Source organism: Taudactylus pleione, unplaced genomic scaffold, assembly GCF_031769625.1.
Source record: "Taudactylus pleione unplaced genomic scaffold, aTauple2 ptg000201l, whole genome shotgun sequence".
NCBI classification, from domain to species: Eukaryota; Metazoa; Chordata; class Amphibia; order Anura; family Myobatrachidae; genus Taudactylus; species Taudactylus pleione.
Window position 1 is genome coordinate 48973071 of NW_028284603.1, and position 72089 is coordinate 49045159.

The 72089-nt window shown below is 43.2% G+C and overlaps 1 protein-coding gene across 4 annotated transcripts; it reads right to left on the minus strand.

Moving 5' to 3' along the window:
• Positions 1-7789: 7789 nt before the first annotated feature.
• LOC148518375 (barrier-to-autointegration factor-like protein) lies at positions 7790-33951 on the minus strand. 4 transcript variants are annotated; one of them, XM_088477601.1, is made up of 3 exons: positions 33854-33951; positions 8700-8864; positions 7790-8065 (listed from the first exon to the last, which is right to left on the minus strand). In XM_088477601.1, exons 2-3 carry the CDS (start codon positions 8823-8825, stop codon positions 7916-7918), a joined length of 276 nt encoding a protein of 91 aa, XP_088333727.1. In that variant the 5' UTR covers positions 8826-8864; positions 33854-33951; the 3' UTR covers positions 7790-7915. The 4 variants fall into 4 exon arrangements, with proteins under 4 accessions (XP_088333727.1, XP_088333725.1, XP_088333726.1 ...); XM_088477599.1 differs by having other exon boundaries at positions 33839-33945; XM_088477600.1 differs by lacking the exon at positions 33854-33951 and adding an exon at positions 33688-33832.
• Positions 33952-72089: the final 38138 nt, after the last annotated feature.

A 72089-nucleotide genomic window follows, 5' to 3' on the forward strand; every position in this document is an offset into this window, starting at 1 on the left:
CAACTTTACTGGGATTTCTTTGAGACCCGAATAGAAATCACTGATTAGTATGTAATTAACGGGTGAAAAAACTCAGTTAACGCACAAGTCTGTGAACTTTTCATGGACTTTGAGTTAACACCCGTTAACTGCACTTAATACCCATTTTTAACACTCGTTAGGGAGTCTAATTGAATAGCCTCAGGAGCTAAAGCCCAATGCTACCGCCATTTTTCAATTTAACGGGATGAATTGAATTCCTCCCCTCAATGTTTCCGTCACACCTGGGTTAGGTAAAAATAGGGTTGCGAGCTGTTATTTTTCATTGTAAAAGTGTGTAATTTATAGATCTGTACTAATACAATTACATTGTGTAGAAATGTAAATGTGCTATTTAATAAAACTATTTTTTTGCAGCACTGGATTTTATTTATAGCTAAGAATGAAACAGTTTGAGTCTGTAGATGTTGTATGTAGAAGTGATGCTGCTGCTCACTTACCACCACAGTGAGTTACTGTACATGGATTGTCTCTTATTCCCAGTACCAGGTATCATTTGTACAGGATAAAGGTGCACGTTCTAACCAGGCGATCTATATCTTTGGAATTTTTGGTCTGTTTGTTATTATAACATGCCCACAATCTTCCACAGGGCAGCCCCAACCAGAGGCTCGTGGTCATGGACATATCTTATGCTGAAAGTGGGTTCTCATACTGAAAAGTGGACAACATAAATTTACAACACCTTGATCAGATGTTCTGCGTGCTGCTTCATAATTGCCTTTCTACATACATACATACATACAAGTTCTAGTATACATCAAGATAAATGTACGAGGCAGCGCTCTTCAAAACCACTGTCTCTTTGGCCAGATATAGATGTGCAGTTACATTCAGTACAAAATCAGGTGTATTTTGCATTGAATATAATTGCCTCTTTAAATCCAGCAGCTGCAGATGGCGCTGTGGCTTTAAAAAGCACTGCATAGCAAATATCAAAGTTACCATAGTGCCCGTAGATGCCTCAAATGCAATCAATTAGTCTCCATAGTGGGAAGATCCTGCCACTTTGTCAGGGTGGCCAATTTGGGCGAGACTCATTAGCTCAGTGTTATGACCAGATTTTGCAGATACCGGATAATATGTAAGCAAACATTGTAGTTACAGGTTGAGTCTCCCATATCCAAAATGCTTGGGACCAGGGGTATTTTGGATATTGGAATATTCTGTATTTTGGAATATTTGCATATCATTATGAGATCTCTTGGGAATGGGACACAAATCTCAACACGGAATGCATTTATGCTTCATATACACCTTATACACAGAGCCTGTAGGTAATTTTATACAATATTTCAATGATTTTGTGGCTCAAAGTTTGTGTACATACATGAAATTAATTTGTTTTATACACAGAGCCTGAAGGTAAATTTAGTAATTTTTTTTTTGTTGTTGTTGTACTTTGAACCATGAAAGAGCAAAGGTTCCATTATATCAGTTATGCTAAAAAAAAATCACAAAAAAAAAAATGTATTTCGGGATATGGGAGACTCAACCTCTACTGGTTTATTTTGATGATTACTTACAATACATAACATTTTTTAGGATAGCTAACTTTTCAGGGTAATGTCTTTTACTTTGTCTTTCATCCACGGTCCATCATCTGACCTAGCCCTACAAATAATCTGATTATTGTAAAAAGGGAGAACCTCATCCATATGTCACAGCTTGGCAGGACAGCGAGAGGAGCTGGAGGAACAAGATGCTCTCCAGGTGCTCTGCAATATTATGTGGGGAGACGTGTAGGACACAGTTGAGTATATGATAGATTAAAAACTACAAATCTATGTAAATTCAGTCGTTTACTTAACATTTCTGCCAATATTTAGATATGACCCTGAGGCAAACATTTTGACTTTGTTCATGATCTGACAGAAAACGTTCCTGACTAGATAACAGAAGAACCCATGATTCAAGCATCTGATTTTAGTTAGTTTTTTATGTTTTGAAGAGTCCCATATAAAGCAATGAAAAAAACTAATATACTCTGATCACATTTTCTACCTCCGACCATTCTTTGCTACTTGTTTCTCCCTTTACTGGAAGAAGTTCTTCTAATTTTGTAGGTGGACTGTGTTCATAATGATTTACAATGTAATTTTTGTCCCTTTCCTTCTTGGGTATCATTCCATTTAATTCACCAAGATTGACTTCTGGAATAACTGGTTTCCCACAGACAATATTTTTTCCATAATCTAGAGGAGGAATGTCCTCATGGGGATTTACAGTGTAGTGTGTGGTCTCTTCCTCTATGCGTAATGTACCGGGATTGATTTCTGGAGTAACTGGTTTCCCCTAATTTTCTGTATTTTCTTTTACCCAAGGAATGTAGCTAGCTGCCTGGTAAACATTACTGTGCCCGTGTATTCTGTAGATTTGTTGGTCACTGTTCCAGCCCACGGTCCAGGCTTGGTTCGCTGCATACTGGCACATGAGGGCATCTCTGCTCTCCACTTAATGGAAATTTGAGACGCACAAATGAGCAGTTTTGAAAAATAACAATAACTGTACAGCCAGAGAAAAGCCTAATTGCAGTGCAGTCATTAACAGGCACACAATGCCATCTTAGAGGATCCGGCCAGAATATTGACACCAGAATGTCGGCAGTACATTTGTGTTACGGTTAGGATAAAATACATGTGTGTCCTCATACACCTAGCCTGAGTGAGCTGTGCCAGGTGCTGTGTTATCTTTGTAGCTTGAATGTGCATCTTACTCTGAACATGCTGCAACAAAACCGCTTCACAGGACTGCACTGATTAATCTGATATGTGACACTCTTATATCTGAATCTTTTACAATGGAGCTTGGTTGAGACTACGACGCACATTCGAGCAAAAAAGATGCTTGGCGCAAGCCGAGTCGCAGGGGATCGGCCGCGCCCATAAGAGCTGTTTGGCACGACTGCGGCATTCAGTATGTAGACACATCTGTATGCAAAAAAAAAATGTCAACATGTTAATATAGTGAACTTTTCAACATTTTATCATGGTGACCTAATGTTCATGTCGACATATTGTTGGTTGACCTAATGTTCATGTCAACATTCAGAACCTGTCTACATTCTGAATGTTGACTTTCCATAGCGCAGCCTTCGCTAAATACATTTATACAATATTTAAATGAGTTATTTCTGTGGGAAGAATGTATAGAGACAACGTGACAATGGCACAGGATGTCTGGCAGGGGCACAGTGAGCATGATCCTACTGGTACATGGGCCATTTGCTCTTATTAATCCTCCTTAATATTTACAGCTGCACAGAAAATAGATTATTTCATTTAAACAAAAAAAAAAACATGAGAAGAAACTGTACAGCCTTAACACACAGGAGATGTGGCTTTGGGATGAGATTTATTATGATTGCAGTTATCCTCCTCATCCACTACATAGGGGTATATACAATTACCCGCTGGACTTCTAATTGGGGCTCGAAAGTCCCGCGGCACGGGGTTAAGCTATTCAATAAAATAGCCTTTTCCCCCTGCCGGTAAATGTGCCATCGCTCGCGGGAACACTGTTTCCGCGAGAAGTGTGGAAACTGTGTGTTTTTCTGACGCGCGCGAGGCCGACAAGGGCGGCTTCGTGCAGCTGTTACCTAGCACCGACATGAGGTGCGAGGTAAAGCACGACAGCGGGGGACTCGCGCGCGGGGTCCCCATTAATTGACTCACCACCAGCGCAACAATTAGTCGCGGGGTAAACCCTGCGGCTAATTGTATATACCCCATAGTATACTTCCTCCATGTAGCAAAATCCAATTATAGCCTGTCAATAAACTGGTGGAAGGGAGTGGGTATGAAATACCGCCGGCCACATGGCCGGTGGTTCGATTCCAGTCAGCGGCAGGCCGACATCAGCAGAGTTCCGAGCAGCGGAAGCCCGACAGCGCTGGAAATCCCGATCGTGGATAGGTGAGTATCTACTAACCGAACCTAACCCTAACCACCCCCTTCCCTGCTGCCTAAACCTAAGTCCCCCCCGGGGGTGCCTAAACCTCCCCCTAGCCTAACACTCCCGGGGGGTGCCTAACCCTAAGTCCCCCCCGGGAGCCCTAAACCTAACCCTCCCCCCCGCAGCTGTCCGCTCGTGGCGCCCGGCATTTCACACTTGCCGGGATATGACAGTCGGGAAGCCGGCTGCCGGTATTTAGGCAGTCGGCTTCCCGGTGGAAGTTACCCTGATAAAGTTATAAAATGAGGTAATGAGTACCAGTACCGTAAAAGGGCTTCCGAGTACGCTTGATGTCATGATGTTGCGCAGCGGGGACAGGGCTGCCAGCACCAGAAGTGCAGCATTGTCTGGAGCGTCCTCTGGACTCTCTGCAGAGCTGTAGTTACTGACTGCAGGGTGCCGTTCCAGGTACCCCGCCAGCCAGAGGCAAGGCCCGTATGGTAGCGACGGTGCTGCCCACAGAGTTCTGTGCACTGGCACCGGTTGCACACTCCTAGTTACTGCCCTGACGAATACCCCCGAGTATATTGTTTTGCAGTTTGTTTGATATTCTCTTGGATATTTTCTTTAATTTTATCTTTGGAGCTAAATGGAGCCAATGTAGTTCATAATGGACGACACAGTCCAGTAATTTGGACTCATCATGTTTTAGAAAAGCTTAGAATAAAAACCTACAATTATAAGTGTTGTTTTTTGTTTGAACATCTGATTCCACTGAAACCATATTATACTAAAGGGATCCTAACATGACAGAGGACGATGATATAAAGGGCCATAACACACCTAACATTGCCCTAATGCAGAGGTTCCCAAACTCATTTGGGAATCTCTGCTTTAGTGCATCTGTGGGAAACTGTGGCATTTTCAGGGATGCAAAAAAAAAAAGTATACACCATTTAATGATAGTTGGGCAGATGAGGGTGTTACTTAACAAGGGCACATTTGGTACATAAGTTTTACAATTAAGTAGATAAATGACATTTTGTGGTATAGGATTACGTATCTAATTGGGAAAGGGGCATTACCCAGTTTACAGGTTGACGCAAAGCCTTTTCCTCCGCGCAAAATCACTTCTCTGCCTGATACCGAAAACCCAATCTCAGCATTTCTACAATAAACACATAGATGAGGATAAATTGAGTGACTTTCAAATCAGCATCTTTTTTTGTCTCAACCATGACTTGAGACTCTGTGACTAGGGGGTTGAGATCTGGGGCAGGAATGGGCATGAAATCACAGGAAGTGGGTGTGCATTCGCAATGAAAGTAATTAAAGCAACCAGCATTAGCTCTGTCCCTGGTGCAACACCAATTTATTCAAATTTAGAAAAACAGCTGGACCAGTGTTTAAAAAGTCAATTTATACTGCAAGGAAGACTGTTCAGTTGTCAGCTGAACCGACAGTGGCCGGGCAGCAATCACCAGGGCCGCCATCATGGACTAGACTGGAGGCTCGGACAGAGAGGGGGGCCCGCTCTCCCAGCACCGACCCCCGTACCTGCTATGCTGCCATGCAAAGCCTTTTTTTTTTTTTTTTCATTCGGTGGACGGCACACATGTCACACCGCACCACTGAGGGCAGAGGACTCGGAGCCACGGCTTTTGACTGAGGAGCTACAAGCATCAGGAAAGTGTGGGGTTGGCTGGCTGTCTGGAACAGAGGCTGGCACTGGTTGTTTGGGGCTGATTATATATATATATATATATATGTAGATAGAACGAACCCCCCCCAAAAATCCCGCATTTGCCCATTAACTAGTCCTGTGGGTGATGAATCATTCATAAAACTCTCCAGCCAGCACTAGCAGCTTCAGCTGTTCTTTGTGAGGGAAATGATTTGACAGCCCCCTCAGCTGTACAGGAGTACTGGTATTACCCTCCCTGATGACAGCCCTGTTTGTAGCCACATATATCGGTGCGTCTTACGGGGACCTCACTCACCGACTGCTATAGTATTTCATTATTCATTTTACCTCGCATTATTTACACCAAACATGCCTATAGGCCGGCATCGAGGATGACAACATGATGGAACCCTTACAGGTCGCCCAGAGCGCATAGTTCAAAGATAAGATCAACTAATACGCTGCTTGCATTGGACATGACATCGCCACTCTCTGGGTCCTATGGACGTGCAATGTGTGAATTGTGGTGCCCTACACTTCTTGGTAGGTAACAAAGTGGTTGTTCCACCATATTTAGCAGAACTATTTATGTCAAATACCCTCAAATTACAGACTCATTATCTCCATAATATCCTCCATAACAAGGGCGGTTACCACCAGGATTCCCTAGTCTATACATATTAATGTATTAATTATTCTTATATACCACTAAGGTTAGGAAGACTTGAATAGAAAAATATAGTACAAATAATACACAATTCCCACTTAAAATGTATAAGCAGCTAAATAAGTTGTATATATGCAAATTATTTAGCAGCTAAACTTTATGCTTGTAAATGAAGTATTGTGTGCACTAATTATCTGTTTAGTTATTAAATTACTGGTGATTAGCATATGGTATTATAAATGAAAAAATATAATTAAATTGTCTCCCTATTTGTAATGGTATATGATTTATAGAGTTCGGTGTGATTTACCGTTGGCCGCCGGTTCAAATCCCGGCAGCGGCAGCCCGAGAGAGGAGGAAATCATGATCGTCCTTTAGGGTGCGCCTAACCACCCTCCCCCCCCCCCTTCCCTGCCACCTAAACCTAACCCCCCGTTCCCCTAACCTTTTATTTGAGGTGTTCAAATTGTATTGCTTTGCATAGGGGACCCTGTCCCGGGAGTAGCCCACGTGACCAGCAGCACTATACAGACTAGTGGCACCAGCGCCTGGAGTGACACCAGGAGAGCTGGAGCGCCATATACATTATACAGAAATATACACACAATGGGTTGAAGTAGCAACAGGGCTAGGGCTAAAATAACCTGTTCATAAACACTTAGCTCTCCACTCTCTGCCTTCCCCATTTCCCTCAGTTATACCCAGACTCCTAGTGTGTATGCTCTCATGAGCAGGGCCAGGGCCGAAACTAGGATATCTGTCACCGGGGGCAAGGCAGTAATTTTGCGCCTCCTCCCTTCCCGTACCTGGATTTTGTCCTTGCGTCTCCATAAGGCAGTGCACTAGTCAGACGTCCCTGGTATAGTGACTTACATTATTCCACACACCATAATGTCCATTACAGATTATGCCACACACTAATGCCTATTACCAAAGTGCCACTTACATATTTTCCCGAGACACCATTTTATGCCCCACAGTAAGGCTTCTAATTACTTTTAAATTACCTGCTCGTTGTCAGGGGTTTCATGCTAGTTACCAGGGGTCTCCGCTTTCTGCATCTTCTCCTGGCAGCGCCAGCGTTCCCGGCTATGTGCTGGCCTGAGAGATACTAGAGTCCAGTAGGACCTCTAGAATTTGTCTCCTCCTTTCTTGGAGGGCTGTTTTCAGCAGATTCCATGCGGACGGCTAGTCCGCATGGTATCTGCAGCCCACAAGCCAACGTGGGGTCTGACTGAGCCCTTCAGCACCCCCACAAATCCGGCACCCAGTGCATGTGCACCTCTAGCTTAGCTCCCCCTAGTTGCGGCCCTGGCAGGGCCCTCCACCCTCTTGTTCTCTCCCTGCACTTTACCTGTTCTCTGTCCGCACACCCCAGAGCACTATGTTGATGAACAGCACTACTATCACATCAGTCCTGATGTATGTGGAGATGTATTTTAGTTGTAATACCTCATCTCTTTTCCCCCTCATGGCCAGAAAATATATAAACTTAGCTAATAATATGTAATAGATGAACAGAGATCACCATCTTTATTTTTATTCAATAAGACTACTAATTTATGAAACACCATGAACTAGACAGCATGTAAAAACTAACACAGACCGATAAATACATAGACAGGAGAACACTATAGGAAAGATGAACACCATTCCTTCAGGCAGGAGGAACACAACTCTGCTTGGCGGGTATTAGCCCCGCACGATTCCTTTAGCCAGTCTTTAAAGAGATCATCTCCATCCTTCCTTAAAATAAGAAACTGGCCCAGAAGCACATACGCCTACAAAAACAAAAACCAGGTATAGTCAAACATCACACTTCAAAAACATTTTAATGTATTGTCAATAAAACATGTTTTTATATACAAAACAAAAAAAGTTTCCAAAGTCTGATACACAAAGAATTAAAAATCATTTGCAAAGATTTGTCCTTAAAGTTACTCTGCAACATATTGTTCTATATAATTAATAAGGACACACCTAGAGACCATTATTTTGTGTCCTAAAAGGCAAGGCTGGTGTGAACGAGTGAAAAAATGTAGCCCATCAATTCGGATGAGATTTCCACAGTTTTGTCCCATCTCCACAGCCATCATAAAACTCATTAACAAATTGTGCAGAGCTCTGTAGCAACACTACAGGGTAATTTATGACTAGGGGGAAGGGGAGAGTTGGTAGTCTGTGCTGAGGGGTAGGTGTGGCTACCCCATGCTCTATGCCAGTGTTGGCTAACCTTGACACTCCAGTTGTTATGGAACTACATAACCCAGCATGCACTGCTACAGTTTTGCTATTAGGGCATGCTAAAACTGTGGCAGGGCATGCTGGGATATATAGTTCCACAACAGCTTGAGTGTCAAGGTTAGCCAACACTGCTCTGCTTTTTTTTTTAAGAGATAGAAGTGCATACGTTACCTTATCGAAACCCTGCTCTTCTAATTTGCCACCAAGAACTTCTCCAATACCAGATAAAGCTGTGATTGGCTTATCGCCCATGGGCTCAGACACAAAGTCTCGATGCTTCTGTGAGGTGTGAGACATGGTTTCCGCAGGCTGGGCGAACCGCAATAATAGAAAACCCTGTGAAAAGCATAACATGTGTTTTAGATGTTTAATTTATGCTGAAGAACAAGTACAACCATAAGTTAACTTTCATTTTACGTTTCAATTAGAGTTCAAACAGCTAAATGAATCATTATTTTGCACAATTGTTTTAATTAAGAATTCACTCAACACTACAATTTTGCTCACATCCCTTCCAATGAGTTGAGCCCCTAGTCCTCTCACCTTGGTTCCTCTACAATAGCTTGCTACTCACCCCAAACGCTACCTCATGGCATAATTTCCAGGCATTCAAAAAGCAAGTGACTTTGGCTTGTCCAATTAGAGAGCACAAACCACAAGGTATAACTAAAACAAGCACAGTAACTGTGTTCGGGGCCTGAAGTATTTGCACACAGTGCTGACATTATCCCCCACCATAGAATGCTGTTGGACTGGACTTTTTCACAAAACAGCTGGGAAATTTATTTTGTCAAATAGGTCACTTTTTCCTGCTGACAAGGGAGAAAAAATACTGTCTGATAAGTTCTATATAGAAGATAAGCAGAATACCCAAGGAGAAATAACACTAATAATAATAATTAATGGTTCCTAAAACAAATCAATTGCTTCGGCAGGTGCCCATTATCTTAGGACAGATAGGGCCATATTCTCTCAGTGTAGGAGGAAAAAATATATATTTTAATGTATGTGCATTATATAGGGAACACATTAGCTAAGATATAAAAAAATATATAAAAACAAAAGAAACATTTCTTCCTATAGCTCCTTTTACAGATATAAAACTCCTTATATTCACCTCAAATATTAAACTGTTAATTTAATGTCCTAGATTCCCTCAATGGCAGAAAGCCTTAATGAGTTTCTCTCTTCCTCAGATGTCAGAGGAATCTGCACACGTATAACAAATGAATAGCAAAGAAAGGGGGGAAAAAAAACAAAACAACTAACAGCATATAATAATCCAATAGAAGGGGCAATACCTCAGCTGCCATGGAGGGAATTAAGAAAATTAACAGCTTATTGACCCTTTACCTGCTCTTTCCCACATGGCGTCAAATACTATTTACCTGTCCTTAAGTAGTTTATTCAGTGCTGGGTGAAACGCAATGACCGCTTTCCTGCACAAATTGGCTCCCCTGATGCTTTTACATTTCTGTAATGTTAGGAAATGGTATGCATAGGTTTCCATATCTCTGTCTTCCATATCATTTCCATATCGCTGACACAGCGTGGGTTTATTCTGTGCATGAAGTAGCTATAGATTGGGTTGAATGGACAGAATTCTTGGAACTGCAATGCCTTTGTGGGCCCTAAGAATTCAATCTGTAAACACCTATTTATAATTATTTACTGGGAGTTTGTCCTTTCCGAACTGCATCCAGGAAAAATATTCTGTTGATTTAACTGTTCCTACTTCTGACCAAGCATTACAATAAAATGAGTTCCTGATTGATATGATTTTTTTAAATTATGGTCCATCATAACCTGAAAAACATTCAATTTAGGGTTTCTTGCACTACGGTGCGTGCAGTGGTGGAAGCAATTGCTACCTCAAAAATACCTTCAGAATTGGCTGTTTTATGGAAATTTCCTGAACAGGCTCAGAGTTCTTCAGTTAATGTATGAAGGATTAGATTTACGTACCATGGTGCAACAAATTATTGCCTGAGGCACAATGTGCTTGACTGCCTGTAGGACTGGGATGCTCCACTTACCCCTGAATAGTCAATCTTTGGGTTTTACCCACAAGTGTTAGAGCAATGTAATTTCAGCCAGCTCAGCTCTTCTTTTGGAAGCAGAGATCTGGAGAAGCGTACCTTGAATTGTCAATTTGAGAACCTCCCAATTAATAGCATGATAAGTTTGTTCAAGATCATTATGGGTCTGAAGTTACTTGATTGTCTGGGAGATGCAATCACAGAATCCCATTTGATTTGATTAGAAGTGAGATGTCAACATGCCAGCAGCATTTTTCAGGGAGGAAAACTCAATCTCCAAAGAAACTATGGAATGGTCTGACCAAGGAATGAGATCTAAGGCACGTAGGGAAGGTGTGGTAGAGCTTTCCACCAAGAACATGTCTATGGGCAAGAAAACCCCATGGGGGCTGAATAGTGCAAGTCATCGCGGGCTGTGGGGTACAGTATCCTCCAAGAGTCATACATCTTGTGGAACTTCAGTAAAGTAATGTGATTCTCTAGATTGTGTAAGTGGTGGAGATCTAGCAGACTTATCAAGGGAAGCTTTGAGAACATAGAAGTCACCCCCTAATATAACATGACCCTTAACTTGGGATAATTTTGAGAAAACTGAAAAAAAAAAAAAAAACCCTGAGTCACGTTAGATGCAAATATATATTTGCAACAGTGACTGGTATCCCATTAACATTGCCTACCAGAAAGACGTATTGCCCTTGCTGGTCTGCATGGGGAAACGCGACAGAGAGGGAAGGAGTTATGTAAGAAAATCGCAATTCCTTTTTTGTATCAGAGGTAGCATAAAATACCTGAGGAAAGGTTTTATTGGTCAAATTACGGTGAGTGTGTATGAAGTGTATTTCTTGGAGCAAAGCCACATGAGCATGTCGACTTAAGCCATTTATGAGAGTTGAGGCCATAAGGGAGACAGAGCACAATGTAGGGTAAAAGATATGGAAATACCAAAGCCGCACCAGGACGGCAGCAAAAAATAAAAATAAAAAAAAATGAGCAGGGTAGGGACAAGAGGAAACTGGAACAGAGAGAGGAGGAAGATGACATAGGTTGTTAGTAAGGGGAGGGGAAAGAGGAAGAAAAGATGAGACCAAGACCTGACCGCTGCAAGGAAAATGTCTACAGGAAGGACAAAATAGAGCATTCCATGCACTTAGGATGTGGGGAGAGCTAAAGAAACTACGCTAGTGAAAAAAAAAAGGGAGAGTAGTAAGGATTGGGAACACACAACAAGACCGCAAGAAAGTGAGCAGTGATAACCTATACCATGACAGGATTCAATTACGAGCTAGCAGAATTAATAAAATATGAAGTGAACTAACAAAATGTAAGTCACAAGTACCATGTGCATTGCCTAAGAACGTTAAGAGCAAATGGCAGGATGGGAAGCACACACAAATCCAGCACTGAGGGTCTAAGCCAAATTAGCAGACTAACACCGTAAACAATATCGGAGATGCATTGCTGTAGAAAGTGGTACATGGAGGCGGGGCTTGGAAGCCATACAGAAAGGCAGCAGGGCTCCAGAGCTCTGTGCAAGGAAGCCTCAATTTCACCTTACCACTGCCTGTGTCTGCTGCTCCTGCCCACACTTTCACCATAAAGCACCCCCCCAGACCGCTGTGACTCACCAGGCACCTGTGTAGCGGACTCGGGGAGCGTCCAGGTCATCAGACCTCTCCCAGGCTCCCGGCTGCCATTGCCCCCCTGCGCAGGAGTCTTAGTGAGCGGGGAGCGCTGGATCGATTACCCGCTAAGACGCTGGGACAGACACACGCACACCTTACCGGCTGTCTGCATCTTCTGCACTGACGTCCGGCTTCTGTACTGGACGGCTCCCGGCTGAAGTGACACGCTTCTTCCTCCTCAATCCCTGCTGGGGGAGACACTGGTGGCCATCTTGGGAAGCAGATTTCCAGTGGAATTGAAGTACAATACTACAGCCTGCCTGCTCCTAATACACAGGCAAGCCTCTCCCTCTCTTCTCTATGCCTATCACTCGTTTTATCTTCTCTCTCCCCCTGAGAATCAAAGAGGGATGGAATGACTTACCATATCATCTTCATGAAGCTGGCTACTAAATCACTGTAAATCTATTGACACCTATTCTGTTGTTTTCAGTGTGTGGTTCTCTTATGGGAGATGTGGCATTATATGGCTCACCATTGTCTATCATAGTCATTTTTATTTTGTCTAGCTTGTTCGGCTCCATTTCTAATACTTTTACACAACCTAGTGGTGACATGGATAAATTTGTCATGCCATCTACCCCAGCAAGATCTCAGCGTGTAAAGGCTGGCAAGAAAGGGGATAACTCTGTAGTGCCTGATCACTCGGAGACAGAATCAACAGACTCTGCCTGTTCTATCACACCCAATTCGTCAGGTTCCACTTCCTCTTCAATGAAAAGCAATTCCATTGCTTCACCGGCATATCCATTAATGTATGATGACATGGTTCCAGCAATTAGGGATACAATGGCCCCTATCATGGAACAACAAGCGAACAAGTTCGCCAAAGCACTTAAAGATATTAACACACATTTGGCCTCCACAGACCTACAAGTGGTCACTAATAAAACAAAATTGGGGAGCATGAGCAAGCTTTATACGATCTACAACAGCAGATGCAAATTATACAGAAGCAAAATTACCAACTCTTAAGGTAGATAACCTAGAAAATCGCTATCGCAGAAATAATTTGAGAATAGTTGGACTGTCTGATAGTTTAAAAGGCCCTGACTTAACCAAATTCCTCCTTACTGACCGGCTACAGATTCTCGGTTTGGCCGACGAACTTCCTAACTTTGCCATAGAAAGGGCGCATAGGCTGGGTCCGTTCAGCGATTCCAAAAGACCCCGCACTGTCATTTTTCGTTGCCTCAATTCTGCTCACAAGGCGACAAACTGGACAGCAGCCCATAAATTGGGACGCATTGAATGGCAGAACTGCAGATTATTACTTTTTCAGGACTTCTCGGCAGAGGTGTCCCGAGCCCGTAAGGAGATGTCACCAGCCTGCTCCACATTAATCCAGGCACAGAGGAAATTTGCACTACTGTTCCCAGCTAGGCTGAGAATTTTTCAGTGTAAAGAATATAAAGACTGTCTCAATGCTGAAGATGCTACTGCATTCTTGGAGGAAGAAGCGATGGAGAGTGCAGCAACTACCACCTGATTGTAGTCTACTGAATTTCAGATGTGTTTCGATATATTTACATATCCTTTAAACTGTTTGTATGTTTATTGCGAGTTATATTTTGCTCCCCCTTCTGGGTGACTCCAGTTTACTATTCTGATGGAAAATTATTTATTTCTCTGGAAGGGTTTCATTTTAATCATTAGATTTATATATATTATGTTGTCCTGTTTGTATAATAGCCAGCTCTTACTATTAGAGTCGGGGTTATTTTCACAGTTCTCCTTGTATTAAATTGATCTCAATCTGTTTAGTTTTGGTGCGAAAAATCTGCATCATGGACAAATTTTCTACCAAATGGTTTTTGGGGACTCTTAACCCTATCTATTTTTTTTTTTTACAGGTTTTCTTATTCTTTTATTTCTATCTTATCCTATTTCCCTTCCCACGATCCCTTCCTACTCACATGTCCTCCACACCCCCCTGTCATGTATATTGGATGTCTTTTATTGCCTCTCAAATTAAGTGTTTCAATCTACGATTCTTGTTTACCTTGGGTCTGATCTCTGTGGGGTTATCTAGTTCTCTCCCCCTCCATGCCTGATATTAAAATCTGTTCCTGGAATGTTCAGGGCGTTAACTCACCAGCAAAAAGACAAACTTATTTCTTATTTAAATATTCAAAATGCAGACATCACCTTTTTACAGGAAACGCATTTGACCGATTTTGAATATCAGAAGCTTTCTATGTTGGGACAACGCATAGTGGTTTTTGCTTCGTTTAACTCAGTCACACGGAGTCGCCATTATAGTATGGAAAACTACTCCTATTAAGATTGCTCAGCAGAGGTCGGACCAAAACGGGCAGTATGTCTTAGTCACAGCTGACCTATATGGAATGTCATATACCTTCTGTAATATATATGCCCCAACTGTCTACAATAGCTCATTTATTACCTGTCTAGTCAATTTGTTATATCCCTACTTAGACATACAACTTATATTAGGAGGAGACTTTAACCTTCTTGCCTCACATCTTATGGACCGCCAATCTAACACCACCAGTCCCTATAGACAACGAAAAATAGGTATTCACTATATTATGCAACACTTACAATTGGTTGATATTTTGCGTCTTCAACACCATATTGACAAAGACTTTACATATTTTCCAGCATCACATTCTCTAGAATAGATAATTTTTTTACCCTCCGCCCTTTTGGCGTCTAGAATTCCCACCTCTGGTATTGAAACCAAGTCTAACTGACCACGCCTTGATATGGTTTAAGCTTCGGCCTATGGAATCCACAGGCAGTTGCAGACGATGGCGATTCCCCTCCTTTCTAGCCTCATCTAATAAATTCAAAGATTTACTGCAGACGGCTTGGAAAGATTATGCTTTTTCTAATTCTCAACATCCTGATGACCCCTCTCTATATTGGCAATATGCGAAAGCGGTGCTCAGGGGGAGGATACTGTCTTTTGTCTCTCACAACAACAGGAACCAGTCTGAGAAAACTCAGTCGGCTCAGGCTGCTTTGACCCAGACCTACATAACTTTTCAACAAGCTCCCTCACCCCCAAATAGACGGCAGTTTGAGGAATGTAAGGTGACCTTTAATGCGCTGATGCAGCAGGTAGGTGATCGAAAAGTTCATAATAACAGATACACATTTCATATATACGGCAACAAAAATGGCAGACTTATCGAACTTACTTTGTGGAGAGAAAACTAGTTCTGCCATTTTGGCCCTAACTGATGACAAAGGCTCCTTGTACACTGAGGGTCCAGCCATTTTGGACATACTTCACACTTTTTACTCTAAGCTATATACTCAGGAGCATATTGATATGGCAAGTAAACAGGCTTTTTGGGACAAAATTGTCCTTCCGCAACAGATGATCATCGATTAATTCTAAGCCAACCCATAACTGAATTAGAAGTAACTACAGCCATTAAGGGTCTTAAGCCATGTAAATCTCCGGGCCCTGATAGCTATTTTGGAGAATTTTACAAAATTCTCCAATCTTCGGTAATCACCCCCTTGACAAATCTCTACAACTCCATTCTCTCTGGCAATCCCCAGCCTGCCTATTCAAGGATGCTATCATAAAAGGTACTATCTAAACCGGATAGAGATCCAACCTTGCCTGCTTCTTATCGCCCAATATCACTACTGAACGTAGACTACAAACTATTTACACAAATAATAGCAGAACGGTTTAAATTGGTGGTGCCTTCCTTGGTACATCCAGACCAAACTGGATTCATATGGGGACATAGTGCAGTCTCCAATATTCACAAGGTTCTTGCCATATAACATTTAGAGGAGATACATGAGAGTGCTCTTCATATCCTTCTCTTACTTGACGCAGAGAAGGCTTTTGACCTCGTAGTGTGGGACCACCTGTATGAATCTTTGCAGATTTGGCTTTCCCCGTCAAATTATAACCCTTATCCAATTATTGAATTAGTCTTACTCTTCCCGTATCATGGCTAACAATTTCTTATCAGCTCCATTTCTAATCCAAAGAGGTACCAGACAAGGCTGCCCCCTATCTCCGTTACTATTCGCTCTTGTCTTAGAACCCCTGGCTATTGCCCTTAGGATCAACTCGTCATTTCATGTGTCGAAGCTGGATAATTGGCTGAGACAATTATGAGACGTTTAAAATTAAATCTGCACAACGCCATTTTTGCAAATGGCAATGAGACATCATTTTGCGACTGACCGTCCGACGCCATTTTAGCGAATCTCGCCCATTATAAGTACATACGGCGATGCTATTATTTAGCGTCGTGCGATTCCCACGCAATAGAAAGATGTTAAAAGTCCTCATTAAACAAATACAGACCGTCACTAAAACATATAAAATGATCAACTCTGCAAAAAACGTACCATGGTGTACTCCACAAACACGTAGTCGCACAACGCTAACTAGTTACATACTGCACACTTACATAAAAAGGTTCCCTAGCATTAAAGTGTAATATTCAAGGTTTATTCAGTATTAGCAATGTTGTGAAATAAATGTTATTTGATATCTAAGGTTTAGTACATAGTAAGCAGACCGTGTTTGGTGTTGTTCTGATCCACTGTGTCTTTGCAGATTTCCGGTATCATCGGAGAGGAGATCGCAACATGTGCCTGCAAACTATGGACCATAGAGAGTTAAACATTAAAATGTACTCTAATGTAGCCAGCTTAGATTTATTATGCAGCGGAAAAATGGACACAAAGGGCTGTTGGAGGCTTGATTGTGAACATACGAACTGACCTATGAACTATACTGTAACAGAAGAACCAGGAAGAAGAACCAATGGAATCATGCTAAACTGTTCTATTGTATTGCCTATCTCTGCTAGAGTATATATGTGTGCTGTCTGAAACTGGATGCTAGTCTTCTTGCTATTCTGTTGACGGATGTTTCTTCTTTGATGCCGGGATCTGGGTCCAGAGCACATGCATATGTAACGACTGTACCTTGGGTCTGTATGATTTATTTGCACTAATTGTATTTACAGCACAGCGTGTAACTTTTTATGTTGAATAACTTTTTGTGCTTTGGACCCACAATCAAAGTCTGAAAGCAATTATTTCTTGTGCGACTCATAACGCTAAACAAGGACAAATATTTTAGAGTGTATAGGTATGTAGGAATCGATAAGATAGGATAGTTGGGGGCTCACAGTGTGAAATCACGGTACCAGTCATACGATAACACTCGGTCAGCGATCTCTCAGCAAAAGGGTGGAGGCGCCATAGCAGGAAAGAACGCGCGGTGCCTTCGAAAATCTGCTAGCACTTTGTTGCTGAGAGTCCGCTACCCGTTATGTGGCTCAAGGAGCGCTGATTAGAATCCAGGGACAAGGGAGGAAAAAGTTTGTTTTCCTTCGTTGATGGAATTTTATGTTAAAAAAGGGGAAGTCACACAATAGCGTAAGGTTAATAATACGTTTTGTGTAGTAGTCACATTATTGTGTAGTCACACAATAGCGTATACGTATTTCCTGTATTGCTGCCACGTGTTTCAAACAAAGCCGTTGAGATTGCATTGTGATATTGATAGATAGCATTGTTGTAAATATCTTGATCAGTGTTGCCATACTCTGGGAAAACGTGTATTTTTCTGCGCAGGAAAAGGGTGTGCAATAGTGAACATTTGTTGGTAGGGGTAACATGTTCCCTAGTTAAGGGTATCGTAGGACCCTTAAGTGCTAGGCAACTGGTGTCGGCCTAGTGGCTCGGTAGTAGATACCGCAGTCTATACACATAAGCAGGTGTAGTTGTTCTTGTAGGTTTCAGCTCTCAGTGTGATTGCAGTATTCAGTGATCAGTTAGGGTTATTTGAGCATTGTAATTGAACCGAACAGTTGCGGCAAATTTTGATTGTGAACTAAGTAGAGGGTGGACGAAATCACTGAAAAGGGTAGGTGTTATTGGAATGCCTACATGCTAACAGTTGAAAGGTAGTCAAAAAGAGATTAGGTGCTTGGAAGCAGCCTGGTTATTCTTCCATAGGTGTGTGGGCGCATCCTGTTAATATCGTCCACAGGTAAGTGAAAGTAGCCTTGACGTTCTTTCACCAGTCTAAATCTCTATTGAATAGCTTAGGGTTCTCCCTGGATGGGAGCCAAGCAAACAGTAGAGATTTTAGATGATGTGCTGCTGTTGTAAGTGCTGCTTGGATCGGCACGGCATATTATGCAACTAGGTACTGTGATATATGGTTTAAAATGACGATGAAGAGTGTTAGACCGTTCCCCAGAATTGGCAGCTTTGATAAGGAGGTATTGAACAATGTCCGAGATAGCATCTGTATGGTGCGCTCTCGAATGAAAAAGGTAAAATATAACGAGTGTTTAAAGTTGTGGCAGCATGAGGGGGATGCATGGTTTAAAGGTGTGCACGCGACGCAAACTAGCGTCACGAGCACAATACAGGAGAGTGCACATGCGGCGCTAAACTGCACGGCAAGGTAGCATTGCGGAAGGTATTGCCAGTGGTTCACGCGCACCACCACCGCCCTATACGGATGGAGGTGTAGGTACAGTAGATGTAAAAACCCATAAAAATTTAACAAGTAACTTGTATCCTCTCGAGTAATCACAAAGAAAATGTTTATGATGCGGATGATGAACCTGTTATGTCTGCCATTTCCCATGCTGTACACATGTTAGATGCTCCATCACAACAAGCACGAGTGGTGGCCCCATCTTCATCAGTGATAGTACAAGAAGTGTTAACATCCACTGCACCCGTAGGAGGAAGTTAACCATATACGTAGCAGTAGTAGTCTAAATCCCCAGCCAGGTAACGAGGTCAAAAGTAGCAGTGTGGATGGTCTGCACCCCATCCGGACAATAACTGTTCCAAATGGGAAAGCGGATGCGAACGGTGTAGTGCCCACAAGGGAGGTAGCAATGCATTGTCCTTGGACAAGAGCTGAGCTAAAATCCATAATGAATGATTTCCCTGACCCTAAAAAGGAATTAGCGAAATGCCAAAGATTTTTGAAAAATTTGGGTAATGCTCACGAGCCAACCCATAAGGATTGGCGAGTGGTGTTAAGGGCTGGTCTTCCACACAATACCGACGTGAAAAAGTTTATCACGGATTGCGTATTGGATGGAGATGGCCCCTTAACAGACGAGGGTAACCAAGGTAACATTACCCGCATAATAACTCAATTGGGTGTATATTTTCCAGTAGTAGTTAACTGGAGTAAAATTTTCACCATAAAGCAGAGAGAGAATCTGCAGAGGATTACTGTAACTGAGCTCTGCAGTTGGATATCCTCTATCCCAGTACACTGGGATAGAGGATATTAAAGAAAGCACTCATCACAGGGGAATCATCACGGTACTCATGGATGGTCTAAAGGACAATCTAAAGACCCGAGTTCAGACCTCACTACCTGGCTGGAGAGGAGTTACTGTAGACACACTCATGGAATCTGCTATTGAACATGATAAAAACATCCTCAAAAAGAGAGACCCAGAGCGAGAAGCTAATGGCTGTTAGTATTCAAGCTCTAGAAGGAATGAATGTAACATCATAGCCACCAGACACCTGCACAGCTACATGCCCTCACCAATCCTGCACCACCACAAATCCAGCCCTACCCCACTTATTACACAGCCTCAAAACCCATACTATCCACAACCACCATATTACCCTCAAAATCCTTATCCACAATCTTACTCTACCACTCAACCCACACAGCAACCCTTTCACCCACCCCACTCACGAAGGTGCTTTAACTGCAACCAAGTGGGACATGCAAGTAGGAACTGTAAGGTGAAGAAGGTAGGACCCCCTTACCAGGGAGTACCTGGATATCCACATAAAGGATATACAGAGTACAGGAAATTTCCAACAGTCACCAGCTCCAATTGTGGCATTAAATGCTGTATTGGAGAGCGAAAGTCAACGCTAGGGGTCAGGTCATACCTGTAGTCTAGAGATAGTCAGGTTAACGGGAAGTACTAGGGAAGAACTGGTGATGATGGTTGATATAGCTGGTACTAAACATCCTTTTCTTGTAGACACAGGGGCGACCAGATCAGTGATAAAATCTCCAGCTAATTTACAGGTGACCAGTGAAACAGTACCAGCAATGGGTGTAACGAGTAAAGTGCAACATTATCCTGTAACTAAATCCACAGAGGTTACTATCGGGCCATTGCATACCAGGCATTCTTTTCTCCTGGCAGCAGCAGCTCCTACTAACCTACTGGGAAGGGATTTGTTAAATGGGATGTGTCATATATTGTACCCCTGATGGTATATTTCTAGATATCCCAGAGAGATTTGCGCATGAGGTGAGGGATATGTTGGACACTCCCCAAATGATAATGTATCACTACCAATTCAGGTAAAAATCTACCTCAGGTAGATCAAATGTTATCCCAAATTCCAGATTCACTGTGGACCAAGGATGGACAGGACACTGGATTAATGGCAAATGCAGCTCCCGTAATGGTAAATTTAAAAAGCGGTAGGCAAGCTCCAAAAATTCCCCAGTACCCATTAAAACAGGAGGTAGAGTTAGGGGTTTATCCAATAATTGAGCGGTTATTACAGCAGTGAATTTTAGTCTGTACAGCAAGTGTAGCCAACAGTCCCATCTTTCCTGTGAAGAAGAGTGGTGGGAGGGGTTATAGGCTGGTATAAGACCTTAGAGGTGTTAATAAGGTAGTAGAGAGCCAATTTCCCATAGTGCCATATCCAGCTATCATTCTCATGCAGATCCCACCAAATGCAACTCATTTCACTGTCATTGACCTCTGTTCTGCTTTCTTCTCTGTACCTCATCCTGACTATCAGTACCTATTCGCCTTTACATACAGGGGTGTACAATACACATGGACACGATTGCCCCAGGGTTTCATAGACAGCCCCAGTATCTTCTCCCAGGCATTACACGACTGTTTACAATCTTTTCAACCTGCCAATGGATCTGTTCTAATACAATATGTGGACAATGTATTGTTATGTTCTGATTAGTTTATGTCATGTTTAAATGATACTAAACTTTTATTGCTTCATCTCTCGCAAACAGGACACAAGGTGGCCAAGGACAAACTGCAGCCATGCCAGTCCAGGGTTAAATACTTGGGACATTGCCTAACCCAGGAGTTACGACATCTGACAAATGACAGAATCCAAGCCATACAGACCATGACACTGCCGCAAAACCAACAGCAAATTCGTACCTTCTTGGGAATGTGTGGATACTGCAGAATGTGGATCCCAGGTTTTTCTATTTTGGCCTTGCCATTACAGGACTTAGGGGGTCATTCAGAGTCGATCGCAAGCGTTGAGTGCTCGCAACAGACTCGATTTGCCCCACTGGGCATGTGCACGACAAAGCCGGCTCCGTCGTGCGCATGTGCGAGACCCGGCTAACGACGGACGCTCCGTCGCTAGGGGTCTCCCACCAAAGGGGGCGAGATGTCGATGGTGAGTGACAGCTCACCCCGTTTGGGAGGCAGGCAGGGGGCGTGCCTGCCCAAATGGAGGCGTTCCCACCGGAACGCTTGCAGTTTGGGGGCGGCCCCACTGACATTGCTTATGTCAGTGGGGAGCTTCCTGCTCGATCAGAGCAGGAAGCTCCCTGGGGCTTACAAGTGCCCAGACCCAACCTTAGGGTCTGGTCATAAGCCCTGATGGTCTTGATCATCGCGACCATCACCCATGTCAGTCGCTAGAGCTGTGGGTGTTAACCCACAGCTTAGCGATCGACAAGGAGGCGGTCGTTCAGGATGCCGCCCTGATTCAGTGATTCACTAACGAACGCCTCTGAATGAGGTCCTTAGTCTCTTCCTTAAAGCCCGATCGTGTCATACACAGAGGAATCAGAGCAGGCTTTCCTTAATCTTAAGAATAGTCTGACAAGAGCACCTGCATTGGGAATACCTGATTATGAAAAACCTTTTGATTTGTATTGTACGGAAGCTAATTGTTGTGCAGCAGGTGTCCTCACACAAAAACATGGTGATGACACAAGGCCCGTAGCATACTACAGTGCACAATTGGACACTGTGGCAAGATCACTCCAAACGTGTTTAAGTGTAGCAGCAACTGCTCTATTGGTCAGTAAGAGTGAGGATGTGGTACTAGGCCATGATATCATTGTTTATACTCCCCATGCTGTATCTGCTTTGCTAAACTCTGCCCAAACCAGACATGTCTCCTCAGCTAAGTTCACAAAATGGAAACTGGCCCTGATAGCACTTGCAAACATCACCATCAAAAGGTGCAGTACTTTAAACCCAGCTACGTATTTACCATATTTGCAACATGATGCACAAAGGGTGGAGAGAGGTAAGTCGCTGGCGAAAGGTGAGTTCTGCAGGTATATTGATGTACATGATTGTACAGAATATCTGAATCAAACCTTTACTGCAAGACAAGGTAAGCCATTGGCTCCCAAGGCGTACTACTATCCAAGCCTGGCTGAGGCAGCGCACGGTCTGACTCACTTGGGAAAGCAAGGTTGTTTGACTGATCGGTGGGAAGGTCCGTATCAGGTGTTGCTGATGAGTACAACTTCATTGAAGGTGGCAGAGAGAGATACCTGGGTCCATTCCACTCACTGTAAGAAGGTCAACCAACCGGTGGAGAAACAAGGCAGAATCGTGACAGATAACGTAGATCTGTCAATTGCGAGTCTGTTCCGGGAAGGTTAAAGGTTACAGTGAGATACCTGAACTAAAGAAATTTGTAGATCAGTGTTTTCAGCAATGGATTGGTCTGCTGTGGTTATCTTTGTGTTTTCTCCCAGAGTCCTCATTATCTTGAGGACAGAGAGGGGAGCTGATGGTGATATCAATGGAGTGGAGTCAGGAGAAAGAGCAATACAGTCACAAGGGCGGTACCTGACCAAACCCAGTACAGTAATTAAGAGATCTGCTATTCTGGATACTCAGAGTGTGAAGGTCTATTGTCTGAGGATTATTGTATGTGTGAGTTCTGTGGGTCCATAGTCAATGAGAGATGTATCCAACAGTGCCAACCTAAGTATAACCAGTATTGGGGTGGGTATCCTTTAGAGGATTATCATACTATGGTGGGCAAACAGACTGTTGGATGTGCTCTCACGTGCCCCAAGGACAGCATAATGTAGGATTAGTGCCATTTCCATTAAATGTCTCTGAGATTTTAGAATTACAAAAAGGGAAGACACTGGATGGAAAATTTCTTAACACCAAACCACCCCATTTTAAACTCCACCAGTACCAGGTAGATAAAACGCTTTTATGTTTGAACATCACCAACTCCAATGAACCAGGAAGTAGGGAGATGACTGGGAATAACCAGACGATGACCTTCTCACTAAGAGCGGACCATGAGCCTATGAATTATGAACTGTTACGCACAATTAGGTCGGGTGGAAGAAACTTCTGATATAAATATACACTAAGTAACACCAAAGCAATGGTTGGCAGAATACCAGAAGGGTACTGTGCTAGGGTTATACAACCAGAAACGTGTATCAGCCAGATGGGAGAACCTGAGATAGGATCATTTGTTAGGGAAGTGTGCTGGATGATTATGATGCATTCTATTCCTTATGTTCTCCCTGATTATGTATATTTTATATGTGGAAGGAAAGCGTATAAGTGGCTCTCTCCGAGTTCCAAAGGTTTGTGTTATTTGGGAAGAGTACTTCCAGAGGTTATGACCCTTACACATGGTGAAATGCTTGGTATTCATAAAAACACACCATCACCATATCTTCACACACAGTATGAACACAGAGACAAAAGAAATATGATACCTGGTGACGTGCATAAAGCCACACAGTTAATTAGTGAGACAACTGGCTTTTAAATGTTGGTAGCATTGGATCCCACCAGGATCGCTCTGGGTACACTAAATTTTAGATATATCCAAGATCTTGCTAAATTAATAGATATCACCGAGATGTATGATGACACAACAAAGAAGTCATGCAACATAGACTAGTGTTAAATTATTTAACAGCTGTCACTGGAGGGTATTGCGTAACTTTGGCCACCCAATTTGGTGTAAAATGTTGCACTTATATTACAAACTATACCAGCGATCCCAAGGAGGTGATAGACCGGAAGATGGATGAAATTCTGCAGTTAAAATAGGAATTTTCGAAAGACCCATAATGCTTCAGTGGCTGAAGTAGAGGAGAAGGTAGAGGAATGGGTTACTTGGTTGAACCCAGTGAAATGGTTCTCAGGTCTAGGAGAATGGGTCCAGGAAATGATTGTGAGCATAGGTAAACTCCTGATCCTCATATTGGTTGTCATCTTAGTATTTGGCTTATGTGTCAGGTGTGTTCCTACTGTGTTGAAATGTGGAAAATGTAGAGACAAGGTGAATCAAAGGAATGAAATTATGATGGTGGTCAGTAGTAATAATATGAATACTGAGGTAAATGTAGGACTGCATTACAACCCTGAACTAGAAGGTACCATCATATGATGTATAAGATTTAGAGATGCATGAAATGTATTATGAAATGTTAATTTTAGACATTTTAGACATCTTAAATAATGTAAGTCTCTATTCCCCCTCAAGACTTCCTTTATAGGATTGGTGAATGCCCACATCTTTCCCATGATCTCCCAAGATCCGCGGTGTGCGTATAAGGGTAGTTTTATGTCCCCTCCTAGAGATAAATTATTGATTGTTTAAGAACCACCTTGTGCCATCCAATAATAGAACATTAAATAATATGTCATAATGTAAGCCTAAATTAATTTTAAAATCAGAGCATGATAGCATGTTTACTATCAAAGGGTGGACTGTCGAAGCCGGATAATTGGCTGAGACGGGATCGGTTTAAAATTAAATCTGCACGACGCCATTTTTGCAAATGGCATTGAGACGCCATTTTGCGATTGGCCGCCCGACGCCATTTTAGCGATTCTCGCCCATTATAAGTACATACGGTGATGCTATTTAGCGTCGTGCGATTCCCACGCAATAGAAAGATGTTAAAAGTCCTCATTAAACAAATACAGACAGTCACTAAAACATATAAAATGATCAACTCTGCAAAATACGTACCATGGTGTACTCCACAAACACGTTGTCGCACAACGCTAACTAGCGTCTTTTCTCACTATCCCAATACTTACACACTGCACACTTACATAAAAAGGTTCCCTAGCATTAAAGTGTAATATTCAAGGTTTATTCAGTATTAGTAATGTTGTGAAATAAATGTTATTTGATATCTAAGCTTTAGTACATGGTAAGCAGACCGTGTTTGGTGTTGTTCTGATCCACTGTGTCTTTGCAGATTTCCCGTACCATTGGTGAGATCACAACATGTGCCTGCAAACTATGGACCATAGTGTTAAACATTAAAATGTACTCTAATGTAGCCAGCTTAGATTTATTATGCAGCGGGAAAATGGACACAAAGGGCTGTTGGAGGCTGGAATGTGACCATACGAACTGACCTATGAACTATACTGTAACAGAAGAACCAGGAAGAAGAACCAATGGAATCATGCCAAACTGTTCTATTGTATTGCCTATCTCTGCTAGAGTATATATGTGTGCTCTCTGAAATTGGATGCTAGTCTTCTTGCTTTGCTGTTGACGGAGGTTTCTTCTTTGATGCCGGGATCTGGGTCCAGAGCGCATGCATATGTAACGACTACCTTGGGTCTGTATGATTTATTTGCGCTAATTGTATTTAGATTACAGCGTGTAACTATCTGTTTTTATGTTGAATAATAACTTTTTGTGCTTTGGAACCATAATCAAAGTCTGAAAGCAATTTCTTGTGCGACTCAAAACGCTAAACAGCGACAATTATTTTAGAGTGTATAGGTAGGAATCGATACATAGGATATAGGTGGGTAGAATGGAGTTGAAGCTCTCTTTGTATGCTGACGATATGCTCCTGTTTATCTCACAACCTACACTATCTGTACCCGCAATACTGGAAGAAATTTCTGGTTTCAGCTCCTTTGCAGGATATAAAATTAATATTGAAAAATATGAGGTTTTACCACTGACACGACCCTAACTGCTGCATCAGTGTTCTACTATTTCTACTATCTTTCAGGTTGCCAATTCCAGATTAAAATATCTGGGTATCTTTATCACGCCTTCTATAAATCGTATATACGCGGCCAATTTCCCGCAAATTATTAAAAAAATTATACAAAAAAACCAGCATTGGATGACCCTTCCACTTTCACTGTTGGGAAGAGTTGCCGTAATTAAGGGGGTACTGTTTCCAAAATTGTCTTATCCTCTCCAGATGCTCCCCATGTTCTTAACTGGTTCAGATACAGCAAAATGTACATTAGCCTTCCAGCGATTTATCTGGAATTGCAAAAAACCAAGAATAGCCAGAAATAGAGTACCAGATATTCAGACCTATTCATATGCAGCAGCGTTCAGATACATCTCCGACTGGTTCTTGACCCAATCCCATTTTACTGATCTTCAACTAGAAGAGGCATTGTACATTCCCTTTTCTCCAGTGGCCCTTTTGCATATGCCTCACGCAAAGCTTCCTATAGGAATCACCCACAACATTTTCTTTATGGATACCTATAAAGCCTGGTCTGCTATAAACAAACGTCTGGGCTCAAACCCACATCTTACTAAATACATACCTCTCTGGGGTAACCCAGATTTTCCACCGTCAATTACAATATCCCATTACAAGTCGTGGAAACAAAAAGGGATTGCGGCTATCAGAAACATTTTTGACCCTGGAGGCAATCTTTATTCCTTCCAACAAGTGAAGGATATTTATGATATTCCTAACTCACAATTTTTCTTATACCTACAAACTAGACATTATATAAACAGCAAAATACCTTCTGGTTCGTATGCATCACTACTAGCTCCATCTACTCCATCCTCTCTATATTCTCTTTGGTCTCCAGCAACAAGTATAAACTTAAATACTTATACAATGATTTCAGTGTTCTCCCCAGAAAATTTTTCCAGCCGGGTGGCATCAAGAAGTAGCAAGAGTTGTGCCTTTGCAATAAAATGTTTTAAACCTTGACCTTATGATTTGAAATAACATTTTATATATTAATTCTCCTCTTATTATTAGAGGCCCAGTCATCTGATTATGAAAAAGCTGCAAAGTCTGTAGGATCTGGTCCTTTTTATACAGCTCCCAGATACTGTCCCATCTTGGAGGATTCCAAAGTGCCGGGTGGTAAGCGGTTTCTTGCCGGGTGGTGCACCCGCCAAAAACAGCCTGGGGAGAACACTGGATTTGCTACCTAATAATGTACTAGGTTTATGGAAAAAGAGGCTGGTCGTCTTGGCATCAAGATTTTCCAGATTTCAACTTTCCAGAACAAGTTATGACCTTATTCACGTCCACTATGAAATGGCTCAGCTCGGCTAAACTGCAGGAAACTCATTAAGTTTTTGAATAGAGCTTATATTTCCCAAGCACAGCGAAGTCATATGCTCCCAGGTGACCCAAGCAAGTGCCCAAAATGTCATACAACCTTAGCAAATTTTTTTACATAATATTTGGCAGTTTCCTAAAATAAAGAAGTTTTGGTATAAAATACACACTTTTATTACTCAGATTGTTAGATTTAGATTACCATTTTCTTGGGAAGCTTTCCTTTTTGCTGATTTCACCTCTTGGTCGCCAACACTTATTTCCCCTTCAATGTTACCTTTTCTTACTGTAATGGTTACCCTAGCAAAGAAACTAATTCTGCAGAAATGGATCTCTAGGGTAGCTCCTTTAGAAATGCTTAAATTGTAATTGCTTAACATACTCTATTATGACAGACATATGTTAGATACTATAACAAATGGGAAACTTACCTCAAATATCTACCCACTCAGACTTTTGAACAGATTACAAAGGTGTTTGAAAACACCACATGGTCGCCATCACGAAATATTCCCCGAACGCACTATAAATGTGGATGACTCCCCCTCCGAAGCAAAAAAAAATATGATACAGGTATTGTTGCAGTAGTCTATGGAATCATTAAGTTTGGGTTGACAGGGTGGGAAGCATAACAGATCCAGCCCAAAGGTACAAGCTCAATTCACCAACTGGCTTGCAAGAGTCAAGGCAGGTGGTCCCATGGGTGGGGCTTTTTATGGCATACAAATGGACTTAGCCCCATCAGTAACCAATGTTATCGTTACGGGTGGCTTTGACGACATTAAGTCTTTGCACATCTTCACAGTCGAGGTAGCAAGATCCTAAAAAACCTTATAAATCCTAGTCAGAGGAGATAGATGGGGCAAAGCGGACTGAAGATAGAAGCTTCTCCAACTTGTGACAGTGAAAGCGGATCACAACATCTGTCAGAGGTTGGTCTAGGGGAGGCTTCTGAACTCTATTTGAAGTGCTTCTACCAGCGACAAATCAGAGAGAGATTGAACACAGAGACCCTCCAGGAGTCCCAGTGGAGAAGAGGTGAGGTGAAGCCAGGGGAGGATTGATTTCTATAGAGTATCCCACCAAGATATAGACAGGTGCAGAATGAACTCACTGAGGCTGGTGGCAGTGCAGACGGGGAAAAATATTCCTCCACTGGCAGATACTGGGGATCAGGGCCAAGCTTCTCAGTGATGGTGTGGCCGGATCCCAGCAATTGCATTCCGAAGCGGGAAGAGAGCAGACTAGTGCGGAGATAAGTTCAAAGATGCTGCAGACCTTGCAGGCTGCAGAGGTGTGGAGGAAAGCAGGCTCTAAAGTGATTCACGTCTGGCCGTGAGACAGGCACAGGGCATGTCAGTAGCGAGAAATAAGCCACACGCTGAGGAGGAAAGTGGATTCAGTGGTGGTGCAGATCACCCAGGTTACAGCGGCAGCAGGGCCCCCGGGCCACTATAGAGGTCACCTTCCCCAAACACATGAACCACAAATATTTCATTCAGATTTTGCTGTGCCCATAGGACTTTCCTTATTTCATTTGTTATGGTCGAAGCTCCTTATGTCCCCAGGTCATTAAAAAAAAGTAAAAAACACCATTGTTCTACTGTCTGAAGGTGCCAGACTGATTTAATTTCCAGAAGATTTAAAGGAAGACTCCTTTCCTGCTCTTTCAATTTACCTTGAGCCACTTTTCCTTATTGTTCCCGTAGTCATGAGAATGCGCAGATCTCCCTCATCTTGTCATAAACACATGGGGTCCCCTTACTTAATGCAGTAGATTGTCTATTTTTCAGAATATGTCGTATTGAGCTACCATACGACTCAAACACATTTAATGCTTTTTGTTCAATCACATTATAAAGAAAAAAGCATTATTTTCCAATGCAGAATTTCTTATGAAAACTATGTGTAGAATGAAGTTTTGGAAAGGTGGATTAGTGCCAAAGCAAGACCTGCAAAGTGTTTATTGATGATGGTTAGGAAACACCCATTTGCCTCTAGTTCACATTCTTGCAAGTACAATTAAACATTTTTTTTGCCATTTTGAGTAGATTGCTTAATCCTCCTCACACGGCAAAACCAAACTAATGCGATTTTCAGAAAAATCGAATTCTTCTGAAATTACTAGGTATAATTGCGTGGGTGCTGCACAAATAATTATGGATACTGATGTTGGAACATCAGCGGTCCAAAAGGTGCCAAAATAGGCTCAGAGGCGAAGGGGTTAAATACACTTTACACAACATAAGATCATACAGTGGTACAATAGTTCGAGCTCAAAATTGATGAAAATTGTACCAAATGAGATTGGATTTGTTCTGGTATGATGGAAAATCACCTTCATCATTGCATGCGAGGGGTCACAGGAGCCAGCAATATAGACAAACGTGCCTTGTGCCATGATTATGGCCTGAGCCTGAGTGTAAAGACAACCTACTGATCTTGGTGTTGGGCAGTGGTAAGAACTAGTGTTTGGCAAGATGAGGCTGCAGCAGAAATGTGTTCATTATCATCAATAGGACTTTTGGGACAAAGTATTTCCATCAAGACAAAGGGGCAAACTCAATTAGCCACAATAAAACAAACTTTTTTGTGTATTAAATCAAACCTATTACCCATTAATTTTACTTTTCGCCTGTATGCGCGCTCCCGTTTTTCACACAATACAATTACAGCTAAATTAATTCCTCCCAAAATGCCAATTCCACTTTCACGGCAATCAGCATCTAAACCAGGGATGGGGAACCTCAGGCACGGGGGCCATATAAGGCCCGCGGAATCATTTGGTCTGGCCCTTGGAGATTTTTTCTGCTAGCCACATCTGGCTAGCATGGTGACTAGATGGGCATCTTGCAGTTATAATCTATGCAGCAGTGCAGCCTAGTGTCCTTAGGATGCTTCAGACGGTCACACAGCTGCCCTTACAGCTCACGAAGCATCCTGAGGATGCTCAGGGCATTGCTGCAATCACCGGCAATTGTGACCCCACTCCTGTATGATGTCATACGGAGGGGGCGTGGCCTGCACTCGGCCCACGAATAATGTTGTATATATCAAAATGGCCCTCAGCAGAAAAAAGGTTCACCGGTCCTGATCTAAACTATGGTACTCCTACAGAAATGAAGGATAGCATCCTAGAAAAAAAATACATAGGTTTCCTAACAGTCAATATGTGGATAGGAGAATGCGGACGGCATTATGCCGACATGGTTATAATGCTAAAGAATTTTAGCTGTCTGCGTAACTTTAAACTTTACAATCATGTTTAAAGTTGTGTTGACAATTAAAATATTTTAACTATACAACCGTGTCTGCATAATGTCATACAAATTTTGAATATTGATGGAATTACCACTTCCCTATAATAAGGGAGAGTAGTAAAAGGAATTATTTGTAAATTTTGTGCTATAAATTAATATGAAGCAGTCCTGGTTTCTGAACAAGAAGTGAATCTTGCTCAGTTTGGAGCCTAATTCGAGGATTATAGATATAGTACAGCAGTGATATGCTGGCTGACAGGGTATGCTGGAACTACTTGTTCCACAAAACACGGAGAATTGCTCATCACTGATGTACAAAACATGAAGCTAATGCATGACATTATCTAAAGAGAGAACTCTTATTTAGGACAATCAGATAAATATAACTTCCTCCACGTGTGATCCATTGCGTTCATTGTGATTACAGACCAATCATGTGACATGTTAGGCAGAACATGTGATCAGAGGTTTCATGCACTTTATTTTAGTTTAAACTCCTCGGTCTGTTTCTTAATTCACTGACTTCTACAAGATATTCTATATGGGTTTGTACTGTACACTAAATTGACTTCCCTTTGAAGGTACACGCTTGCCTGAACAAATCCTCTTAGTACAGACACATATGCAAATATTACATACCCTCCAACATGACCCCTTCCACAAGGTGCAAAATGCTCCACTCCTGTACTTCCCACTTAGGGCCATATTCAATTAGGTGCGAAGTCGGTTTCTGCGGAAAAGTATCGCAAGTGACGTTATTTCGCTATGCAAAAAGTTTCCTCCGTATTCAATGCCGAAGACTTTTCGCCAATGCGGAAACTCAATGCAATGGGATCTGCGAAAAAGTTTCGCATATGAATAGGTGTCGAAAAAGAGTGCAGAATTGGGGTTGTGGGGTGCAAATCTGTGGGAACCACCCTGCACCCTTGGGACAGTCCTCCAAAGGTAAAAAGGCATCAAAAAAAGTTAAACAAATTCTTTAGATCACCCCAAAAAAGTATTTATTTTGGGGGCGAATAAGTCCCAAGTTGGGGGATAAAAATAAAAACTAGCGAAATATACTACAGGGGGTCCCCAAGTATGCCCCAGGTGTTTTTAAGTTTGTGGGTGCTTTTGGCAGGTGGTTATTTTACAAGTTTTAACACTTCACTTTAGCAACTTAAGAATATGCTAGCACCCATTTTCAGGTACCCCAAATTTGCTAGGATTACTTATTTTCACAAAAAAAAAACCTGTTAAATGCTATTCTTCACCACTTATGCAAATAAGCTAAATAGCAGCTACTTAGAGCATTTAAGTACCCCAAAAACCTTCAGCAGGGCTATTCGGGGGTATCTAGAGTGATCCCCAATGTCAGTGCATCTTTTGGGGGGTGTCAGCCTGATTTCCCCAAAACTGACAGGACTTTTTGCATGTTAGAGTTTCGCCAATTTCTAATTGAATACGGGGAAAAGCAGGCACGCACGTGATACATGTTCGCATTGAAAAGTCCACCATGCGAAAAGTACGGGACTCTTCGCCTGGAATTGAATATGCCCCTTAATTTAAGATCGCAGTCACCTGTTAAAAAAATACTCTGTCACATCAATTAATCAGTTCAACACAAGTGACCGTAATCAAGTGGGAAGTTCAGGATCAGAGTATTTTGTACCTGGTGGAAGGGGTCATGTTTGAGGGTCTGATATTCAGAGCCGTAACTAGACTTTTTGGTGCCCTGTGCCAGAAAGAGCATTGGCGCCCCCCTCATTTTTCAAAGGGACATGATGCACCCAGAAAAGCTGAATTGCCTCATGGGGAAGGGCCGGGGAAGAGATAGGAGAGGCCAGGAGATGCTGGGGCTGAAAAAAGAGGAAGCTACAAGTGAGAATGATAATAAACAGGAAAATTGACAGGTCAAACAGCGTCCCCTGCCCTGTGCCATTGTACAGGTCGCACTACCCTAGTTATGGCCCTGATGATATTCTATTCATTTTAATAAAAAAAAAAAAAAAAAAAACCTAGTTACAATATCTGGTACTTCCGGATCTTTGCGGCCCCCCTTGCTGGATGTGTGTTGAAGATACGGAAGTAGCGTAAACTTCAGGCAATACTATTTGGACCCTTGCGGGCTCGCTGCGCTCGCCACGCTGCAGTCACAGTGGCTCTCTTCGCTCGCCACATGGATTTATTCCCCCTCCATGCCCAGGGAAGGTAGGGAATGACGTTTGACACAAGTTTATAAGCCAGTGTCCATCATTCCCTACCATCCGTCATTCCCTACCATCCAAGTGGGCATGGAGGGGGATTAAATCCATGTGGCGAAGAAAAGCGAGCCACCGTGCCCGCAGCGTGGCGAGCGCAGCGAGCCCACAAGGGTCCGAATAGTATTGCCTGAAGTTTACACTACTTACGTATCTTCACTGAACAGTGAAGATACACAAGTAGCGTAACCAGGGGCCGCAAAGATACGGAAGTACCCAATATTTCATCTAAGTGTGTTATATGGTGACTCTGCATAAAAGACATTTCTTAACTATAATTTAATCTGACCCCACACTACACCTATATATAAAACAAAATACATTTTCTAGTGCTGGGTGACCAAAATGCTCAAACATGGGACGATCATATCTCTGAGAGATCTGGACAATAGAAGTTTAAGCTGCCACACAGTGATCTCATGGTGCCAACAAAACCATTACAGATGTAATGTACATGGACCACATGGTTTACAAACAACTGCTACAGTATGAACTTTGAGGTTTTAAAGAGAGAACTTAATAAAAGGAGAAGATCTGGGTCAAACAATGAGATACGAAGCTACAATAACAGACACGTGCGTTTTCAAGAATAATGACCTACCTAACTTGAATAAGGTATGAATAACTGTTGTATCTCATATTGAAGACTGGTAAGAAATGGCTATACGGAGAGCTGGCCAGAGTACAGAGAGCCGGACCTGTAGCTCTCAGCTATGCTATAATATACATATTACACCCAGTACTACTGGTACCTGCTGCTACTACACCTGGCTGTCTCCTGAGAGCTGAGAGTCAGCAGCGGCCGTGCTGCTCGCGACCAATACGCCACGCCTCCTTTCCGGACTATTTAACCAACAATCCTGACGTCACATCAGCGAGGACCAATGAAAAAATCCAAGAAGCTTGCTTTTAGCGAAGTAGAATAGAAGTCTGCCTAGCAACCGACCACCGTCACCTGCAGTGCCTGTACCTTCCCTCCCGTCTCACTGGCTGATGAAATAGACATATTATGACCCAGACACAGTTACAGGGAAATAATACTGATGTAATACAGAGATAAATAAATCATGTACATACAGGACACTGAAGGGCGCTATGTTTACATTGACCCAGTCAGCAAGATGATTGTATGTCTGTAGTTTATAGGCCAGATCAACCTATATCATAATATGTAGAGTGATATCAAGGAGTACAAAACACTACTAAGGCATACTTGCCTACTCTCCCGAATTGGTTGAGCTTATTTGAAGTTCCCTGCCCATACAGTCCACCTGAAGAATAAACTTGCCCCTTTGGGCACGGTGGCTCGCTACGCTCGCCACAAGATTATATTCCCCCTCTTTGTCCACGTGGATGGTAGAGAATGACGCTGGACAGTAGCTGATGACGTCAGGGTCCTCTCTGCAACAGGAATCTAGACACTACCCTCCCGAAATAGCCGGAAGCCTCACGAAAATCAGGTGACGCTCCTGGACCCCCAGAACTGTGGGCCGGCACCACTTGCCTGCACCACCCGCCGGGTTCTGCTTTCCCCCACTAGCATCCTCTCCCCCAATTTGCACTGAATCGCATCATAGTGGCCCCGTCCCCGGCTGCACAATGCCTGTAGTCTTCGCATTGTATAGCGCGGTCAGGGGAATGATTGCGCAGTCACACACCCCAACCCCCCCCTCGTTGCGCCGGCCTGGCTACAAATTTATTAAGACAAGGATTATTTACCAAATTTACTAAGACAAGGATTATTAGCTTTTTGGCTAATGCCGGGTACACCCTAGATGGGATGCAGTCAGGAAGCCGACAGTCGAAATGCCAACCGCCGGCTTCCAGACTGTCAAGTCCCGGCAAGGTACTAATCACAGGCGTCGAAATCCCGACGCCTGTCAATAGACCTACGCTGGGAGCCTGACGCCCGGCATACCGTACGAAGGTAAACCGGGCACCGGGCGCGGACAGCCGTGGGTGATTTGGTTTTAGGGCTCCCTGGGGGACATAGGGTTAGGTTCAGGCTAGGGGAAGGGGGGGTTAGGGTCAGGCACCCCCGGGGGGGAGGTTAGGGTTAGGTACCCCCCCGGGAGACTAAAGGTACATTCACACAACACAATTTTTTGAACGATTATCGTTAACGATATAGTTTATCGTTCAATCCTTGAAAAAATCGTTCACTTTCTGAGTGAAAACGATGAACGATTATCGTTCATGCGCGTTCACATTTGTAGTTTGTAGTTCAGTCAGACTGACCAACTCAACGATTTTCATTAAGTTAATGGAGCGTACACACGGTCAGATTTGTCAGACTTGTCAGATTTGTCAGATGAACGATTGAACGATTAAACGATCTGAACGATTTGAACGATTTGACCAAAGTTTTGAACGATTTGAACGATTTGAACGATTGAACGATTTTTGACTGCATTAAAATGAATGGAATCGTCCAAGTCTGACTGCAAACCCATCAGATGTCAGATATCGTTATCTGACAAACGGGAACGCGCATCGTTGATCGTCCATCGTTCAGGCATGTCAGATATGAACGATTTTCCTTCAGATATGAACGACTGAACGATTTTTAAATCGTTATCGTTCATATCTGAAGGAAAAATCTGATCGTGTGTATGCACTTTGCTATGCAAAAATCGTTTGTAGTTCAAAAAAATCGTTCATTATACTTTAAAAATCTGACAGATAATCTGACAGATAATCGTTCAGAAAATCGTTGGTAACAAAATCGTTGTGTGTGTATGCAGCTTAATGGTGCATACACACGATCAGATTTTTTCTTCAGATATGGACGATAACGATTTAAAAATCGTTCAGTCATTCATATCTGAAGGAAAATCGTTCATATCTGACATGCCTGAACGATGGACGATCAACGATGCGCGTTCCCGTTTGTCAGATAACGATATCTGACATCTGATGGGTTTGCAGTCAGACTTGGACGATTCCATTCATTTTAATGCAGTCAAAAATCGTTCAATCGTTCAAATCGTTCAAAACTTTGGTCAAATCGTCCAAATCGTTCAAATCGTTTAATCGTTCAGTCGTTCATCTGACAAATCTGACAAGTCTGACAAATCTGACCGTGTGTACGCTCCATAAAGGTGCATACACACAAAAAATTTTATCGTTAACGATATCGTTTATCGTTCACTCGTTGAAAAAATCGTTCACTTTCTAAGTGAAAACGATGAACAATAATCGTTCATGCGCGTTCACGCTTGTAGTTTGTAGTTCAGTCAGACTGACCAACTGAACGATTTTCAGTAAGGGAATATGCAAAATTCGTTTGTACTGTAGTTCAAAAAAATCGTTCATTACACTTTAAAAAATCTGACAGATAATCTGACAGAAAATCATTCATAAAATCGTCGGTGACAAAATCGTGTGTATGCAGCTTTAAAGTTTAGGCACTTAGAGGGGGGTTAGGGTTAGGGACTAGAGAGGGAGGTTAAGGTTAGGCACCCCTAAAGGAGAGTTATGGGGGGGGGAGTAGGGTTAGTAAATACTTACCTTGGAGCTGTCGAGATCTTCACTACTGCCGCTCTCCCGGTGCCGGGATTTGAATTGCATAGGTCCGGTGGTATTTCATACCGATCCCCACTAGACGATATGTCGTCCGACATATCGGCCACATCGGGCAGTGTGTACCCACTATGTCGCTGACAATGCGCACTCCTGTGCGCCGTCAGCGACATTGACCGTAGGACCTGCAGGCGATATCGTCAGCGGGGGCCTTGCTGCCGAATGCAGAATGGACCCTGCTGTCATACCATCGCTCCTGGCATTGGCAAGTGCATACACCCCCCCGCCGGGACCCCCCGCGTCATAAGCTGGGTACACATCATTAAGTGTGTACCCAGTGTAACATCAAAAGTAGATGACTATGTACTTTGTTCGGCTTAAAGGCGCCCCTAGAAGGTTATGGGCCGTCACTTGATCCTCTGGCAAAGAGGCCACTGCGCGCCGAAGTGGGGGTTGCAGTAAGCCCCCTCAGCCCGGCGCAAAGAAAGGAGATGGCGCAATCAGTGTGATCGCTCCCCCCCACAGGCATAGATAGAAGTCTCCCACTGCAGCCCAGCACACAGCGTATGCTGGGCTGCTGTGAGGGAGGGGGGGGAGGCGGCACCGGGCCCCTCCAGCAAGCCCAGGCTCAGGTAATTGGTACCCGCTCCCCCCTCCTCTTGGCGCCCCTGTGCAGACCCTCTATCATAACCCCTTCTATTAAGGCCCCCATACATCAGCAATTGATTGCAGCAATTTGCAATCGATTGTGTATAAAAATCTTTCCCTTTTTCAATCGATTGCAGAATTGCCACAATCGATTGAAAAAGGGAAAGATTTTTATACACAATCGATTGCAAATTGCACAATTGCTGCAATCAATTGCTGATGTATGGGGGGCCTTTAGGTACAAAGTGCCCTTTTCCTGGATTTTCACCTAATTTATGATTGCAGTCAACTGTTCATTAATGAGAAGGGAGCTTCAACACTGTAATCATAAATCAGGTGGGAAGTCTAGGAGCAAAGCATTATGTACCTAATGGGAGGGGTCGTGCTGGAGGGTCTGAGTATGGCACATTGCACTGAGCATTTTTTTTTCTGGCAGCACTATTTTTCCTTTCCGCTAGCCTTCTGGGCAGGGCAAGGATAAATTTTCATATTCCTGGCTGAAAGGCTGGGGTCTATTTATTTATTTATTTTTGCACTTTTTCGCCACACATTTTTAAAAGTGTGTGTGTGTCTCCACAAGTTGCCTGAGGTGCTCTCCTTCTGGGGAGCCAAAAAATCTGTTCCCCAGATTGACTGGTAGTAAACCAGGTGCATATGCTGCAGATATAGGGGCAGTTCTGCATATGTGTGATATAATAGCAGGGCCGTAACTAGTGGTGTGCGAGCGATGCAACTGCACACAGCATGGTGCCGCTCACCCATGGCTCCTGTATCTGGCTAGCAGGGTGCCTGGAACTGCACCCTGCAGCCAGAATCTCTGCAGCAGTGCTGCCTGGAGCGTTCTTAGGATGCTTCAGATGGTCACACCACAGCTCCTACAGGATGCTCCGGGCATTGCTGTAATTATCTGTGTTTGTAGCCCCACCTCCTCCGCATGACATCATATGGAGGGGGCGTAGCCTGCACCAGGCACCGCAAGCCTTAGTTACAGCTCTCTATAATAGGCTATGAGTCCCGATTGTTGCCGCACCAAGATGCAGTATGAATTTCAACACAGGGAGTGTGGAGGTTTTAGTGGGCGTTCCTGAGAGGTAACAGGGGGTTGGATCGGCAGACACAGGTGTCTGACAGTGGCTGCGTCTAAAGACACACAACCGCTCACACAGGAGGCCACGTTCAGATGGTGAAACTGCACCTGCCATAGGGCTGGTTCAAGATTCAATGGTGCGACCAGCTGGTGTGTTTAAAGATGCACTGAGACGGATTTCCACAGGCACCAGGCGCTGCCTGTGGGTGTTCAAGTTATAGGCTGGGATATACTAACCTTGCGGTGTACATCCCACCAGTCACCGCAAAATTCTAAAAGCATATGTACTAAGATATACGTTTAGTATCGCAAAGGACAGCTCTTGCGATAAGATCTGCCCTTTGTGAGGGGGTCTCCGCATGTCTCCTCCCCCTCCTATTCCCGGGAGCTTCCTGCTGGTGAACTCTACAGGAAGTCCCGGACTCCTCCTCCTCTCTGCACCCGGAAGAAGAATAGGAGGAGAAGGAGGCGAAGGACCCAGGAGGAGCACTGGCCGGCACGCAGGAGGCTGAGGTAAGGGGGAGCAGCAGTAGGGAGAGGTGCAGGGCGGCGGCGAAGTGGCAGGGAGCAGATGCGGTAAGAAGCCCATAGTCTTCTATAGGGTAACGCCAGAAAAACCTGGCGTTACCCTCTGCATCGAAAAAATAGAGTGGATGGGGCTTAGTACATATTAAAATGCGGTAAAACCCTGAAAATGGGGTTTTTACAGTATTTTTCCCTTAGTACATCCCGGCCTTAAAGAGATCGGACATGGCATTAGCATAAAGATGCGGTTGTGGCAGAAAACACTGCTGTGTCTGTGTCCACCTCTGAATCATTCCCTCTGACTCATTTGAACATAATGTGTTTTGAAAGATGTCTAGTGACGTTAAAGGGGGTTATGTAATAGGTTCAGTGATGAATGAACAAGTTTGGTGCTAAATTGAAAGCTGCAATCAGTTATAAGGCTGGTTTTGCATTATCACTGATTGCTCATTTCAATTTAACGCCATGCTCAACAAAACCACCAGTTCCAAAATCGCCACTTCCTTAATCTGAGAAACTATTACATAACTCCCACAGTGCTGCTAGTATATCGGTGAGTGAGGACGACGCTGATACAATTTGGGATGACAGAAAGAAAAGCAGGCAACAGTAACCGTTTAAGTGCCTGAATAATAATAATGAATAAAATAGATTTTGAAGTATTAAAATAATGATATGGGAAGACAATTGATCAGTTAACATCTAAGAAGAATTCATACTAAAGCAATTGCTGAAAGTCTAATCATATTATTAACACCTGGCAAAAACAAGAAGGCAGTAACTTTTCATATTGAAAAGCTAGCGCAGCACAGGTGAAGAAATTATTGTGATGTTGCGCAAGTAATGTTTTAATAATTGAGTACAATAAATACATGTATACATATTTGGGGTACATAATGGAAATCAGCTTGAATTTATATATTAGTATTACTGAACTGATACATTGGGGATTATAATAAACATTATAGTTTATTATAAGTAACCCAAGTAATTTAAACTGTTTCTACCAGGAGCAAAGGGAAACTCTTATTCATTTTAATAATTCACTATTTTCAAACTTTGGGGAATATGTATCAAAGCTTGATGTGAGATAAAATTGTGAGATATATATCACCAACCAATCAGCTTCTAACTAAAGCTGGCCATACACGCTACAATTATCGGGGCGATCCGCCCGATATCCGTGGATCGCCACAATAATTGTAGCGTGTGGGGGGGCGACCGAGGGTTAAATATTGCTCGGTCAGGCATGCCGGGTTGTCCAGCATGTCCGTCCGATGCAATATTTACCAGTAAACTGTCGGCCGCATCGGGCAGTGTATGCCCAGCCACAGCCGACAGACAGATATTTCCTGTGTTCCAAATGTCTCCTCCCCCGGGGGCGGAGTGCAGATGTCGGCTAATACACTGTGAGAAATCTCACAGTGTATGCCGCCGACATCTGCGGCTGGCAGGCTGCCAGATAAAATATCTGTCGGTCTGACAGACATTTTATCTTGCCGTGTATGCCCAGCTTAGTGGTGCACACACGTAAAGATTTTCTATCCAACCAGTTGATTGGTTGGAATGAAAATTTGGTAAGGTATGGGAGTAAATGACAATCAGCAATTTGCTCCCAAACGCCGGAAAACGGACAAAAACTGTTGTTTGAACAAATTGTTTAGATAAAACATTTAACAAACTTGTCTGACGACCATTTTCATCTGTTTTCTGGCATTTAGGAGCAAATTGCTGATCATCATTTACTCCCACACGTTACCAGATTTTCATTCCAACCAATCAACGAGTTGGCTGGTTGGACAGATAATCTTTATGTGTGTACCCAGCATTACATTTAGCAGGCTGTGTTTAAGAAATGATAGTTTGGAGCTGATTGGTTGGTGATACATATTTCACAAGTATGTCATCCGGGATTGCTATCCTGATATAAATCAGTATCAGGTCATCTAGGATATTTACACCTACAGGGTGGTCTTTGCTCTCCCCTTTTTTCAGAGTACTCTGCTAGCATTTCATGTGTATATTTATATATGTTTGGTTACATTGAGGTAGTATCCAACCCGGCAATAGGATTAAATAATTTGTTGCAAGCCGGGGATCATTTGCATATGTGTTTGTGTTTGGCCATACATGGTATATGAATTTGGGATGATACTCAGGAGACACGCTATTATCACACACAATGTATAGATTTATCTCAAATGACCGAGTAGTTATTATTACATACAGTTCTAATTTATAAGTTATTTCCAATTATTATTTACAATTTTTATATGTCATACGAACTGTACCTGACCCTGCTATTATAATATATTATGTACCCATCAGGAGCTATATGAGCATATGAATTGAAACAAGCATAGTCACCACATACTTTATGCTAATTCTTATAATAGATCTATTTTGATAAATTCATGAGATTAATTGCTAAGGGAGCTCAATTAGATAGTTTATAAATGAGCGCAACAAATCCCTATTCTTTTATTGGAGATATATTAAAAGCTATTTTTTAATTATACTAACAAATCATTTATGTACAAAAGAGTGCCCCACGAAGGAATCACTATACTGATGATTGGTTTTTCCAATTATTGTTACGTTTTGCATTATGGATGTGTGTAAGGTAAGGTGGGCTTCCTTATGTAGTGCTGCGACGGCATAGCGATCGCAATGGATTAGCATATCATCGCAGTCTGACTGTGTGCGTAATCTCAGCCACGATCGCAGTTGCGATCCGTAGTGAATTAGGCCCTGGGTGTTTAATAGTGTGTGAGATATAATATGGAGGTATTTTAGTCATTTTAGAGAGATCAGGTGATTTTGGGCCTGATTCAGACCCACTCGTGAGCGGCTGTCCGCTCGCAAGTGGGTCGATGTTATGGACTGAGCATGCGCACGACGGAGGGAGCTCCGTCGTGCGCATGCGCCAGACGCGACGAGCGAAGGAAAGTCCTTCGCTCGTTGTGTCCGATCAAAGGGGGCGTGCTGTCAATGTTGATTGACAGCACGCCCCCTTTGGTGGGCGTGCCGGGGGCGTGCCTCCCTGACGGGGGCGTTCCCTCGGGAACGCCTCCCGTCAGAAGCCGGCCCACTGACATCACTAGTGATGTCAGTGGGAGTGATTTTGGCTCTGATAGAGCCAAAATCACTCCGGAGCTTGCAGTTGAAAACCTCAACCGCAGGCTCCGGCTCGCAATTTCGATGGTCGCGATGGTCTCGACCATCGCGGCCATCACAATGCACGCTCGTATAGCCTGTGGGTGGTGACCCACAGCTATACGAGCGTCCAGGAGGACGCTCCATGAAAATGGAGCCCGGCCCTCATTCAGAGCGTGCGCTCTGCTCAGAGCGTACGGCTCTGAATGAGGGCCTTTGTTTTGATTGATCCTTTTATGTCTACAAGCCACACACGTCCAGGTTGGTCAGGTCATGACAATGACTATACCATTTTCTAATTGAGGCGGCTATTACATTATGTAGATACATTTCTAGGATTCAAAAACTGTATAGTCAACTATTGTTAGCTCTAACAGCATAATATAATGTAATTGACTTTTAGGCCCTAGTACAAAGAAAATTAGTAACGTCTATCCATTCTCTACATTTGACTGCCCCACAAAACATGCTGCCTCACTTTGCCTCCTAAACACAATTCTGATCATTTTATTAAATAGTGCTGCTGCAGCTATTATTTGTAGAAGTCTATAAATAAAGCAATGTAACCTCTGTATTAAATAGTTTATGACACATATGTGTATTGCGAGTGAGTAAACATAATGTTGAGATAGAGAGGATAGGAATAGTTCCGAAGAGGTGGAAGTAGATTGAGATTTGCTAAAGTTATGGTGCCTAAATAAGCTGTATGACTGCTGACAAATTCTACTAATCAGGTTGTTCAGTCATACACTTTTTGCACCGGAGCTAAAACCCGGGTTTTTGCAGGGTTAACCCAGGCATCTCCCTGGTGTAAAAGGGGAGGGGGTTGGATCGCCGGGTCGAGTGACCCGGCAATCCAACCCAGGTAAATAGCAGGGTTTAACACGGGCGTAGCCCATGAAACCCTGCTGTGAGAACAGCGCATTCCAGATTACGATGACCTGGAGTGTGCTGCTAGCCGGCCGATTGGTCCAGCTTCAGTGGCTCTTGGAGATGACGTCATCTCCAAGCGTCCACTTTCACGCCGGAAAAGCCGGGTCTATGCAGACCCAACTCCGGTGTGAGCTGCGCCGACTCGGGAATATCCCGAGTTGGCGCCAGCTAAATTCCGGGTCTGATCCAGATAGGAACTCTGTTCCAACTCCGGGTCAGACCCGGAATTTTGGTGGAAAAGGGGTATAACTCAGCCTAATAACTGAATTGCAGCGATTTATGTCTGCTCTCCTTTAGTGAGTGAATTGTCAAATTGCCACTGACCCAAAGTAATTGATCAAATTGGCCTGACATTGCCACTACACTAATACCTCTTTTCCATCAAGAACCCGGGTCTGACCTGGGTTTTTGGACATGGTTACAACAAAGGTCAGACTCCATTTACACTGCACTTTTGATCTGGGTTACTCCTAGGTCAGCCCTGTTCACACTGAACCCAGGTCTACTCTGCCCTGCTAAAACTGTGAGGTCATAAAAAGTGGGAGGTGACTGCTCCACAACCACCAATGAGCTAATTTTAGGCATGACCCAGGTCTGATAACCTGGGTCGCACCGTTTACACTGCACCCTTACCCGGGTCCATCCTGGGTCCAACCCTGGTAGCTACCTGGGTTGGATTGCTGGGTTACTTGACCTGGATTATTTTTCAGGGACCCTTTTACACTGAGCTGTGACCCGGGTAGACCCAGCAAAAACCCAGGTTTTTGCTCTGGTGTAAAAGGGGTATTATATAGTCAGAAAATAACCATTACTGCTGGATCAGATCATGAGCATATTTCAATTAACAAAATCTGATCAGTTGGTGATTGTCCAATATGCTGGGCCTGCTGTAGAGTTGAACGTATGGTGGGTGTTTGTTTGTTTGTTTTGGGATTTTTTTTGCATAAAATATACATTTCAGTACTGCACAAAAAAACTTCTGTCCATGTGTAGATTCTCTTGTATGTTATAATTAGGACTCCCTATGCATAGAAATGCAGACCAAGGAACGGGGAGGGCATGCAAGTGTAGGCCAAGTACAGTAAGGACGTGTTTGTGTAAATACGACCTAGGTAGACCTGGAATCAGATGCATATGCTCCTGTCAGGATGAGTATACTTTGTAGATGTTCCACCTCTCGTGAACAAATACACACTGATGATGATGACAATGCTGATGCTGGCTTCTTGTATCTGTATCCATCTCATTGATAGTATATACTGTTAATCATCAATGTGACTACTATGTTATATGAAGTCGCATTCAAAACTACACAGAAAATACCAAGAGCCACAAAGGGGTGTGAATCAGTAATTATGATATTAAAATATCATATAGTCATATAGTCTGGATGGCAAATGTACCACTCCTGCCGCGTCCTTGGACCTTCAGAGCTCACAGCTCCAGTGCTCCCATACGTGCATTAGCACTTTCGCCTATCCCTCGGCACCTCCAGCCGCGAACCAGCCTTCTCCACCCTCAGGCTGGCACAGCATCCTTCCCTGGAGATTTCACATATCACGTCCGAGAGGTGAGCGTATCAAATATGAGCTATTAATTTTCAGGAGTGGTACATTTGCCATCCAGACTATGAGGGGTATTCAATATGAAACGTTAAGTTCACTGTCGAAGTTAACGTTTCATATCAGAGTTTTTACCTGCGTTAAAGTATCGGGCGCGCTCCCGCATATCCCCGTATTCAGTAAAAAATTAACGAAAACGGGAAACTCCAAAGTTGGATTTGCGTAAAGTTACAAATTTTTCCTTAAAAAAAATTGTAAGACCCCCCCTAAAGTTGTAAAAACATGGGGGATCACTATGGGTACCCCCGTTTTAGCCTTTAATTGAAAGTCGGGGATTTAAATAGCCGCAGCAGGTGTTTTTTTCCCGACATTGAAGAACTGTTGTAGAAGAGCACTTAGGTTATTTTTTTCATTTTTTTAAGTGGTCCCATCAAATTTGGGGTACATGAAAATGGGTACTAGCATATTTTTAAGTCCCTAAAGTAAATGTTTTAAAATTCTGCATTTGTGCACCTGCCGCTATAATTCTATTCTTCAAAACACCTGCCGCATACTTGCAGAATAGCCCTGAACCTATTTCCCTATTGTTATACAATTTTTTTCCAATTTTTTTTTTTACCCCAATTTTTTAATTAATTTTTTTTTGGTGTCCCTATTTTTTTTTAAAACTTTTTTTGACACTGTTCTTTTTTAAATGTCATTCCCAGGGGTGCAGGCTATTTTTTTTAAGCCTGCACCCCTAAACCCCAATTCTGCACTTTTTTTCGACACCTATTCAATGGTGAAAAGTTATCCCCGTTTTTTTATCAAAGACTTTTCAAAACTGCGATAAGTCTTTGAAATTGAATACGGTGTAAAGGTAAAACCTGCGATAATGACGTCATACCTCTTATATTAACGCAAAAACGATGTTTTCGCTCCCATATTGAAAACCCCTGTATATGACAGTTTCACTTCCAGGGAATTTCCATTATTTCTGTCAAATCCATGGCTGCTAACCGGTACTGACATTGGCCCTGATTCAGAGCCGCTCGTAAGCGGCCGCTCGTTCGTTCTGACCGATGTTCGCACATCTGCGCATGCGTACGGATTTTAATACGCATGCGCGAACCAGTCAGTGCGGCCGAAAATCGTTTGTTCGCTATATAGCGAATGCCTGCTATTTTGAGTGACAGAAGGAGGCGTATGTGGGTGGTAACAGGGGAAGGTGCTTGAAAACGGGGGTGTGGAATTCGAACGCAGGCGTGCTTAAAGGTCAAAACGGGCGTTTTATGGGAGTGCATAATTAATACAGCAGCGTCATTGACCACATCACTTGTTTTTTTTTTACTCAGAACTGCTCGCAAAATAGCGGTTGAAAAAAACAGCCACAAGAATAGCGAGCAGTTCATACGCTGTTCGATGTACTCGATTAATCTAATAAATAGCGGACATGACGTATGCTGCGAGCGGCAAGGGGGCGTATTTTTCAAAATTACAACCGCAAGTTTTGCTCGCTCGTTCAGACTTAGAGGCGTGAACAGACCACAATTAGCGAACTGTTCATTTGAATAGCCACCCCTTGTTTTAGAACGAACGACCGCAAATAGCGAGCGGCTCTGAATGAGGGCCATTATATTATTTATTGGAGCTTTATATTCTCCTTGGAACGGACACTCATTTGCTCAGTTACATTTATCCATTGCTACTATTGTTGCAGTTGATACAGGACATTATTTTCCTTTTCATATATTCACTGTTGCAGAGATGTTGTTACATTTGTACACGTTTTTTATCGTTACATTGCCTCCTGCTAAATAGCACTGTTTATCGATTTTTGCATCATATTAAAAGGTTTATATTTATAGTATCCCTATGTTTTAATGTGTACCTAGCACCATTCCACCTACATCCTTTGAAGTCACATTCAGGCTGCAACAATTAAGAATACTCCCAGGGTAAGGGAAGAAACGTGTTTGTATTAAATTCAATTTCATTTGTACTTTTATATTTGTGTTTTTATTTAAATATATTTTTAATGTTAAATGTGCTTTTCCCGTTTACTAAAAACACTGCTCGGACCCAATTCTATCTTACATACTTCAATACAGTATTATATTGGATATAAATTGGTTAGTGTTATTTTAGCATTTACTACTAACAATGTTACGCCACATCTGTAAGTCTTTGTTAATGAGTCCGGCTCAACATACTGTACAAACTGAAATTTGCAATTCTTTTCCATCGTGTTTTACTGCTGCACACTTGACATAAATTATATCCCATTGTAAGTGAGACCCTCTGTATTAAGATGAACATCAGCATGTGTATGGCCAGCTAGTAACACCTTGCCGCCCCATATCCTACCAGGTGAATGTCTGCTAATCTGCTTCACCCCAGAGGTCATATGAAATAGGAACGGCTACAAAAGGGGAAGCAGTTAGTTTACCGTGGCACTTGATCCCGGTGGACGAAATCCCGGCGTCGGAATCCCCACCCATGGCCAGAACACCGGAGCCAGAATCCCAACAGCAGTTGAGATGGCAACGCCGGAATCCCGACAGCCGGCATCCCGAATGTTAGTATAGAGGGCCGAGTTAGCTTGTAGCCACACGGGGGGGAGAGGGTTAGGTTTTGGCTCCATGGGGGGCGGGTTAGGGTTAGGCTGCGGGAGGGGGGAGGTTAGGGTTAGGCTGCAGACAGGGGAGGGTTAGGTTTAGGCACCACCAGGGGGTGGGGGGTTAGGGTTAGGCACTAAGGGGGAGGGTTAGGTTTAGGCACTAAGGGGGGAAGGTTAGGTTTAGGCACAAACGGGGAGGTTTAGGGTTAGGGTGCAGAGGAAGGGAGGGTTAGAGGTGAAGGGGGTTTAGGGTACTTGCAGAGCCCCTGTCGAGATTCTCAGCATCGGGATACCACTGTCGGTCTTTTGACGGACAACATCCCGACTGCCGGTCTCCCATACCCAACCCCTACTCCTACTAAACAAATATGCAAGTTAGGTGAAATTGAGAACCTGGAGAAAGTTGTTTATTTGCCATATGTAAACAGCCTTAAAATGTCACAGGCACAAACATAATTAAACAAATCATTGTGTTTATGTAAAATATGCCTCTCTTGAGTCAAAATGAAGCTTTGATATGTTAATAAACCCTATAAAAATGTTTTGCTTCACTACAAATAAATTATTATTATTATTTAGCATTCAGAAATAAAATAAACAAATTAAAATTTTGTTAAGGTGCATACACACGGTACGACTTGAAATATATCGTTCATAGATATCATTCATAGATCGTTCATAGATATCATTCATAGATCGTTCATAGATCGTTCAAAGATATCTTTCAAAGATATCTTTCAGTGAGTCATCCTGCCACATCTCTGAACAGGGAAAATTGACGATATCGTCCAAGTTGGCCTGAATGCATGAACAATGAAAGATATCTTTATCGTCCATGCGGGAACGCGCATCGTTGGTCATTGGTCGATCGTTCACTGCCTAAAAATGAACTATATGAACGATATATTGTTCAACGATATTGTTATCATTCATATCGTTCAGGAAAATCGTCCCGTGTGTATGCAGCATTATTTTCCTTTTACAAAGATTTGTAATATAAACTTTGTGACTCTAATAACATACAGTAGGTACTTACAAGTACATGTTTTCTGTACTCCTACAAAGAACAATAGTTGTGAATTGTCTACAGTAATACAGTTGCTATGTGCATTGTCTTCTGTGTAGTTTCAGAGTAGCAGTGTATTTTCATTAAATGGTCTCCATTAGCTTATCACAGTCCTTTTATCATCAATTACAAATAAAGACAAAGGGCCTAATACTAGTGTCTCCATGTTTGCATTTGGAGTTACATGTATCTTCAAGTACTGTAGGTGCAACCTTCAATCCACTGTATAGATACAACCAGAACAAATATGTGTCAATTATTATCACTTCTTCAAAACTTGCACTTGGTTTATATAGATGCAACATTTACATCTAGTAGCCAGGGCCAGATTAACAATGGGATGGATGGAACTACAGTTCAAGGCCTCCACATAAAAATAGGCCCATCATCAGCATGGTGACGACCAGTCAGCCATAAATTTCAGTATAAGTTTTAAAATAATTTTTCTAGTTTTCTAACAAAATTATGCATTTTTTTCTATTTTTATGTATTCAGGTAGACATTGGGGCTGTTAGTGTAGGCGGTGTTACACACACGGAATCGGTATGATATACCGACAGTTGGGATGCCGGCTGTCAATAGACTGACAGCGGCATCCCGATGTCTAGAATCCCGACAGAGAAACAGTAAGTAATGTTCCCCTGCCCTATTTATCCCCTAACACTAACCCTCCTTTCCTGCACCCTAACACTAACCCTCCCTACTCCGCACCCTAACCCTCCCGGTAAATGCCTAAACCTAACCCTCCCACCTTAGTGCTTAAACCTAACTGTCCCCCCTTAGTGCCTAACCCCCTCCCCCTGGTGGTGCCTAACCCTAACCCCCCCTGTCTGGAGCCTAACCCTAACCTTACCTCCCACAGCCTTACCCTAACTCCCCCCGGGGTGCCTAAACCTATCCCTCCCCCCCCTGCAGCTATCACCTACCCGGCCCTGCTATACTTACGATCAGGATGCCGGCTGTCGGGATTCTGGCGTTGGCATCTGCAGCCATGTCGAGATTTTGGTATTCTCACGGTGATCAGGATTCAGGCGCCGGGATTTTGGCATCCCGGGCGTAGGTATGTTAACTTCATACCACACACATACACACTTGACACTGACCACATCCACACAGCACTGGTTACAGCTCCTCCCCTTCTCAGTATAGGCCCTTGAACATTTTCAGCTCCAGGCCCATGTGGCCCTTAATCCGGCCCTGCTTGTAGCCAACTTATTCAAAGGTCCTTGAAACTCAAAATAAGGTGCATCTCAAAAGGGTGTGATTAACTTGTGTCTGTCTGCACGCCATTATTGTACTGCACTTTCACGTTAACCCCACTGATTTGTATCTCTCCACGTCCAATGCACCACAAGTGTACGATACGTGTATCTCAACTCATACGTATATAGAGACATACAGGGCAATTCAATTTGGAGCGAAAAGTCAGTTTTTGCGATAATTTTCGCAGGTTCGAAAAGTCTTTGAAAAAAAACGGGGATAACTTTTCACCACTGAATAGATGACGAAAAAAAGTGCAGAATTGGGGTTTAGGGGTGCAGGCTTAAAAAAAATAGCCTGCATCCCTGGGAATGTCATTTTTAAATAAACTGTGTCAAAAAAAGTTGAAAGAAAAAATAGGGGCACCCCAAAATAATTATTGAAAATTTGGGGTGAAAAAAAAAAAGGGGAAAAAATTGCTTAAAAATAGGGAAATAGGTTCAGGGCTATTCTGCAAGTATGCAGCAGGTGTAATCTAGAATAGGCTATTAGCAGCAGGTGCATATTTGCAGAATTTTTAAATAAAGACTTTAGGGACTTAAAAATATGCTAGTACCCATTTTCATGTACCCCAAATTTGATGGGACCACTTAAAAAAATGAAAAAAAAACCCTAAGTGCTCTTCTGCAACACTTCTTCAATGTCGGTAAAAAAACACCTGCAGCTGCTATTTAAAACCCCGACTTTCATTTGCAGGTTAAAACGGGGGTACCCATAGTGATCCCCCATGTTTTTACAGTTTTAGGGGGGTCCTACAATTTATTCCAGATAAATTTCGTTTTTTTTCGCCGATCCTACTTTGCCGGGTCACGTTTTCGTAGCTTTCAAATTGAATACAGGGATAAAGCAGGCGTGCGCCCGATACTTTATCCCAGGAAAATCTCCGATGTGGAGCGAAAAGTCCAGCACAGACTTTTCGCTCCCATATTGAATACCTGTGTCAGTTTTGTAACCAGATACAGTTTTATGTTGTGCAAATTGTGAAGCCTTGGGATCTTCCTTCTATGGGGGAACACACTGAAAGGGATATAGCTGCAGTACACCCAGAGGTGGTAGTTTACACAAACAACATCCTCACCCTTAACATCCTCATTAGCGCCGGCGTCAGGTACACAAATATCCCCCTCATGCACTTCCTTGGTGGCATCCTAAATTTTAATGTCATCAGCTATATTTGTGCTGCTCATCCCCACATTTGCAGACGGAGCATCAATGGTGGAAGGCGGCTTCTCTGCGAGTACAACAGTATCAGAAAGGTCAGGCTCACACATCGCACTCGTGGACACACTTAGACTCTCCTCAGGAATTTCTGACATGTCTGTTTCGGAAAGCACAGTTTGTTCTACTGCCTTAGTGGTTTTCATTTTTTTTACACCTCTTCTACACTATGAGGGCCTGATTCAGCAGCATTTGCAGATGCAACTGTGTATGCAGATCAGCCGATTGTTCACTAGTAAGCATGCATAAAATCTGCACTGCGCTGTGCTAAGCCTGGACACAGCACAGCCTCTATGAACTACAGCAGAGTACAGCACAGCATACAGCAGTATGCAACCCCTATACACATTGACTAAGCAGCACAGCCACTTGTGAGTCTGGACACAGCACAGCCTATACATCAGAGTACAGCACAGCATATAGCAGCATGCACCCCCTATACACATTCACTAAGCAACATAGCAACTTGTGAGTCTGCACACATCACAGCCTATATACAGCAGAGTACAGTAAAGCATAGCATACAGCAGCGCGCACCCCATATACACATTGATTAAGCAGCACAGCCATTTGTAAGTCTGGACACAGCACATCCTATAAAGCAGAGTACAGCACAGCATACAGCAGCGTGCACCCCCCATACACATTGACTAAGCAGCACAGCCATTGTGAGTTTGGACACAGCACAGCCAATTCAGCAAAGTACAACACAGCATACAGAAGTGTGCCTGACAAGGAAATGGCGCCGAGTCCCTTCTGCGGTGCCTTATATAGAATCCAAAACCCCCAAGGATGACGTTTTGCTTCGAAGTGGTATTCGAATCAGACGGGAAGACCCGACTCGCCACTCTGATTTACTTGGATTCCTAATGTTTCAAGGAATCAGAAACGTTTATCTCTAATTACTACCAATGTAAGAGAAAAGATTAAAACACACAGAAATAGCACATGTAATAAAGAAACCCCAAGTAGCAGTATTTCAGGGGAAAAATAGTGATTGACAGGAAATGCCATCAGTGGGTGGTGATAGGGGGGTGGTCGGGCGAACACAGGCGTGCCAGTGCGTTGCAATGCTGTTGCAGGGGCGTGCATAAATTATCCACTGCGTGGACATAAGCAGTCGTAGATCTGATAGCGTACGTGGCTGTTAGCAATTTCTGAGTAAGGTCAGGGCTTGAGCAATTATGCATATGGGTACGATGTTAACGATTGTTTCGTTATGTTGCCCTAGTATACGGATGTGAGTAAGGGGAAGTGAGCGTCCTTATGTCTGCCTGGGATCGCAATGTGAATGCAAACATTTAAATAGCACCACTGATATTAGAACTGCGGTGTGTGCGTATAAGCACAATTGCAACCCGTAGTGAATCAGGCCCCTAGTCGGGATTCTGAGCACCAGGATCCGGACCACGGGGCATCCTGTACCCAACCTCGCTTGGGACATATATGTAATTTTATGAGATTGTGGATGTGACATTACTACAAATTAAAGTAAAATAATTTTAATTAGAAATAAAAATGCTAATTTTTAATACATAAGCTTTATTGTGCAATAAGGATAATGTCATACATAGGGGTTCATTTTATTGCTCCATTCCCGCCTGCAGCCACAATTCCCTTAGGTTGCTATGGGGGGTGCGCTGCTGTGAGATTTACAAAGCCATCTGCGCTCGCAAGCGGGTCAATGGTGGGGTACTGCACACTCTCTCTCGCTCCGGGACTCATTACAAAAGGGGCGGTTGTCGATTTTGATCGACAGCTAGCCCCGTTTTGTTGGTGGGGTGGCTACACAAACAGAGGCGTTCCCAAAGGAACGCCTGCCGTTTGTGGGAGGCACCACTGACATCACCAGTCTCTGGGGCTTGCGACAGACGAGACCCTACCACAAAGGTCTTGTCGCAAGCCCAGATGGTCACCCACAGCTTAGCGAGCATCCAGGAGGCCGCAACAAAAAAAATGCCCTGATTCAGAGCGAGCACTCTTAAAGAGCGTCTGGCTTTGAATCAGGCCCTTAGCCAGGAGAGGGTTCCTTAAAATATCCTTAAAAGGTCAGATGAATTTTGTATGTGGTTCACTGCTTGCATGACTTTATTTTTTGTGTTATAGGCTAGCTCTCCTACACAGAATATATTTATTATACAGCTCAGATTCAGGCCCCACTTGCTGGCTACACAGAATATATTTTTATACAGCCCTCAGATACAGGCCCCACTTGCTGGCTACACAGAATATATTTTTTACAGCTCCACAGATACAGGCCCAACTTGTAGGCTGCACAGAATATATTTAATATACAGCTCTCAGATACAGGCCCCACTTGCAGGCTACACAGAATATATCTATTATACAGCTCTCAGATACAGGCCCCACTTGCAGACTACACAGAATATATTTATTATACAGCCCTCAGATACAGGCCCCACTTGCAGGCTACACAGAATATATTTAGTATACAGCTCTCAGATACAGGCCCCACTTGCTGGCTACATAGAATATATTTTTTACAGCTCCACAGATACAGGCCCCACTTGCTGGCTACACAGAATATATTTTTTATACAGCCCTCAGATACAGGCCCCACTTGCAGGCTACACAGAATATATTTATTATACAGTTCTCAGATACAGGCCCCACTTGCAGGCTACACAGAATATATTTTTTACAGCTCCACAGATACAGGCCCCACTTGCTGGCTACACAGAATATATTTATTATACAGCCCTCAGATACAGGCCCCACTTGCAGGCTACACAGAATATATTTATTATACAGCCCTCAGATACAGGTCCCACTTGCTGGCTACACAGAATATATTTATTATACAGCTCTCAGATACAGGCCCCACTTGCAGGCTACACAGAATATATTTATTATACAGGCCTCAGATACAGGCCCCACTTGCAGGCTACACAGAATATATTTAGTATACAGCTCTCAGATACAGGCCCCACTTGCTGGCTACACAGAATATATTTTTTACAGCTCCACAGATACAGGCCCCACTTGCTGGCTACACAGAATATATTTTTTATACAGCCCTCAGATACAGGCCCCACTTGCAGGCTACACAGAATATATTTATTATACAGCCCTCAGATACAGGCCCCACTTGCTGGCTACACAGAATATATTTTTTTACAGCTCCACAGATACAGGCCCCACTTGCAGGCTACACAGAATATATTTTTTATACAGCCCTCAGATACAGGCCCCACTTGCAGGCTACACAGAATATATTTATTATACAGCCCTCAGATACAGGCCCCACTTGCTGGCTACACAGAATATATTTTTTTACAGCTCCACAGATACAGGCCCCACTTGCAGGCTACACAGAATATATTTTTTTACAGCTCCACAGATACAGGCCCCACTTGCAGGCTACACAGAATATATTTTTTATACAGCCCTCAGATACAGGCCCCACTTGCAGGCTACACAGAATATATTTATTATACAGCCCTCAGATACAGGCCCCACTTGCTGGCTACACAGAATATATTTTTTATACAGCCCTCAGATAAAGGTCCCACTTGCTGGCTACACAGAATATATTTATTATACAGCCCTCAGACACAGGCCCCACTTGCTGGCTACACAGAATATATTTATTATACAGCCCTCAGATACAGGCCCCACTTGCTGGCTACACAGAATATATTTATTATACAGCCCTCAGATAAAGGTCCCACTTGCTGGCTACACAGAATATATATTTATTATACAGCCCTCAGATACAGGCCCCACTTGCTGGCTACACAGAATATATTTATTATACAGCTCTCAGATACAGGCCCCACTTGCAGGCTACACAGAATATATTTATTATACAGCCCTCAGATACAGGCCCCACTTGCTGGCTACACAGAATATATTTAATATACAGCTCTCAGATACAGACCCCACTTGCAGGCTACACAGAATATATTTATTATACAGCCCTCAGATACAGGCCCCACTTGCTGGCTACACAGAATATATTTATTATACAGCCCTCAGATACAGGCCCCACTTGCTGGCTACACAGAATATATTTATTATACAGCCCTCAGATAAAGGTCCCACTTGCTGGCTACACAGAATATATTTATTACACAGCCCTCAGATACAGGCCCCACTTGCTGGCTACACCGAATATATTTATTATACTGCCCTCAGATACAGGTCCCACTTGCTGGCTACACAGAATATATTTTTTATACAGCTCCGCGGATACTGGCCCCACTTGCAGGCTCTCTTTAATCAGTTCAGGTGGCTGTTCCCGCTTGAACAGTGCGCCCGTGCTTTTATACAGGAGGAGGGATTTTTGCCCTCCAGCCTGCACTGTGATGAAATATAATTTGTATGTATCTGTCCGAATCATGCAGATCTCTGCACTTGCACTGCCTCCAGCTCTCAGTCCGCTAGAGCAGCCGTCAGTATTATTATTATTGGCATTTACTCCTACCCAAGCACTTGCGCATGCAGGGGGGTTCTCAGTACACAGAAACCCCCCTGATGGAAAATTCCCTCCCCCTACACTGGGCGCAGTAAGGGACAGGATAGTCAAGAAAATAACTATTAAATATGGTGCGCAAAACCTGCTGCCCCCAGTATAGCACAAAAAATGGAGACTCACTATACTCCAATATACAAGTGTAACAAAGAAATTATTGTGTTGCCAGGTGACGCCGGATAGACAAATATCAAAAAAAAAAAAAATGTAGAGCAAAAAAGAGATACTTAGTCTTTTTTATTGATGAAAGGTCCCAGCATAAATCACTTTCTGTATGTAGTCCTTAGGGTCTCCAGGAATTTTATCCAAATGGCACATAAAAAGGATAAATACAAAAAAAGGAGAGACCGTCTTAATGGTCTAATGTGGTATTCCAGGTAATAATTATATGTCAAAAGTAAGGGCAGATGGTATAGTTCCGTCAATTGGTCGGATGCAATCAATGCGTACCCCAACTCACATCAGAACTTGTGATTCTATACCCAAAATGGTTTCTTTATTCTTCCCGCCCACTCAGTAATTCCAAGTTGGTCTCTTATAGTCACACGATATTAGCAGAGGCAGTAGCACAGCCGGAGCCAGGTGGGGTCAAGTGTCCGGCAGTAGCAGGATATATCATATGGGGACAAACTCCAAGAATATCCCGGGGGACTATTGAAAGAATCCTTTATATGCAGAGCACAACGTCTGTAATATGTAAGTAGGGTACGCATTATTCTACTGCCTCTGCTAATATCGTGTGACTATAAGAGACCAACTTGGAATTGGCATCAAGTGTTGCACGTACATCACCAATAATACTAATGACCCCAAAGAGGTGATTGACCGGAGAATGGATGAAATCCTACAACTGAAATGGGAATTTCCGAAGGACCATAATACTTCCTTGTATGAGACTGAGGTAAAGGTAGAGGAATGGTTCTCATGGCTAAATCCTGTAAAATGGTTCTCCGGTTTAGGGCAGTGGGCCCAGGAAATGATTGCTAGTGTAGGTAAGCTCCTTATTCTTATACTTGTTGCCATTTTAGTAATTGGTTTATGTGTCAGATGTGTTCCTACTGTGTTAAAGTGTGGAAAATTTACCACCAAGGTAAACCGTGAAAATGAAATAATAATGGTGCTGAATAGTGGTGGTATAGGTACTAAGGTTGATAAAGAACTGCATTACAATCCTGAAATTTAATGTACCATCAGATAATAAAATGTGAATAGGCTTGGTCATGTATAATAATTATTGTAAATGTTCCATTAAACATCATAGATAATGTAGTCTCAATTCCCCCAAACTTCCTTTATAGGTTCGATGAGGTCCCACATCCTACCAATGGTCCCCTATACATCCGCTGAGTGCGTATAAGGGTTGTTTTACCCTTTCCTGAGATGCACTATTGACGGTTCAATTACCAATTTGTGTCACACCATTTAGAACATTGAACAATAATTTATTATCCATGACTAAATAGGTTAAGAATAGAATGTGACAGTTTTATGTTTGCTATCAAAGGGTGGACTGTCAAAGTCAAATAATTGGATATGATCGCTTTATAATTATTATCTGACGGTATAGTCGTCTATAGTCTGATGAGGTGTTACTAGGACGCTTCTTTGCGTTGGTGCAATCCAATGCGCACAAATGTGAATTCACAACACACATACACTGACGCTCATATCGCACACATATATATATACATACACATAGACGCTCATGTATATTCACATACACACACATAGATGCACATTTACTATTTCAATACACAGACGCACATATGCGAACGCATACATATAAAATGGTTCCCACACATTATAGTTAATAACCAGAGTTATTAAAGGTTTTGTTAGCTAATAATTCTGATGAAAGATGTACTTAATAGAGATCTAAGGTCCAGAAGACAGTGGACATGTCATATGGAAAAGATTGCACAACCTGACTATATATGTAATGGGAGGTGCTACCTGATGAGACTAATTGCAGGCACAGAAACAGACAATTCTCTCAGGTGCACAACTCCAAATTATTAATAATATATATAAATGCAATAAAATTTTGCAATCAATAGAGGTTTTTAGCATAATCATGGCCAAGGTTATGGGCCTACCCACCATATCCAGGTAACCTCTTTCGGGTAGGTCCCTAACATACTAAGGTTCAAATCCAGAGCGTAGGACCCCCCAAAACTGGCCCAGCTAAGCCGCCCCAGGGCACCCCATAGTAAGAAAAGTGCAGTGAAAAGAGATAGTCTCATCAGGTAGCACCTCCCATTACATATATAGTCAGGTCGTGCAGTCCAGAAATCTTTTCCATATACTCCATTTAATGTGCTTTATTGCATCTGAGGGAAAGGAGACGCCCTCTTTCTGGACTAGCACCCTTATTGGTTTAAAAGCATGGAGTATGGTAATGTATATGCACACTGTATTAGGCACAATTCTAGGTAAGTCCTACAAGTTATATACTGTAGTGCAATTTTGGTTCATTTTTGGGGCGTGGGTCCCCCTGGATTGCGTTGGTTGGTCTGTCTCAGGGCACTGTATTATAACACATTTTCCTTTATAACACATTTTAACCCTTCACTGTGTGTCTAATATATATGTACCTCACTTTTTTATTTTCATTCTTTATATGCAGCTGCAGCTGCTCCTAACTATCTCTTTTCACTGCACTTTTCTTACTATGGTGGTGCCCTGGGGCGGCTTAGCTGGGCCGGTTTTGGGGGGTCCTGCGCTCTGGATTTGAACCTTAGTATGTTAGGGACCTACCCGAAAGAGGTTACCTGGATATGGTGGGTAGGCCCATAACCTTGGCCATGATTATGCTAAAAACCTCTATTGTTTGCAAAATTTTATTGCATTTATATATATTATTAATAATTTGGAGTTGTGCACCTGAGATTTGTCTGTTTCAGTGGACATGTCATGTTTGGTATCATACTAAATCCCTGTTTATTTGCAGACATCCGTTTCTTTCGCCAAAGAAGTCGCATCATGCATCCGCTAGTTATGATGATAGGGAGTTATTGCTTAGAATGTTATTACTTGTTTGCAGTTTTGTAGCCAGTTTTAACCAGTTGTTCGGCGGAAAGACACACAATGTGACAGTTGGAGGACTGATCCATACCCCTGATGACACCATATGAACTGACCAATGACCAGATTGACCAGAAGCAAGAACCAATGAAAACCTGTCAATTTATCCCTTTGTTAACTCTGAAACCTGTAAGGTATATAGGGTTGTGCCCTGACCTCAGTGTACACACATCTCCATTGTGACCGCAGACTTCAGGACTGATGACTGTATACTGGGACCAGTGCGCACGCGTATGTATCGGCTGTACTATTTTAATTTCTTTTTACTCTAATTGTTAAAACTTACATCGCGTTACCCCTTTTTACATAAATAACTTTATGTGCTTTGGGACCACACGATTGGACTGGAAAGCAATTCTTTCTTAAGCGACTTGCAGCGCTAAATAGCGACTAAACGGTATTAATAGTATATAAACAGGAAAAGTGTTTGAGTGGATACTTATAATATAGCCAGTCCATGACTCCCATCTTTTATCTCTACATATTGGGTGCATACATACGGACGTATACAACAACTGTGAGCATAGGATGTAGTCACCACCCCGGCGGTCAGGATGCCAGCGGTAAGAATCCCCACCGCTAACATTACAACGGTGAGTATTAGGGTTAGGCACTATGGGGAGGGTTAGGCTGCGGAGGGGAGGGTTTAGGTTAGGCTGCAGGGGGGAGGATTAGGCACTAGGGGGAGGGTTAGGGTTAGGCTGCGGGATGAGAGGGTTAGGGTTAGGCTGCGGGAAAGGTGGGCTAGGGGGAGGGTTAGGGTAGGGGTTACTTACCAAATTCTGTCAGGATTCTGATGGTCGGGATGCTGCTGTCGGTATTCTGTGAGCACACCTATTTCCTGAGAAAAGTCACTAGTGGAGACATAATTTAAGAAGTGCTTTTATTTCTAACTTTAAGTGCATGGTGCACCCATAGCCAGTGTATGCAGTCTTGGATTTTATTATGCTACAGAGAAGGGGCGTATCTATAATGGGTGCAAGATGTGCAGTATACATGGGCCCCTGGGTACAGGGGGGCCCACACTGCACCCATATAGTTTCATACTTACCCTTCTGTAGTCACCAGCGTGCTGCTCCGCAGCGCCGGGCCAGTGCTGCAGAGCAGCAAATATCACCGGGAAAATGGCCGATGACTTTGCGCATGCGCAATACTGCTGTTCCCGGGAAAACGGCACGGGCGCCATTTTCCCGGAGACCCACGCATGCGCAGTAGTTTCTACCACTAAGCCAGAACCTACTGCTGCACCACACGCCGCAGCACCACATGAGAGAGGAGGGGGCCGACATTGAGTCTGCGCACGGGCCTCCTCTCTGAAAATGCCCCTGCTACAGGGTATACAATTGGGAAACCGGCTGCCTTAATACTGGCAGCCGGCTTCCCGACTGTCATATCCCGGCGAGGGTGAAATGCCGGGCGTCTAGATGTAGACACCTGACATTTCCCCGACGCAGGGAGACCGGCGCCCAGCATCCCGAATGAAGGGAAGCCGGGCGCCGTGAGTGGACAGGCGCTGGGGGGGGAGGGTTAGGTTTAGGGCACCCAGGGGGGACTAAGGGTTAGGCACCCCCCGGGAGGGTTAGGGTTAGGCAGCAGGAAGGAGGGGTTAGGGTTAGGCACTTAGAGGGGGGATTAGGGTTAGGCACTTGGGGGGGAGATTAGGGTTAGGCACCCCTAAGGAGGGTTAGGGTTAGGGGGTTAGGTTAGTTTATACTTACCTTAGGGACGATCGGGATTTCCAGCACTGTCGGGCTTCCACTGCCAGGCTATGCTCATCTGTCGGCCAGACATATACCTATTCCTGCTACAGAGGGTGGTTGACTTAACATATATCCATTATTTACAACTATCTGCTTGACAACCAATGTTTGTATATATACTGGATGGCCAGGGGACAGAGCTTTATTAGCCATCGGTCCATCATGTAATGCTGGGTACACATTGGACGATATATTGTTCATATAGCATATGAACAATATATCGTCCCAACCATCTGGCAGTGTGTACACACAATAATGTATCTGTGAACAATGTCTTTCAAAGATATATCGCATCGTCCGTGCTGGACAGCAGGTACGCAATATCATGCAAATATATTGTTCACATCTTCTTGTGTGTACACATGACCAAATCACCACCCCATAGTATGGACAGCGATCTGTCGTTCCAGTATGTACCCCACATAACAGTTGGGGGAGGAAGGGACAGAGGACCAGGGCTGACAACTGGATGCACTTAGCATCAGTTGTGCCAACCATGCATCATACATAGTGCCGCACAGCTCACACACATCCTTCCAGTTCCACATGGCCAGTTGGGCACCATTGCGGGCCATGGCAGCACTGGTAATGGCTGCTCGCCCTCAGTATGGTTATGATTGTGAGCATGGGAAAACGTAGGACCAGTGGAAATTACAGAGTATTTATAAGAACAAATGACATGTTGGGGGAATTGCAGTGGACAATTTGCTGGAATCAACATTTTTTAGTTTATTTTGTTTTCGGTAAGATCCTCGTCCCCAGATGTATTAAAGGGAAAATTTACGGAAAATCATCAGAAATCTGATTTTTAAACACAAGTCGCCATAACTCAGCCCAATTTTTACAAGTGTATTTAATACAAATTGCAGAATGTAATAAGTACATAAATTGCTAACAAGCATGCAGGAGCACATCGGTCATCAATAGAGATGATTGTGACATGCAAGATAGGGGTGATTGTGACAGGCAAGATAGAAGTGATTGTGACAGGCAAGATAGGGGTGATTGTGACAGGCAAGATAGGGGTGATTGTGACAGGCAAGATAGGGGTGATTGTGACAGGCAAGATAGGGGTGATTGTGACAGGCAAGATAGGGGTGATTGTGACAGGCAAGATAGAAGTGATTGTGACAGGCAAGATAGGGGTGATTGTGACAGGCAAGATAGAAGTGATTGTGACAGGCAAGATAGGGGTGATTGTGACAGGCAAGATAGGGGTGATTGTGACAGGCAAGATAGGGGTGATAGTGACAGGCAAGATAGGGGTAATTGTGACAGGCAAGATAGAGGTGATTGTGGCAGGCAAGATAGGGGTGATTGTGACAGGCAAGATAGAGGTGATTGTGACAGGCAAGATAGAGGTGATTGTGACAGGAAAGATAGAGGTGATTGTGACAGGAAAGATAGAGGTGATTGTGACAGGCAAGATAGCAGTGATTTTGACAGACAAGATAGGTGTGATTGTGACAGGCAAGATAGAGGTGATTGTGACAGGCAAGATAGAGGTGATTGTGACAGGTAAGATAGAGGTGATTGTGACAGGCAAGAGAGAGGTGATTGTGATAGGCAAGATAGAAATTATTGTGACAGGCAAGATAGGAGTGATTGTGACAGACAAGATAGGGGTGATTGTGACAGACAAGATAGGGGTGATTGTGACAGGCAAGATAGAGGTGATTGTGACAGGCAAGATAGAGGTGATTGTGACAGGCAAGATAGGGTGATTGTGACAGACAAGATAGAGGTGATTGTGACAGGCAAGATAGAGGTGATTGTGACAGGCAAGATAGGGGTGATTGTGACAGGCAAGATAGCGGTGATTGTGAGAGGCAAGATAGAGGTGATTGTGAAAGGCAAGATAGAGGTGATTGTGACAGGCAAGATAGCGGAGATAGAGGTGATTGTGACAGACAAGATACGGGTGATTGTGACAGGCAAGATAGATGTGATTGTGACAGGCAAGATAGAAGTGATTGTGACAGGCAAGATAGGGGTGATTGTGACAGGCAAGATAGCGGTGATTGTGACAGGCAAGATAGAGGTGATTGTGAAAGGCAAGATAGATGTGATTGTGACAGGCAAGATAGAAGTGATTGTGACAGGCAAGATAGCGGAGATAGAGGTGATTGTGACAGGCAAAATAGGGGTGATTGTGACAGGCAAGATAGAGGTGATTGTGACAGGCAAGATAGCGGTGATTGTGACAGGCAAGATAGAGGTGATTGTGACAGGAAAAATATTTATATGCAGTATTGTTGCATTTTCACATTTTGAATCAACTATTTTATACAGTAATACATCCAAAGGATACTTTTACGATAAAAATCATGAATATCACCCCTCCGTTTGATCACCAGACAATAAAGCCTACGATACAATAAAAATAAATTGTAGCTCAGGGATGGGGGCAGATTCCCCATTCATTGATTATTGGGCAGCCAGATTTGCAAGATGTGGGAAGGGGGGGGGGAGGGTGGCTAGTAGCTATTGTCTGAGGATGCAGTCCCCTGGTATCCATTGTCTAATGCTGGGTACACACTGACGGGTGTGATTGTGGCAGGCAAGATAGCGGTGATTGTGACAGGCAAGATAGAGGTCATTGTGACAGGTAAGATAGCGGTGATTTTGACAGACAAGATAGGTGTGATTGTGACAGGCAAGATAGAGGTGATTGTGACAGGCAAGATAGAGGTGATTGTGACAGGCAACATAGAGGTGATTGTGACAGACAAGATAGAGGTGATTTTGACAGGCAAGATAGAGGTGATTGTGACAGGCAAGATGGATGTGATTGTGACATACAAGATAGAGGTGATTGTGACAGGCAAGATAGAGGTGATTGTGACAGGCAAGATAGAAGTGATTGTGACAGGCTAGAGGTGATTGTGACAGGCAAGATAGCAGTGATTGTGACAGGCAAGATAGAAGTGATTGTGACAGGCAAGATAGAGGTGATTGTGACAGGCAAGATAGCGGAGATAGATGTGATTGTGACAGGCAAGATAGAAGTGATTGTGACAGGCAAGATAGCGGAGATAGAGGTGATTGTGACAGGCAAAATAGGGGTGATTGTGACAGGCAAGATAGAGGTGATTGTGACAGGCAAGATAGCGGTGATTGTGACAGGCAAGATAGAGGTGATTGTGACAGGAAAAATATTTATATGCAGTATTGTTGCATTTTCACATTTTGAATCAACTATTTTATACAGTAATACATCCAAAGGATACTTTTACGATAAAAATCATGAATATCACCCCTCCGTTTGATCACCAGACAATAAAGCCTACGATACAATAAAAATAAATTGTAGCTCAGGGATGGGGGCAGATTTCCCATTCATTGATTATTGGGCAGCCAGATTTGCAAGATGTGGGAAGGGGGGGGGGAGGGTGGCTAGTAGCTATTGTCTGAGGATGCAGTCCCCTGGTATCCATTGTCTAATGCTGGGTACACACTGACGGGTGTGATTGTGGCAGGCAAGATAGCGGTGATTGTGACAGGCAAGATAGAGGTCATTGTGACAGGTAAGATAGCGGTGATTTTGACAGACAAGATAGGTGTGATTGTGACAGGCAAGATAGAGGTGATTGTGACAGGCAAGATAGAGGTGATTGTGACAGGCAACATAGAGGTGATTGTGACAGACAAGATAGAGGTGATTTTGACAGGCAAGATAGAGGTGATTGTGACAGGCAAGATGGATGTGATTGTGACATACAAGATAGAGGTGATTGTGACAGGCAAGATAGAGGTGATTGTGACAGGCAAGATAGAAGTGATTGTGACAGGCTAGAGGTGATTGTGACAGGCAAGATAGCAGTGATTGTGACAGGCAAGATAGAAGTGATTGTGACAGGCAAGATAGAGGTGATTGTGACAGGCAAGATAGCGGAGATAGAGGTGATTGTGACAGGCAAGATAGGGGTGATTGTGACAGGCAAGATAGAGGTGATTGTGACAGGCAAGATAGAGGTGATTGTGACAGGCAAGACAGGGGTGATTGTGACAGACAGGCAAGATAGAATAAAAATAAATTGTAGCTCAGGGATGGGGGCAGATTTTCCATTCATTGAATTTTTGGCAGCCAGATTTGCAAGATGTGGGAGGGGGGGGAGGGGGGCTAGTAGCTATTGTCTGAGGATGCAGTCCCCTGGTATCCATTGTCTAATGCTGGGTACACACTGACGGGTGTGATTGTGACAGGCAAGATAGCGGTGATTGTGACAGCCAAGATAGAGGTGATTGTGACAGGCAAGATAGCGGTGATTTTGACAGACAAGATAGGTGTGATTGTGACAGGCAAGATACAGGTGATTGTGACAGGCAAGATAGAGGTGATTGTGACAGACAAGATAGAGGTGATTTTGACAGGCAAGATAGAGGTGATTGTGAAAGGCAAGATAGATGTGATTGTGACATACAAGATAGAGGTGATTGTGACAGGCAAGATAGAGGTGATTGTGACAGGCAAGATAGAGATGATTGTGATAGGCAAGAGAGAGGTGATTGTGACAGGCAAGAGAGAGGTGATTGTGACAGGCAAGATATAAATGATTGTGACAGGCAAGATAGAGGTGATTGTGACAGGCAAGATATAGGTGATTTTGACAGGCAAGATAGAGGTGATTGTGACAGGCAAGATAGAGGTGATTGTGACAGGCAAGATAGAGGTGATTGTGACAGGCAAGATAGAGGTGATTGTGACAGGCAAGAGAGAGGTGATTGTGACAGGCAAGAGAGAGGTGATTCTGACAGGCAAGATAGAAATGATTGTGACAGGCAAGATAGGAGTGATTGTGACAGACAAGATAGGGGTGATTGTGACAGGCAAGATAGAGGTGATTGCGACAGGCAAGATAGAGGTGATTGTGACAGGCAAGATAGAGGTGATTGTAACAGGCAAGATAGGGGTGATTGTGACAGGCAAGATAGAAGTGATCGTGACAGTCAAGATAGGGGTGATTGTGACAGACAAGATAGAGGTGATTGTGACAGGCAAGATAGAGGTGATTGTGACAGGCAAGATAGGGGTGATTGTGACAGGCAAGATAGAAGTGATCGTGACAGGCAAGATAGAGGTGATTGTGACAGGCAAGATAGCGGTGATTGTGACAGGCAAGATAGAGGTGATTGTGACAGGCAAGATAGCGGAGATAGAGGTGATTGTGACAGACAAGATAGGGGTAATTGTGACAGGCAAGATAGAGGTGATTGTGACAGGCAAGGTAGCGGTGATTGTGACAGGCAAGATAGGGGTGATTGTTGCGACAGACAAGATAGGGTTGATTGTGGCAGGAAAAATATTTATATGCAGTATTGTTGCATTTTCACATTTTGAATCAACTATTTTATATAGTAATACATCCCAAGGATACTTTTATGATAAAAATCATGAATATCACCCCTCCGTTTGATCACCAGACAATAAAGCCTACAATACAATAAAAATAAATTGTAGCTCAGGGATGGGGGCAGATTTCCCATTCATTGATTATTTGGCTGCCAGATTTGCAAGATGTGGGATGGGGGGGAGGGGGGCTAGTAGCTATTGTCAGAGGATGCAGTCCCCTGGTATCCATTGTCTAATGCTGGGTACACACTGACAGGGGTGATTGTGACAGGCAAGATAGCGGTGATTGTGACAGGAAAGACAGAGGTGATAGTGACAGGCAAGATAGAGGTGATTGTGACAGGCAAGATAGAGGTGATTGTGACAGGCAAGATAGAAGTGATTGTGACAGGCAAGATAGAAGTGATTGTGACAGGCAAGATAGAGGTGATTGTGACAGGCAAGATAGAGGTGATTGTGACAGGCAAGATAGAGGTGATTGTGACAGGCAAGATAGAAGTGATTGTGACAGGCTAGAGGTGATTGTGACAGGCAAGATAGAGGTGATTGTAAGAGGCAAGATAGAAGTGATTGTGACAGGTTAGAGGTGATTGTGACAGGCAAGATAGAGGTGATTGTGACAGGCAAGATAGAAGTGATTGTGACAGGCAAGATAGAAGTGATTGTGACAGGCAAGATAGAGGTGATTGTGACAGGCAAGATAGAGGTGATTGTGACAGGCAAGATAGAGGTGATTGTGACAGGCAAGATAGAAGTGATTGTGACAGGCTAGAGGTGATTGTGACAGGCAAGATAGGGATGATTGTGACAGGCAAGATAGAAGTGATTGTGACAGGCAAGATAGAGGTGATTGTGACAGGCAAGATAGCGGAGATAGAGGTGATTGTGAGAGGCAAGATAGGGGTAATTGTGACAGGCAAGATAAAGGTGATTGTGACAGGCAAGCTAGAGATGATTGTGACAGGCAAGATAGGAGTGATTGTGACAGGCAAGATAGGGGTGATTGTGACAGACAGGCAAGATAGAAGTTATTGTGACAGACAAGATAGGCGTGATTGTGACAGACAAGATAGGAGTGATAGTGACAGGCAAGATAGAAGTGATTGTGACAGGCAAGATGAAGTGATTGTGACAGGCAAGATAGAAGTGATTGTGACAGGCAAGATAGGGGTGATTGTGCAAGGCAAGATAGAGGCGATTGTGACAGGCAAGATAGAGATGATTGTGACAGGCAAGATAGAGGTGATTGTGACAGGCAAGATAGGGGTGATTGTGCCATTCAAGATAGAGGTGATTGTGACAGGCAAGATAGAGGTGATTGTGACAGGCAAGAGAGAGGTGATTGTGACAGGCAAGAAAGAAATGATTGTGACAGGCAAAATAGGAGTGATTGTGACAGACAAGATAGGGGTGATTGTGACAGACAAGATAGGGGTGATTGTGACAGGCAAGATAGAGGTGATTGTGACAGGCAAGATAGATGTGATTGTGACAGGCAAGATAGAAGTGATTGTGACAGCCAAGATAGCGGAGATAGAGGTGATTGTGACAGGCAAAATAGGGGTGATTGTGACAGGCAAGATAGAGGTGATTGTGACAGGCAAGATAGCGGTGATTGTTACAGGCAAGATAGAGGTGATTGTGACAGGAAAAATATTTATATGCAGTATTGTTGCATTTTCACATTTTGAATCAACTATTTTATATAGTAATACATCCCAAGGATACTTTTATGGTAAAAATCATGAATATCACCCCTCCGTTTGATCACCAGACAATAAAGCCTACAATACAATAAAAATAAATTGTAGCTCAGGGATGGGGGCAGATTTCCCATTCATTGATTATTTGGCAGCCAGATTTGCAAGATGTGATTGTGACAGGCAAGATAGAGGTGATTGTGACAGGCAAGATAGAGGTGATTGTGACAGGCAAAATAGAAGTGATTGTGACAGGCTAGAGGTGATTGTGACAGGCAAGATAGCGGTGATTGTGACAGGCAAGATAGAAGTGATTGTGACAGGCAAGATAGGGGTGATTGTGACAGGCAAGATAGAGGTGATTGTGACAGGTAAGATAGAAGTGATTGTGACAGGTAGAGGTGATTGTGACAGGCAAGATAGCAGTGATTGTGACAGGCAAGATAGAAGTGATTGTGACAGGCAAGATAGAGGTGATTGTGACAGGCAAGATAGCGGAGATAGAGGTGATTGTGACAGGCAAGATAGGGGTGATTGTGACAGGCAAGATAGAGGTGATTGTGACAGGCAAGATAGAGATGATTGTGACAGGCAAGATACAGGTGATTGTGACAGGCAAGATAGGGGTGATTGTGACAGACAGGCAAGATAGAAGTGATTGTAACAGACAAGATAGGCGTGATTGTGACAGACAAGATAGGAGTGATTGTGACAGGCAAGATAGAATTGATTGTGACAGTCAAGATGAAGTGATTGTGACAGGCAAGATAGAATTGAATGTGACAGGCAAGATAGGGGTGATTGTGCCAGGCAAGATAGAGGTGATTGTGACAGGCAAGATAGAGATGATTGTGACAGGTAAGATAGAGGTGATTGTGACAGGCAAGATAGGGGTGATTGTGCCATTCAAGATAGATGTGATTGTGACAGGCAAGATAGAAGTGATTGTGACAGCCAAGATAGCGGAGATAGAGGTGATTGTGACAGGCAAAATAGGGGTGATTGTGACAGGCAAGATAGAGGTGATTGTGACAGGCAAGATAGCGGTGATTGTGACAGGCAAGATAGCGGTGATTGTGACAGGCAAGATAGAGGTGATTGTGACAGGAAAAATATTTATATGCAGTATTATTGCATTTTCACATTTTGAATCAACTATTTTATATAGTAATACATCCCAAGGATACTTTTATGGTAAAAATCATGAATATCACCCCTCCGTTTGATCACCAGACAATAAAGCCTACAATACAATAAAAATAAATTGTAGCTCAGGGATGGGGGCAGATTTCCCATTCAATGATTATTTGGCAGCCAGATTTGCAAGATGTGATTGTGACAGGCAAGATAGAGGTGATTGTGACAGGCAAGATAGAGGTGATTGTGACAGGCAAAATAGAAGTGATTGTGACAGGCTAGAGGTGATTGTGACAGGCAAGATAGCGGTGATTGTGACAGGCAAGATAGAAGTGATTGTGACAGGCAAGATAGGGGTGATTGTGACAGGCAAGATAGAGGTGATTGTGACAGGCAAGATAGAAGTGATTGTGACAGGTAGAGGTGATTGTGACAGGCAAGATAGCGGTGATTGTGACAGGCAAGATAGAAGTGATTGTGACAGGCAAGATAGAGGTGATTGTGACAGGCAAGATAGCGGAGATAGAGGTGATTGTGACAGGCAAGATAGGGGTGATTGTGACAGGCAAGATAGAGGTGATTGTGACAGGCAAGATAGAGATGATTGTGACAGGCAAGATACAGGTGATTGTGACAAGCAAGATAGGGGTGATTGTGACAGACAGGCAAGATAGAAGTGATTGTAACAGACAAGATAGGCGTGATTGTGACAGACAAGATAGGAGTGATTGTGACAGGCAAGATAGAATTGATTGTGACAGTCAAGATGAAGTGATTGTGACAGGCAAGATAGAATTGAATGTGACAGGCAAGATAGGGGTGATTGTGCCAGGCAAGATAGAGGTGATTGTGACAGGCAAGATAGAGATGATTGTGACAGGTAAGATAGAGGTGATTGTGACAGGCAAGATAGGGGTGATTGTGCCATTCAAGATAGAGGTGATTGTGACAGGCAAGATAGAGGTGATTGTGACAGGCAAAATAGGAGTGATTGTGACAGACAAGATAGAGGTGATTGTGACAGACAAGATAGGGGTGATTGTGACAGGCAAGATAGAGGTGATTGTGACAGGCAAGATAGGGGCAATTGTTACAGAGAAGATAGGGGTGATTGTGACAGGAAAAATATTTATATGCAGTATTGTTGCATTTTCACATTTTGAATCAACTATTTTATATAGTAATACATCCCAAGGATACTTTTATGATAAAAATCATGAATATCACCCCTCCGTTTGATCACCAGACAATAAAGCCTACAATACAATAAAAATAAATTGTAGCTCAGGGATGGGGGCAGATTTCCCATTCATTGATTATTTGGCAGCCAGATTTGCAAGATGTGGGAGGGGGGGAGGGGGGCTAGTAGCTATTGTCTGAGGATGCAGTCCCATGGTATCCATTGTCTAATGCTGGGTACATACTGACGGGTGTGATTGTGACAGGCAAGATAGCGGTGATTGTGACAGGCAAGATAGAGGTGATTGTGACAGGCAAGATAGCGGTGATTTTGACAGACAAGATAGGTGTGATTGTGACAGGCAAGATACAGGTGATTGTGACAGGCAAGATAGAGGTGATTGTGACAGACAAGATAGAGGTGATTGTGACAGGCAAGATAGATGTGATTGTGACATACAAGATAGAGGTGATTGTGACAGGCAAGATAGAGGTGATTGTGACAGGCAAGATAGAGGTGATTGTGATAGGCAAGATAGAGGTGATTGTGATAGGCAAGAGAGAGGTGATTGTGACAGGCAAGTGAGAGGTGATTGTGACAGGCAAGATATAAATGATTGTGACAGGCAAGATAGAGGTTATTGTGACAGGCAAGATAGAGGTGATTTTGACAGGCAAGATAGGGGTGATTGTGACAGGCAAGATAGAGGTGATTGTGACAGGTAAGATAGAGGTGATTGTGACATGCAAGATAGAGGTGATTGTGACAGGCAAGAGAGAGGTGATTGTGACAGGCAAGATAGAAATGATTGTGACAGGCAAGATCGGAATGATTGTGACAGACAAGATAGGGGTGATTGTGACAGGCAAGATAGAGGTGATTGTGACAGGCAAGATAGAGGTGATTGTGACAGGCAAGGTAGCGGTGATTGTGACAGGCAAGATAGGGGTGATTGTTGTGACAGACAAGATAGGGTTGATTGTGGCAGGAAAAATATTTATATGCAGTATTGTTTCATTTTCACATTTTGAATCAACTATTTTATATAGTAATACATCCCAAGGATACTTTTATGATAAAAATCATGAATATCACCCCTCCGTTTGATCACCAGACATTAAAGCCTACAATACAATAAAAATAAATTGTAGCTCAGGGATGGGGTCAGATTTCCCATTCATTAATTATTGGGCAGCCAGATTTGCAAGATGTGGGAGGGGGGGAGGGGGGCTAGTAGCTATTGTCTGAGGATGCAGTCCCCTGGTATCCATTGTCTAATGCTTGGTACACACTGACGGGTGTGATTGTGACAGGCAAGATAGCGGTGATTGTGACAGGCAAGACAGAGGTGATTGTGACAGCGAAGATAGAGTTGTTTGTGACAGGCAAGATTGAAGTGATTGTGACAGGCAAGATAGAGGTGATTGTGACAGGCAAGATAGCAGTGATTGTGACAGGCAAGATAGCGGAGATAGCGGTGATTGTGACAGGCAAGATAGGGGTGATTGTGACAGGCAAGATAGAGGTGATTGTGACAGGCAAGATAGAGGTGATTGTGACAGGCAAGATAGAGGTGATTGTGACAGGCAAGATAGATGTGATTGTGACAGGCAAGATAGGGATGATTGTGACAGGCAAGATAGAAGTGATTGTGACAGGCAAGATAGGGATGATTGTGACAGGCAAGATAGGGATGATTGTGACAGGCAAGATAGGGATGATTGTGACAGTCAAGATAGAAGTGATTGTGACAGGCAAGATAGGGGTGATTGTGACAGGCAAGATAGATGTGATTGTGACAGGCAAGATAGGGATGATTGTGACAGTCAAGATAGAGGTGATTGTGACAGGCAAGATAGAGGTGATTGTGACAGGCAAGATAGATGTGATTGTGACAGGCAAGATAGGGATGATTGTGACAGGCAAGATAGAGGTGATTGTGACAGGCAAGATAGAGGTGATTGTGACAGGCAAGATAGAGGTGATTGTGACAGGCAAGATAGAGGTGAATGTGACAGGCAAGATAGAAGTGATTGTGACAGGCAAGATAGATGTGATTGTGACAGGCAAGATAGGGATGATTGTGACAGGCAAGATAGGGATGATTGTGACAGTCAAGATAGAAGTGATTGTGACAGGCAAGATAGGGGTGATTGTGACAGGCAAGATAGATGTGATTGTGACAGGCAAGATAGGGATGATTGTGACAGGCAAGATAGAAGTGATTGTGACAGGCAAGATAGAGGTGATTGTGACAGGCAAGATAGCGGTGATTGTGACAGGCAAGATAGAGGTGATTGTGACAGGCAAGATAGCGGAGATAGCGGTGATTGTGACAGGCAAGATAGGGGTGATTGTGACAGGCAAGATAGAGGTGATTGTGACAGGCAAGATAGAGGTGATTGTGACAGGCAAGATAGAAGTGATTGTGACAGGCAAGATAGATGTGATTGTGACAGGCAAGATAGGGATGATTGTGACAGGCAAGATAGGGATGATTGTGACAGGCAAGATAGAAGTTATTGTGACAGGCAAGATAGGGGTGATTGTGATAGGCAAGATAGATGTGATTGTGACAGGCAAGATAGGGATGATTGTGACAGGCAAGATAGCGGTGATTGTGACAGGCAAGATAGGGATGATTGTGACAGGCAAGATAGAGGTGATTGTGACAGGTAAGATAGCGGTGATTGTGACAGGCAAGATAACGGAGATAGA

Coding starts and splice junctions, on each gene's coding strand:
- LOC148518375 (XM_088477601.1), bottom strand. CDS start 8,825: ATGTCTCACACCTCACAGAAGCATCGAGACTTTGTGTCTGAGCCCATG. Junction 8,066..8,699: donor AAGAGCAGGGTTTCGATAAG/GTAACGTATGCA, acceptor TTGTTTTTGTAG/GCGTATGTGCTTCTGGGCCA.